Source organism: Phasianus colchicus, chromosome 33, assembly GCF_987193195.1.
Source record: "Phasianus colchicus chromosome 33, bPhaCol1.hap1.1, whole genome shotgun sequence".
Taxonomy (NCBI): Eukaryota; Metazoa; Chordata; class Aves; order Galliformes; family Phasianidae; genus Phasianus; species Phasianus colchicus.
The window spans coordinates 201,485-270,184 of NC_143468.1; the positions used below are offsets into that span (position 1 = coordinate 201,485).

Here is a 68,700-nt window from a genome sequence, read left to right on the forward strand (position 1 = left end):
GCTTCTTCAGTCTGGAGAAAAGAAGGCTGCAGGGTGACCTCACTGCAGCCTTTCAGTACCTAAAGGGAGCCTACAAACTGGAGGGGAGTCATTTCTTTGAAAGAGTAGACAACAGCAGGACAAGGGAAAATGGGTTTAAGTTGAGAGAGGGAAGATTTAGGTTGGATGTCAGGGGGAAGTTCTTTACAGAGAGAGTAGTGAGGTGCTGGAACAGCTGCCAAGAGAGGTTGTGGATGCCCCATCCCTGGAGGTGTTCAAGGCCAGATTGGATGGGGCCCTGGGCAGCCTGGTCTAGCATTAAATGTGGAGGTTGGTGGCTGTGCACATGGCAGGGGGGTTGGAGATTCATGATCCTTGAGGTCCCTTCCAACCCTGGCCATCTGTGATTCTGCAATTTTTCTGGGAGGCAATTAAAGTTAACGTAAATACAGTTTTGCAGCTTACTGCTGTGCTTTCTGGAAACTTTTGCCTGTGTAGCTGTGCTCATCAGAGGTCATATTTCACTGCAGTCTGGCTGACATAAATAAGCCAGAAAGGTAGGTAGTATATATCTCAAGTGAAGCAGCAAATGACAAATTCACCAAGAAGTTTAAAAAATCGCTGCACTGCCCAATAACTCAGTGTATTCTTCTATGTTTTAAATACATGAGAAGACAATGCATTCCTGGAGCATGCCTGAAAATCAGTAAAGATGTGCAAGTTGACAACACATTCTAGCAAATCACACTGCCATGGCTTAATACAGTATTTTCCTACAAATGATCTTTACTGCTTTTTTGCTGAAGGTTATTGATCCTTCTGAGAATTTTCACCAGCTTCAGTGGGTCCAGTGCTTCATAGTATAGCTTAAAAAAAAACAAACAGGACCTTCTCCCTGCCTATCTTCAAGCTCTGTTTCTTTGTAGGAAGGTTACTGAACCTCATGTGGCCTGTAGCTTCCCATACAGTAATCTTTTTTTGCTGCAGATTTTTAAGAGTGATCCTTATTCCCCTAGCATTAAAAACAGCATCTTTCTTTCACACAGCCACTTGATTGTGTTCTTAAAATGAGATAATGACAATTTCCACTCTTGAAGATATTCAAAGCTCTGGATACTTGAAGCTCTGGATGTACTTATGGGCAACCTGCTCTAGCTGATTCTGCTTGAGCTGGGGGATGGACGAGATGACCTCTAGAAGTCCTTCCAATCTCAACAATTTTGCAAGTTTCTGAAGATGAAATTATAGCTGAGGCAAATACAGTTCTCCCAATCCCCTACCAATCCTTTCCAACAAGTTTCTAATAATAATATATTGTTGATCTTCATTTTGATTTTACTTTCATGTTATCTCACACAAAGTGGGGGGACATAGGACAGGAAGTAAAAAAGAACAACATAAAAGGAATGATGAATATTTTCACAAAATTAAATTATGTGGCCTGCCATATCTGAAGAAAAAGAAGGATATAAGTTCTTTTGAGAATTGCGGTTTAACTTGTCACGTAGCTAAACATCACACAGCCATTCACTCTCTCCAGACTCCCCCTTTCCATCCCAGATGGAATGAGGGAGAGAATTGGGGAAAAAAAAAAAAAAAAAAAACAGGAATTGCAGGTTGAGATAAAAACTATACACTAAGAAAGAAGAGGAAAATGGGAAGAAATGCAACTATAAATATATAAATGCATACTTTATACAGCCACAGTGCAATTACTCTCTACCTACTGACCAATCCACAGCAATAAATACAACTCCCTGCTGACCTGTGGCCTGCCAGCAATGCAAGTTCTTACCCCATACCAACCAATGCCCAGCAACCCTCAAGGGGTGTCTGTCCCATGTCCTGGCCTTCATCAATACTAGAGCACTTCTCCACCAGTCCAAGTCAATCTACATCCCCATCCCCCTTCAAACTTAGTTTACAGGTCTTTGGATGAGCCCTGCTAATTCCTGTTCCAGAACCCTTTTGCTACTGTGAAATAAACCTTTTCCATGTATTACTGTCAGGTCTGGTGTCTTATAAAACCAGCCATGATCAAAGAACTCAAAGCCCTGCCTATAGCATCAGTCTTGTAGCCAGGCATTTATGGACTGGATCCTTCTATTCCATCCCATGTCATCACCTGAAAACGAAGGGAGGGAAGAGAAAATAACTTGTGCCCCAGACCCTTTCACCAACTGTCCCAAGGCCTTGAAGACTTTCTTCATTCCCCTCAGACTATGGGATGCAGTTTCCTCCCCATCTGTGGAAGATCAGCAGAGGGTAGTAGTCATGACCTTCTGCATGTCATATTTTATAGAATAACCCTTGGCCTAATTCTGGCCACCTGTCCTGGCTCCACCCTCCCCTTGCAGTCATGCGTATAGTGGTGACTTCTTTTTCCCACTAAGTGGCCTGTCCTGGCTTGGCCATGGACATGCTCCCATTACTAAGCAAAAGCCAAGACATCTTTATTTCAGCTGAAACCAGAACAAGTGTTAAAAAGGACACAAAAGCATAAAAAAAAAAAAAAAAAAAAAAAAAAAAAAATTACCTAAATTTAAATTTAGAAAAAGTTTGGCTTTCTTGAGTTCCAAGGTGATATAGTCTCCTTGTTGTCCTTCTCCATGGAAAATTACACCTTCACTTTCAGAGGTCTTAAATTTCAGAGAGATGACATCTTTCAATGTTTTCATTTTCTTGTTCCTGAATCTGTATGGTAGCACTATGTGGCCATCAAAATTGATAACATCAGCCCCTAATGAAGAAAAAAAAAAACAAAAACATAACATTGTTTATGAGCGATTATATATTCCAGTAGCTATTGGAAAAAACAGATACGTTGTATGTAGATTGTATCTGAACAGAATAAAAACCTGTGCAAGTGCAGTATGCATTGCAAATATATTTTCTATTGACCAAGGATTATTCCTATAAAAAGTAGGAACGAGGAAGGACATAAGTTTAATTCATAGGATGTAAAAAAGCAGCATCAGGAAAACAAATACTGCCACAGTACTAATTTTATTCTGACTTTTCTTAAATGTATTTGTTTTCCTATGCATTTTCTTAACTAGTTGACAACTTCTGAGTTATCATTAATTACTCATATTATGCCTCCTAAAATCAAATATATGCATCTGTGAAGACTGTAATCACTAAGACATGAAACTAAAAAAATTGTGTAGGAGTTTTAAAATATTTTTCCTTGCCATGTTCAGTTGTATATATAGAAATGTTTGATAAAATTTAGCTTCAACTGGTCTTGAGAAGAAAAAATTCTATCATTTGGACCAAGCTTTTATCTAGGTTTGGTTTTATTCAAAATCAGGGAGGAAAACTGAGGGATGCAATGATTATCTTTTAAAGTTAATCCAATATTCATGTAAAAGTTGCATAATATACTACAAAATTTGATATATTCTTATTTTCATTTTTTTAAGAATGAGACAGAATTTTTCACAACTTTTTTTGGATGCACGGTCCAGAAGTAATAGCTACAGAATTTCATTTCAATGAACAGGCATACTTCTAGTGAGTTTTGAATCTTCTCTTTTAAAAACAGTTCAGTAAAAGACTGCAAACATATAGATCTTTAAAATTTTATAGATTTGTTTAATAAAACCCTTTAAAAGCCACTTAACCTGTGACCAGTAACTAGTGCCCTAGCTATTATTTCTATGATTATTTCCTCCTCTCTATTCACAACTAATAATTTAAATTCTTTAAAAATAATTCTTTAAAATGTTGATCTTTTTAAAGAAAAGAGTCTTCCCCACTTATATTCTACGGAAGCGTCCACTGTTATTGGCACAACATATTACTATAATTCATTTCATGTTCTGAATTAAATAAAAAATAAAATTTATCATAAATTCTTCAATTACATCTTCCTTATTTTTGCCTGCTTCTATTGTGTGCCTATTTTCTTGTGTGACTGCTTGTAACTTTCTAAAAATCCTAACTAGTTTTTGTTATCATGGTGGAAAGTAACTTAAATCTTTCAGACCTTCTCAAAAACACACAAACAAAAACATTCCATTGTGCAGTTAGTGCAGCAGAATCTTAAAAAATTCCATTATAGCATTTTGTACATGATTAATATTACATATAAATGATTAATAAATTATATATATTTCAGTTCAAATTTAGGTAGTCAACATTATCCGCTATTATGTTAAAAAAGTTGCCTTTGTTTTTGGCAACATATGTCAGACATGCATTTTAAAAAATGCTTACTTTGAAGTAATTCTTGAAATATTATTTTTCATCCAGATTCAGTGAAGCGCCTAAAGAAATGTCTACAACCATGCCTAAATGTCTGGGAATTTAGGGGATACCAAAATGATCTGCTGAGTCAATTTTTACGAGTTCTGAGTCCTCAACTGCTATCAAGAGGCTGCTTATGTACAGCATCAATGTAGGCTTCTTTTCACATTCTATAATTTCCAGGAACATTTTTGCAGTGATAGAAAAGTTACCTGAGTGTCAGAGAAAAGCAAGCTTCATGATGTTTATTCTTTACTGAAAGTATGTACAAACAGAACCAATGTTTCATTCTATTTCATTGTCCAGTCACAAAATCCACAACACATCTTCTATTCATTAACTAAACAACAGTCAGTTGAGATCAAGGCTCGCAGTTATGTTTATTAAGTGCTTGTCCATACATCCTTTCACCATTAAGCAAAGTGAGTTTTCTGATATACGCACCAACACATTATGTTTCTGTCCTTCAGGAGTTTTCCAGCTAGACCAGGCATGTCCAACCCATGGACTGTGGACAACATGCAATCTGGCGCAGCCTGTCAAGAGGCCCAGCCTCTGCCCCTCACCACCATGGTGATTAGTCTTCTTAACCTACCTGCCTGGTCTGGCCCTAGGTGCTCACCTAGAAACAACCACACATAGATCTGCCACTAACATCATGGTGACTGAAACCAGGAGCTCAGTGTACAGGTAAGTCAGGTTATGGCAAATAATTTTATACTATTTGATACTTTAGCCAAAAACAGTACTGCAAACAGTGAAAAACATGCAGCCATGCTTTCTGTTTTGATAAAGGAATTTGAGACTATATTTCAAGACTGATGAAAAGAATCTTTTTTTCTTTTCTTTTTTTCTTTTCTTTTCTTTTCTTTTCTTTTCTTTTCTTTTCTTTTCTTTTCTTTTCTTTTCTTTTCTTTTCTTTTCTTTTCTTTTCTTTTCTTTTCTTTTCTTTTCTTTTCTTTTCTTTTCTTTTCTTTTCTTTTCTTTTCTTTTCTTTTCTTTTTTTCTTTTGTGTACTCATGACCCTATTTTCAGTTCCCATAAATAAATTACCTGCAAATTTTTAAATGTAATGTGTAGAGTTACAATCACATATTTAACTCAAACATTGATCCTGTCTCTTCATCAGACTTCTGTAAGACCTCTCTTAGCAGAGACAAACATTCCTTGCTTCACCATCCCATCTTATTCATGTCATTGCTCTCTGATTGTACATAAATTTGTGAACAACAGTTATCAAGGATGAAGCACAGAATGAATGAAATTTCATCAAAAGTCTCTCACTAACACCTTGAGAACTCACTAGGAATTGCAACCACTACTATAAAAACAGACTTGTGCATTGATTTCACAGAAATGAAATCAAATATCTTACTAGTTTTATGGTTCCCCACCCCCCCGCCCCCTTTTTAAAAATTAAAAATTGAAATGTTTTGTTACTTACATACATAAACTATATTATATATTTTACAAGAGATGCTCCAAAAATAATGCCTCCTGCTTTATTGTGTTGGCCCATGGTGACAGAGACAGATGTTGAAAGTGTGGTGGTAGAGGCTGAAACTTCCTGACCATATTCCATCACATTTTGTGTGTGACAGATGGAAGCAGGATGGTGGTCTGACAAAATAACCTCTGACACAGAAGTGCATAAGAAGCAAAGGTGGATAATTCAATTCCTCCAGGTGGAAAATTGGCTCTCATTGACATTCACTGGTGATGACTCAACACTGATGAACACCAACAGTGGATGTGAATACGAGTTGGTAGGTGGTAGATTTCAGCAATTATGACAGCTAGTCTCCTCCTCTGGTGCAGGTTTTTACAAGAATGGCCTGTGGTTTCTTGTTCATCCCTGGTGAAAATACACAGCTAGTGGTGGTGATTTTCTTGAAAAAATAGTATTATGAGGCTGAGAATTTGCTCTATCAAATAGTGTTATTATGCTCTTTGTATCTGTTGTAGTTTCCATGGAGACATTACTTGCAGTAACCTACGTACATGTAGCCCACAAAAATTCCTCTTTTCTCAGAACATACCAGGCAAACCAAAAGTATGGAAACCCATGCACCAATCACTAATTCATAGGTCACTCTGAAAGTAATGCTTGCTATTTAGTTACACACAAACTATAATAGAGGTTTATCTAGACATGAACCAGCAGTATGCCCAGGTAGCCAAGAAGGCCAATGGCATACTAGCTTGTACCAGAAATAGTGCTGCCAGCAGGAGCAGGGAAATGATCATCCCTCTGTACTAAGTTATAGAGAGGCTGTGTTGTAGTGAGGGTCTGGCGCCCGGAAGATATCGCGTTGTACGGGAAGACAGGGTCCCCCTCCCGATAGCCAATAGCGTTCAGTGCCCAGGTTATATAAGGCTGTTTCTCCCGCCAATAAACGCCATTTGCCGTCCACCACATTGGTGTCCGCGAGCCGATGGACCGAGCGACCTGGGATTGGTCGCCGTGCCGTTCCCGAACCAGGTCGCCACGCCTACGATAGGCAACAAGTGGTGCCGAAACCCGGGATTGTCGCCTGGACGGGTGAACGGCGGCCGGAGCGGCAGGACCAGCCCGGCGGGGAGGACGCTCCCGGACCAACAAGGAGGATGGAAGTCCTTGTGAAGGTCGTATCGCAGTTAGATAAGCAGTGGGGCATCGATTGTAAGCCCAAAGATTTTACTCTCGCTATTGCGAGGCTTTTGCGAATTGGGGTCATTGACCAGCCGGTGGATATTCTCCACCCCGAAGTGTGGGATAAATGCACTAAAGCGTTAACTGAGGAGACGATGTCCTCGGGCTGTGGGAGAAGCCTAGAGTCGTGGGGGAGAGTCGCGCGGGCCCTGCGCAGGGCCATGCGGGAGCGGGAGAGCTGGAGGGCGGCAGAGAGCCGTTTGTCGGCCGCCCCGGGACTGGGAGTCGGGGCGGCCACGCGGAGTTTGCACCCCTCTGACGATGACGTGTCCTCTCAATCGAACCCCGACCCGCCCACGGAGGGACAGAAACGTGCTAAATCCTTCTGGGGTGGGTTAATCGAGGAGGCCAGGGCTGCCGCGGAGAAATCGGAGCCCGAGGAAATTTGGGCTCGACCGCCCCCCTATGCGCCCCAAGATGGCGCCGAGCCAGGAGAGGGAGGGCGGGGGGAAGGCGCCCTTGGCGGGAACGTCGAGGAGGTGTTAGATAAAGGCGGTGGGAGCGACCGGGAAGGTGAGGGGAGCGTGAGTGAAGGGTGGAAAGCCAATCAGAGCGGCCGTCCGAAGAAAAGCCGCTGTGGGGCGAACATCCCGCTGGGCAGAGGGCGGGACGAACCAAGAGGGAGGGAGCGGCCTGCCCGCAAGGGAAGCGGGCGGGGCCGGAGCCTAACAAAAAGGTACGGGAAACCGGAAGTGGCCGCTCAGTCGGGCTCTGACTCCGGGTCAGACACTAGCTGGGACGAGTGGTTCGCAATTGACTTAAACTCGGAGGAGGAGGGAACGAATACGAACAGAGTTAAGAGCCGAAATATTCCCATCCAAATTAAAGAGAAACCGTGAGGGGGAGAAATCCCTCTTACAGACTGGATAAAAATAAAGATTGCATGTGCTGACTGGGCCCCATCGGCCACACTAGTGTTCCCAGTCCGGGTGATGGATGGGGGACAGAGGGTCCACTCGCCGATAAACCCTAGGGATATACAAGCAATTGTTAAGGCAATTGCAGATAAAGGGCTTAACTCAGCTATGGTCTCCACCCTTATAGATGGTGTTTTTGGGGGAGACAATATGCTCCCATTTGACATAAAACAAACCTGTAGACTAATTTTTGACGGAGCAGGGATGATTGTTTTTAAACAAGAATGGGAAGATAACTGTGCAAGACAACTAGCTCAAGTAACTGGGGCGGATCACCCGCTACATGGTTCCAGCCTGCAGCGGCTGATGGGTACAGACCCAACAATGATTACCCCCCAAGCACAGGCCCTGGGCCTCCAGGCCCATGAAGTTATGACAATTACTTGTGCAGCCAGGGATGCTATTTGCACAGCCTCTAAAGTTATTGTTAAGCCATTGCCATGGTCCACCATAAGACAAAATGGAAGTGAGAGCTTTACACAATTTGTAAATTGCCTCCAGGCAGCAGTCGACTCCTCGACCCTGCCTGCGGAAGCGAAAGGCCCGGTTGCCACCAAGGCGGCCCACAAGACCGCGCCGGCCACAGGCGGCGTGACCAGCCCGGCACGGTGGTGCTGCACAAGATCCGCCGCTACCGGAAGTCCACGGAGCTGCTGATCCGCAAGCTGCCCTTCCAGCGCCTGGTGTGCGAGATCACGCAGGACTTCAAGACCGACCTGCGCTTCCAGAGCCCAGCTGTAGGCGAGCGAGGCCTACCTGGTGAGGCTCTTTGAGGACATCCAGCTCACCTGGCACATCCATGGGGAGTGCACCTGAGGCCACAGCCCATCCGCTTTTTTCTTCCGATTAACATCATGTTGGTAGAGCACCAACAACTGTTATAAGAATGTTCTTGTTCAGAGCACCTTATGTTTTCTATTCGAGTTTTCTATTGAAGATTGTTCTATTTGAGTTTTCTATTGAAGATTGTTATATATTGTTATATTTTACCCAATTTAATTGTGCATAGGGAGGGGGGATATGTTGTAGTGAGGGTCTGGCGCCCGGAAGATATCGCGTTGTACGGGAAGACAGGGTCCCCCTCCCGATAGCCAATAGCGTTCAGTGCCCAGGTTATATAAGGCTGTTTCTCCCGCCAATAAACGCCATTTGCCGTCCACCACATTGGTGTCCGCGAGCCGATGGACCGAGCGACCTGGGATTGGTCGCCGTGCCGTTCCCGAACCAGGTCGCCACGCCTACGATAGGCAACAAGGCTGCATCACAAGTACTGTGTTCAGTTTTTAGCCCCTGACTAGAAGAAAGACACTGAAAGCCTGGAGTTTGTCCAGAGAAGGGCAATTAAACTGGTGAGGGGTCTGGAGCACAAGTCTTATGAGGAGCAGCTGACGGAACTGGGATTGTTTAGTCTGCAAAAGAGGAGGCTCAGGCATGACCTTATTGCTCTCTACAACTACCTGAAAGAAAGTTGTGGCAAGGTGAGCATCAGCCTCTTCTCCTTTGTAACTAGCAATAGGACTAGAGGGAATGGCTACAAGCTGTGACAGAGGAGTTCAGGTTGGATGTTAGGAAAAGTTTTTTTTCCAAAAGATTGGTCAAGCACTGGGATGGACTGCCCTGGGAGTGGCTAGTTAGATCAGAAAAAGGTAATACTTTCTTTCTCTACTTGAAACAGTCATAGGCTCCACAAAATTCTTCCTGTGGAAGTAAAAGAGATTAAGAAGACTGAGGGGATAGATTCTATAGTGCAAGTTTCCTCATGTCTCTCTATGACATTGTTACTCTACATTCTACTGGAGTAAAAGGCACCTACAGAGCATTTTTATTTCATGTTATTTTTGAACACAATTGATGTAATAGCAGCTTAGTATCACCAAAATAGACATGTCACATCACTGGAAGGTTTTCAGGCTCTTTCCAATTGCCTATATATATATGTACAGATATATATTAATATGTAGATATTTTCATGGATCACCTCAACCTATCATGACTTCCACAGCATTGACTTTGCATCCTATGAAGGAGGTCAAAGGAAAGAATTTAATTTTCTGCTGTTTGTAAAGTCCCCTATGTAGAACATATCACCTTTCCCCTAAGATCAGCTGGTATCTCTTTGTAACATCAGCATAAGTTACCTTGACTGTCAAGCATGTGACTCACATCTAATCAAGACTTTGACTAGATTTTTGTGGGTTTGTGGGTTCTCAATATGTAGCTCATGAAATACAAGTATCCTTTTCATACCTGGATCAGTCTTTCAGTCATGCAGTTATGTTCTTTTCATTATCAATTTACATAAATTAATATCACACACTTTAACAGAGTCAAGTAAAAGTATCACATATTTCTAAAACACGGCCCTGAATATTATGCTTTGAAATCATTCAATTAAAAAAGAAACAGGACTAATCTTTGATTGAGTAGCTTTCTTTTATTCCTAGCTAAGCTACCAGCATGTGCACTGGCCTATATAATAATTCACTATAATAATTCACCTAAAGATTACATAGCAATTATGTTTAAGAGTCATTATGTATAGAAAGATGGTAATGACTTATGTTCCTTCTACAATGACTCTCAGCTATTTAATATCACGATAATAACCATGACAAGAAATGGTACTTAGACAGTAAAACATATTGTTCCTATAATTGAAGCGTAAATATATAATATTTTTCATCCTTAGTCACTAAACTAACTACCATTAATAGGAAAGAGACAGTATATAAGTGTATACATATATGTTTATATATTTGTTTATATATTTACTTAGTGCACGAGAGAGACAGGAAAAGAGGAAGAGAGACAAAAATGTGGTAAGATAGGAAAAAAGTAACTGACAATATTGAAAATAAATATATGCATTTAAATAAGAAATATAAATCTAATTACTTTAAACCTGAATTCTCCACTGTTGGATTTCCTGAGATATGGATAAGCACTATTGACGTGTTAAAAATACAACACCACTTTCATCTGGCTAGGAAAATGTATTAGCCCTTAATCCAATATATTTCTGTGATGCCACATTTAAGCAGTTTTCCTCTGAAGAACAATAAATCAGAATATCTCGAAGAAGGTGTTAAAAAATCTGGTGACAAAAGTGACCCCAATTCCAAATCTCAAAGGAAAATAAGTCACCACCCACAGTCTTATTACCTTATTAGACTTGGGTAGGCTTGTTCAGATATTTTTTGCCCTATACTTGTGTCTACTTGAAGAATTTTGTAAATTTTGGTCAGTGAACAAAATCTGTAAAAGAGATTCCTTTTTGAATTCCAAAATAATTCATTTAATTAATTACAAACAATTTTGAATTAGACTCAGACTCCAGAACTTCCCTATTTCCTCTTTTTTCTGGTGACGGAAGTGTAACTATATGTCATGGTTTTAGATTTTTGTTCTCAGTATTCCACATCATAACATCATGTAGTACATGTTAAAGCATTTATGCTCCTGTTCCATGCATAGTAGATACTTCAGGGTACCTGTTTTAGAAGAGAAGAAGAACTATATCCCCCGGAGGACTGCTCACTGTTCTGTTACCATTTCTGCTCAGTGGGAAAGATAAAAACCATTCGTAGATCTCTTGACTTCCCTTTTTTGATTTTCTGGCTCATCTCTGCTCCCAGCCATATCACCTCAGCTTAATTAGAGTAAGGCTTCTATTTTTCAGACACTCTCACTTTAGTTATTAGCTTCAATTCTAATTACGTTATATTATATTGCATTATAGTATGTTATCTTGCATTCTGATATCTTATTTAGTAAATTAGTTTGTTTCTCCTCAGATCATTGCCACTGTGCTGTTTTTAGACCCATCTCCCTACCTTTTTCCCTTTTCCTTTTCCCAGGGCTTGGATTCGCAGGTTCCCCTGCCTCATTAGTCTATTACCTATGTTAGTGTCTGAAAAGTGCTAGAATAGAAGTAGAATAGTGCATAGAGGTGCTCATTCACAAAAACTCAACAGTGATTTCATAACAGCTAATTTAGCTACTTTGATAAACGTTACTGCCTTGAATTACTAAAAAATTCCTGCTAAGAGCAGGTGTCAGTGAATTTACATTGGACAGAATAGCAGTGTACTTTCCAGAGAAATGCTTGTGAATATATCTGAAATCAAGCCAACAATATTCATAGGAAATTTACCATTCACACATATTTCAAAATTGCCAATGGCTTCTACACGATCAACTCTGCACACTTCTTACAAAACATTTCACTGGGATTAAAAATATAAAGGTTCTGTACTAATGATTGCTGGCAATCTTAGGTGAAATTTTTCTCACTTTTTTCACTTACACTAACTCTATTTCATCTGACATACTTTTTAGATTAAAACATTTTTAGAGTGAGGATCTTCACTTTCAGCATTCTTTTCTTAACATATTATGTGAGCCTTATGCTGCTGTATGGGCACTAATGCATATACTAATTCTGTATGACTAAAAAGCATTAACCATGAATCTATCCTTTAAAAGCATCTATCTTTCAAAAACGTAAAATGTATCAAAGAGCCTCTCGCTGGGCTACCATATTCCACACATGTATTTTGTTGTTGTTATTAATCACGGGCACCAAAATATCATTATGAAAATTTAAGCACATAAACAATATATTATCAACATACTGCTCTGATGACCAAGAAGGCCAATGAGTTCATTGAAAAGAGCATGGCCAGAAGGTCCAGGGAGGTGATCTTCCCCCTCTGCTCTGCTCTGGTCAGGCCTCACCTGGAGTACTCTATCCAGGTCTGGGCTTCCCAGTACAAAAAATGCAGGGATCTCCTGGAGATAGTCCAGCAGAGGACCACAAGTGACCTGGAGAGTCTCCCCTATGAGGAAAGGCTAGGTAACCTGAATCTTTTCAGCCTTGAGAAAAGAAGACTGAGAGGGGATCTTATTAATGTCTATAAATATCTTAAGTGTGGGAGTCAAAGGGACATGGCCAACCTCTTTTCAGCAGTCCATGGGGACAGAACAAGGGGAAATGGCCATAAAGTTGAGCATAGGAAGTTCCGAACCAATAAGCGAAAGAACTTCTTCACAATGAGGGTTACAGAGTACTGGAACATGTTGCCCAGAGCTTTTCTTCAGAGGAGGGGAGTTACATTCAGCTAGATTGAGTCAAGGTTAGATATCATGGGGAAGACAGAGACCCCCATGCTTTCTGGGAACGCATCCTCATGGGGACAGTCTTTTTCTCCCAGCTGGAAGATGTCCATGCTGCAGCATGTGTCTGGTGCCGCTTGTGCTCCTGTCACTGAGCCCCTCTGAGAAAAGCCAGGCTTCATGATCTTCCACAATCCTAGTAAGCATCTGTAGGTAACACTCACTTTTTTTAATACTGATTGTAGGCAGTTCCCTCAGCCTTTGCTGCGACTGCTGGGTGCCCTGGACTCTCACCAGCCCTGGCTGAGCTCTTGCTCCATGTGGCAATGTCTTTTTCATACCAGGGACACCAGGTAGGGACTTAAGAATCCACATGCAGATTCTCAAGGTCCAAAAGGGGGGAAAAAATAGAGAGAGAAATATGTGTTGTTTTTGTTGTTTTTGTGAGTTCGTTTTCTTAAGTATTACTCATTTTTTATTTATTGAATCAATTGTTCAATATGCCTCATCTTGAAAAGATGACCTTCATGCTGAACTTCAGGCTGCTTCATGTCAGAACCAAAGTCATCTTCTCCACATGAGTAGCCACTTCTGTAACTTGTTTGACACATTCTCAGGGCCCCAGTCAGCTCAGGTCCTTCTGCTGGATTCCTTCTGTTGTCCTGGCACAGCAGCTCAGAGAATGCTGGTCTCTGCCTTCCCCTATTCCTGAGGACTTGGGGAAGAAGAAATGACAGATTTTGGCAAGGGAAAAGGATGGAGATGCGAAGGATGGTCTCACAGGAGCTTTTGTTGTCAAAAGAATTACCAGGAATGGCCATGTGAGCCTGCAAGGTGGTACTGGAGTTGGGACTCCGCCAGCTAGTGGTAAACTTATGGGATGGATAGTTTGGTGCCAAGACAGAGGTGGCCATCTGGAGAGAGGTGGACAGGACCCTGCCTGGCCACCAGAGCACACAGCTAATTTGAGCTGAAGGGGAAATACTTTGTCCAGTAAAGATCCCAGTAAATCCTGGGAAAGCATCCTTCAGGAATAATATTGCAATATTTTTTGGAATTTGGAATACTTCTTTCTTTCCAGACTTTTTCTGATAATTTGAAAATTTTACACCAATCTATATAAGTCGATAATTATTAAACTTGCTTTTAGCTTTTACATTATACAGTTTTTAATTTTTTACTTGTAAATTTACTTTCCCTCTTAAAAGCTCAAAACATATCCTGATTGTGTTTTATCAAAAAACAAATAAGTGAATAAAATATATAAACAGGTAATTTCTCTAAAATTAGAAATCTGTTACTCAATTTTCAGGCACATAAGAAGCTGGCTTATCTACAATGTATCTTTCAATTTTAATGGATGTTTGTGAGTCAAAGAATCAGTGGGATCATATCTAAAGTATGCTTCTGCATAATCTTCACACATTAGCATTAAAAATAATCCTTATACATACCTAGGTGCAATTTTCCTTGATTTTTTTTTTTTTTTTTAAGAGAACAACAGTAGTTCACAGCTTGAAGCAAGCACAATATTAAAAATCATAAAATAAAATTACAATAGTTTTTCTTAACATTGTTTCTAATAAGTTGCATAACTCATCAGAAGATATAAAAATCTTCACGTGGAAGATACATTTATTCAGTATATTCTATCATTGCTGTTTCAAAGTGTATTAGTTACTGTAAGCTTTCAGGTATTATTTATTTTTTTCCCTCAAGATTTAGCTTTTTGACCTCAAACATTAGTGAAAGATGCAGTCAGGATTAGCAGGTTCTAAACTGTATTGACTCTCAGGGAAAAAAAAAGCACTGAAGTTTCTGTTCAGATGCTATCTGAAGAGACTGCTGATCAGTTCTTTATTAGAAAAATTTCCATTTTTAGTGAACTTTTGTCATAGGAAATACAGACAAAAATAATAGCTATTTAATAATATATTACAAACTACCAAAATAAAAACATCAGAAGAAAGCTAGAAATTACTTCATCAAAAGTTACTATAGGAAGTAGATTAATTATCTGTTAATATATATTCTGCTGGTCCTATCGTCTGATTTCTTGACTGAACAAGCCTACACATGCACTGTGATGCTGAAAATGCTTATCACTATTTATAGACAAGATTATTCCTTCCCTGTCTGTTGAACACGTGGATCGTACCAGTGCAGCTATTGTGGCTGCAGTAGGGGTGGAAGACAAAGGGAGTTTTCTTCATGACAGCAACACCAGCCACTTGCTTCAAGGTGTATAAATGTTGAGGAGATGGAGAACACTTGCTGTCAGAAATCATGGCAGCTGTACAGAATCTAGTTGTATTTTGGGGATGGTTCTTGTAACCAGTTGATTTTATGACACTGTCCTACTCAAGAGTCTAAAGTGCATGATAGAAGAAAGCTGGGAAAATGCTTCTCCTTACTATTTTTCACTTGCAGATTCTTTCTTTAGGGATTCTTTCCAAAAGGAGATTTTGGGGATTGAGGCAGTTGAAGAAAGAGTGAAGCCAGGGGGCAGTCCCTGTGGAGAGGACCCCAGGAACTGAGCTTCCCCACCACTGTCTCAATGAGAAGACAGACGCAGTTCCCATTCCTGCTCTGCATATGGAAAAGTATGGCTGGATTTATTTGTTTGGGTTTTCTTCCTTTCTCTCATTTTGAAGGGGAAAAGCTGGAGCAGGGGGAGCACTACTGGTCCTTTGTTACCTCCATAACCGGTTGGATTCTGCATGTGCTGCAACAGGACAGCATTGCCAGGCTCCTTAACCTGCTGGGGCAGGGTGGGAGCAAAGAGCGTGAACTGCCCTCCTGCCAGCTGCACCTAGTTATGGTTTGCCAGGTCCCTGCTGCCCTGAATTTCACCTGAAAGGTTTGTTCTAGCTGCTTGCAGTAGTAAAATTTAGGGAAGAAATGGAAGTCAAGAGCTAAGGCTCTGCACAATAACTTTGCGTGGATTGAACTGCGGCACCTGAAGACTGTTTCCTGAATAATGCTGGCATTTTGCAGGTGTGTTGGTTTAACCCACTGAACTGATGTCTGTGAGCGCCAGTCTTCTCCACCTGAACAGTAAGAAAGCTGGGATATGCCCAGAAATTGCAGCAGTTGCTGTGAATACTCTCCCAAATGTTTGTTTCCTTTAGTGGTAGCTAATGACTCAGCACTGTGATATCCTGTCTCTGGCACGATCTGGAACGCTGCATCTCTTTGCAGATGTTGGGTGCCCATTTCCATGGACCCTCCTTTCTTTCTCTCCTCAGAAGCAGCACAGTGCGGTTCCCTGCGTTAGGGAGCAGCAGCCAGCAGGCTGCCAGAATGCCAGCTGGGCCTTGCAGCGCGCAAAGGGACATGTTGGGGATGGACCATCCTTAGCACCACGCAAAAGTGAGTCTCTTCAGTCCTCTGTCGTGAAGTATGGAAGAATGCATTTTAAGTATTACTTCTGAGCGGGTGCAGGACTGTAGGGATGTCAGGTAACCATGGTGGAAGCACTGGGGAGGCCGACAGCAGCAGCTGATGGCAGCAGTGTGACAGAAGGCCGTGTATAAGTGGTGGTGCTCAGAGCTGAGTGCATTCCTGAGAAAGGCACTCTTGACTTTATGGCGTTTTCTTTCACCTAGTGATATGTAGAAAGTTAGTGAAGAAAGGAACAACAAGAACAAAAATACCCTACTGCAAGGGCAACTGCATTTGGATATTTACAGCATGCTAGAGCGTTATGTGAGAACCAAGAACTCCGTGACCTGTAGGATGCAATGTCTTCTGAGAGATTATTGGAGGACTTTGTGGACGGAGAAGTGTTTAGCTCACTCTGCATCATCTACACTGCCTAAGGAAGTTACACTGCAGTAAGAAAACCATGCTCTCTGAAAGCACAGTTTCCCATTGAGAAGAATTATTTGGCTGACCACCTTGGGGTCAAACTATAAAGCGGATTACAGGGCAAGTACAAGGGGCGAGACAAACACGCCTAAGGCATGGTTTATTACTTCTCAAAGTAGAAATTAAGAAAGGATTAGCTGAACTTCTCCCTAGAAATGCCTGTTAGTTTTGCTGGAATCCTTAGTGACTAATTCAGACAGACATCTGTGCTGCAAATGTCTGTAACTGTATGGATGAAGTTTATGATCTGCACATCCTGTAAAGCTATAGCTACATTGTCTTTGATTTTTACTTAACAGATTGCAATGTCTTGCCTATGCTATATGAATTGCAAAGCTTGCCTGCAAGCTGGATCATCCAGCAGCTTTCACACTCTCCCTTTGTGGAAATGTAATCAACTCATTCAATGGTGGGATCATGAATGAGTCCAACGAGAAGGCAGCATCAACAGTGAAAGTTTGACTATAAACTGAAATAATGAATTACCATGGTTGAAGCTGAACCAGTAGTCCAGTAATAGTTCTATGAAGTCTCAACACCTACCAGATACTTTCTAATGAATTTAAAAGATTCTTAATGATAACTTCATAGTGCATGAATTGGTTCCTTTACACAGGTTGGTTCTTCCTTAACTTATTCCATACAGGTTTTAGTATCACTCTAGGGATTTTTTTGATAGAAAAGGACTTCTTGAAGGTTATCACTTGTACATTATGCTTTTACATAACGTACAGTGTGGATTTGTTCCTAAGAAAATTGCATGAACAAAACGAGGAACAAATAAACTTTCATTTATTTCTTTCAAATTTTTTTTTTTAAATATGTATTTGCTGACCAACTTCCACACGGAGCTTTTGATCTCCTTGTTACAGCATGTAGATCATGGGATTAGTCAAGGGAAGACAACCGTATGGAAAAGAAAGGTTTCCCAATGGAAACCTTTTCCATTGGGACAGCCTCAGAGGGTAGGACATATATGTAGACAGCTGGGCCAAGCATGACAAAAACAACGATGATGTGGGAAATGCAGGTGGAGGTTATTTTGTTCTTTGTTTTGGTGTGTCTGGAGCTTCAGCAAGAGGATTATGTAGGAGATGAGGAGAAGTGCAAAGCACATGACAATGACAACTCCATTGTTGAGGAACATCAGAAGTTCCGCCGTGTAAGGTCAGCACAGGCCAAGTTCGCCAACTGACGCACATCACAGACAAAGTCGTCCAGGACGTTGGGGCCACAGAAGGGGAGCTTGATGGTGAGAGCAAATAGAATGACGCCATGAATGAAGCCACCGCCCCACAAAGCTCCAGCCAGGGCACAGCATACAGTCCTGTTCACAAGCATGGTGTAGTGGAGAGGTTTGCAAATAGCAACGTAACGGTCACAGGCTATGGCCAACAGCAGGAAAGCTGCTGCTGCTCCCAGGAAGTGAAGAAACAAAGGCTGGGTCAATCAGGCCTTGTAGGAGTTGATCTTAGGATTTGAGAAAAAGTCAGCCAGCATTTTGGGTGGGGTCACAGAACAGTAGCAGATATCCAAGAATGCCAGATTAGCCAGGAAAAAATGCATGGGTGATCCCAGCTGGGAATCCCCCTGAATTGTGAGAATGATAAGGATGTTGCTTGGGAGAATTATGATGTAGAACAGGAGGAAGAAGAAGAAGGGAATTGACTGGACTTTGTGGGATTGAGACAATCCTAGCAGAATAAACTCTCTAACTACAGTTTTCATGCTCCATTTTGACTCTTGCAAGCCCTGAAAAACAGACAGCAATAAACACACAATGCCAATATGTTGCAATATTTAGCAACTTAGGCTACGCTTAGGCTACTGAAAATGCACATCCTGTGACCGTTACCTGGTTTTATGGAGGACCACATCCCTGTATGTAAAGGAATATCAGATTTATTGGGCCATACCATACGGCAGGCCGCCATTAACCATTCTATTATTGAATGGTTTTCATCATTATATTGATTACCTGCATATAATCTCTGTCTAAGAACAGGATGGACGGTCATTGTGGCCAATTTGGCTATTTCCAGGCCATTCACCAGAACACTTTCTGCCCCAGAATCCCATAGTCTTAATAACCAAGCCGGTACACTTTCTCTAGGTTTCTGCCTGAATCGTTGGACTAAGTCCATCAGTTCTGTTGCCGTGTACGGTTGGGCTGTTACGTGCAAGTGGGTTTGAGCGGGGGGCCACTGATCAGGCGGCACCCCTGCTGGTCTGTCCTGTACCTTTTTTGTTTTTTGAGATATAACAGGATGGATTTCTAGTGCGTCCGTCAAAATTGGGGATTCAAGATCCGATTTAGATGGTTTATTTTCCTGATCAACACAGTCCGTTGATTCAGGAGCCTGGTCATTGTTTATTGAAATACTACGAACTTGACCTATTGGAAGACGTAGAATTGGTTTTTTTTCCTGTTAATAGGCCAAGTTCCTGTTCTAATTTTTCAATACGATCTTTTAAAAGTTCATTTTCATTCACTGAAGTATTATTCCTTATTTCGGCATTGTTTAAAGCATTTAATAGTGGCCATGCCACTGTAGAAGCAGCTAATTGTCTTTCTCTAGTGACTAATATATCTTTGCCTAGTCCCTGAAAGTAATCCGCTAGGCAATATGGGGAAACGTTTCCCACAACACTTAGGGGACCCATTTTTCAATGATAGTTGCCAATTCATAATAAGGGGATCCCGCAAATCCTGGGATCTGCCCTGGAATTATCTTATCTAGGGGGGTAGTGTTCTCCCCCTTGAACCATTTACAGAAATTCCAAAGAAAGGACATAGTGTAAGTTTCAGTATATTCGGCTTGCCTGCCTGGCTCGCCAAGTGTATAATCAATGAAAATTATATAAAGGAATATTATATAATTTAATAATATTAAGATGTTATAGTAATGAAATAAGCAAGAGAGTTAGGCACAGCAAGACAAAGAGAATAAATAGAAGGCTCACCCGTGTCGTGGGCTCGCTCAGGAAAGACCAGTGGAGTGGATCTTCCGAAGAGAGAGAGAGAGATCCTTCCCCACTGGTAGTCAGCTCTTGAATGGGTCTAGGAGAGGTGGAGCCAGGCTCCACCCCTTCCTGCAGCACAGCTGAATTGCTTTCACTTGTGCTCCCAGGGCTGCCTCATTGCTCGCCTCAGGTGACTAATCAGAGGTTCAGGCTGTGACTCAGCAGTTCCCATACACTGAAGTAATCTACCTGGACTTGTGCAAGGCTTTGATATGGTCTCACTCCACATCCTTATCTCTGATTTGGAGATACGTGGATTTGAAAAGTGGATTAGTAGCTGGCTGTATGATTGCAGCCTGAGGGTTGTGGTCAGTGGCTCTGTGTCCAGGTGGAGGCTAACAATAAGTGGTTATATTAAGGAATCCCTCAGGGTTCCATCTTGGGACTGCTGTTTTTAATATCTTTGTGGGTGATCAAATAAATTCTTCACTGTGGGGGCTGTCAGGCACAGGAAGAGGTCCCCCAGAAAGGTTTTGGATTGCCCCATCCTATGAGGCATTCAGGGCCAGGGTGGATGTGGCTCTGGGCAACCTGATCTACTGCATGACAACCCTTCCCATGGCAGAGAGGTTGGAACTGTATGATCTTTAATATCGCTCCAACCTAAACCAGTCTATGATTCTCTGAATCTAACTCGGTTCAGTTGGTCAATCTGGGACCCAAATAAATATCTGTATAAACATGCCAAGGCAGCCTAACACAAGTGCACGTGGCTGGCACAGGATGGATCCCCTTCCACCCCAGTGCAAGGAGAAAGGATGAGGAAAAGCAGACAGGTTCTCAACGCCTTTTTTACATCTGTCTTTAATAGTCAGGCCCGTTATTCTCAGGGTACTCAGCCCCCTGAACTGGAAGACAGGGTGGGGAGCAGAATAAACCCTCCACAATTCAGAATAAAACAGCATGTGACCTGCTGCTCCACCCGGGCTGTCACACATCCGTGGGATTGGACTGGATCCACCTGAGGGTACTGAGGGAGTTGGTGGACGTGGCATCCTAGCAGCCCTAATCAATCAGGGAGTTCCCAGGTGACCGAATACTTGCTAATGTGGTGCCCATCTACGAGAAGGATCATCCTGATGTCCTCCTATGACTACATACCCACCTGGTGGATGAGATGCTGTGGGTGGAAGCTACCTGGACTGGAGCAAAGCCTCTGACACCGCCTCCTGTAGCATTCTCCTGGAGAAGCTGGCAGTCCATGGCTGGGATGGGTACACTCTTTGCTGAGTAAAAAACTGCTAGGAGGGCCAGGCCCAGAGAGATCCAGATGGAGTCCAGTTCTGAGAGGCGTTCCTCAGGGGTCGGCGCTGCAGCCTGTCCTGTTCAGTGTATTCACTGACGAGTCGGATGAGGGAATTGGGTGCACCCTCAGTAAGTTTGCAGATGACACCAAGTTAGGAGGAAGCGTCCCACAGACGGACTGAGATAGGCTGAATCACTGGGCTGACTGCAACTGCATGAGCTTTAAGAACGTCAAGAGCTGAGTGCTGCTTTTCGGCTACAGAAACCCCAGGCACCGTCACTACAGGCTTGGGGCAGAGCGGCTGTAAGGCTGCACGGACGAAAAGGGTCTGGGGTGCTGGTGACAGCCGGCAGTGCCCTCCAGTGGCCAAGGAGCCCAATGGCAGCCTGAAATGGGGCAGTCAGGAGCGGGGATGCGATCGTCGCTGTGATTTGCTAGTGGCCCCAGGGGATCTAAATTGCTAGCGGTTGTCCTTGTCCCATCAACTGCAGCCCAGCCCAGCCCAGCCGCTCCCTACAAGAAGACATGGCGGCCCTGGAGTGTATCCACAGAGGGGCACCAAAGCTGGGAGGGGTCTGGAGCGCAAGACTTAACGGGGAGTGGGAGAGGGAGCTGGGATGGTTCCGTGTGGAGAAGAGGAGGCTCAGGGCAGACCTTATCGCTCCGTCCAGCTACCTGGAGGGAGGTTACAGTGAGATGGGACCTCTTCTCCCAGGTAAATAGCAATAGGACTACGGGGAATGGCCTCACATTGCACCATGGGAGGTTCAGATTGGATATTAAGAAAAGTTTCTCCCAGAAGGGGTGGCGAGGCATTGGCACAGGCTGCCCAGGGAAGCGGTGGAGTCTCTGGAGGTGCGTAAGGAAAGGGTAGCTGTGGTGCTTCAGGACAGGGTTTGTTGGGCAGTGTTGGTGGCAGGTGGATGGTTAGACTGGATGAGCTTTCCAACCTTAATGATTCCGTGATTCTCCTCTCAGTACCTTACGTTCGCAGAAGTAGCACTAAATATACCGTGGATCTTTCTAAAGTGCAGAAGGTTACAGTGAGCTGTGTCTGTTCCATAATGTTCTTCCATTGGCTCTGGAGCATCGTTCTCCAATTGATGTGGATCCAGGGTGGATCCAGGGTGTCCCTTAAGGAGACCTGCATAGGCAGGAAGAGCAGTTGCTTAATCTGACACTGCATGGACAACGTGACTGCCCATCTCCCCAGCCCTGTCTGCTTAATGCCACCTGGCACTTGCCTTGCTTTTCCTTACATCAGACTTCTCTTCTAAAGTCTGCACTGAATGTTTCAGATCCTTTGTAGCAGCTGCCACCTGCTCTCCTCAGAGGACACGGGTGCAGAAGGGTTTCTCTTACCTTTAAACAAAGAACAGTAAGCGTAACAAAGCGTAACACAGGTTACCAAGAAATAGAACGTACTCCTCAGCTGTATGCCTCCACTGAAGTTCTCCTTCCCAAAAGATGACTGTACAAGAAATATGTCACGTACATAGATAGGAAATGATAAATATTAATATGAAAGGCATATTAATTAAACAGTTAGCTGGCTAAGGACACAGTGAGACAAACTGCTAAGGAGGGACAAACATTAGCTCCCTGAAACTCAAAGAACTGCACTCATTAAAAGGGCTATAAATGATCAGAGATTAAGGGGAGAGGAAATTGGGATAACAATAGAAACTGCAAAGGTTGAGACAGGCAGCTGGAAAGGTGGCTTCCAACGTGGTCAGCCTAATCAGGGCAGGTGGAAATACCTGTAAAATGAGGGCAGTTACATGCACAGAATGAGAGAGAGTTGTCAGTGCAAGAACAGCGGAAGATTGGTTTTTCTTTCCATACAGTGAATATCCATCCTGAAAGGTCACGTTTTCTCATGATAGAAATTCCACTTATTGTGTGCGTGTTTCACTGACAGGATTGAACCAGGGCAGCTCATGAGGAGGTGCTGAGTGTTTGAAAAACACTGAAGATGACTTCAGGTTTTCAAGCAGAGCTCCACCGTGTGACCACAAGCAGCCGGTGCCATCTCGAGAGGCCCTGGTGTTCCTGAGGTACCTGCCTGGGACTAACAGTTGTCAGAGAGAACCTGCAGGAGACCAGAGCCCTTTGGGACTGCAGATGGAGCCTGGAAGGAGAGCCTCAAGGGATCTGATTGCTAGCAGTTGTCTTTGTCCCTGTACTGCAGCCCAGCCCGGCACTAAATCCCCCCCCCCACAATAAGACAGTGGATCGTTGGGGATGATCCACAGTTGACGTGGCCACTGGAATCCAAGAAACTCTTCCTGGTTCTTAGTAGATATCCAGATATCCACGAAACGTTCTGGATTATCTGTGGCAAACTCAGACTGAAAGAGTTGAGTGCAGGTCACGCCAAGTAACTGTGGTAGAATCCATTATTTGGGAAGAACATCTCCTTCCAGCTAGGGAAGTTAAATGGAACAGTGTGAAAAGATCCATCCGGCCAATCCTCTGAGTAAGGGAAAATCAAATGTTGGTTGGGCTTGATGTTCTTAGAGGTCTTCTCCAACTTCAGTTCTTCTGGGATTCTAGGACAATAGGACTCTGGGATTTGGGCATGATATTAGGATTCCCCCCTTGGGGCTCGGTGCCATTGGGTTCCCAGCACTTAGTGCCCTTCCCCTGATCCCTGGCTCCTTCCCATGCCCTGGAGCCAAGGTAGGGGCTGGCTGCATGCCAGGCTCAGCCTGTGCCAGGGGACTCTGCCAAGCCCAGGGGCATTTGGGAACGTGAGGGGGGTCCCAAGAGAATAAATGCAGCCCTGGCTTCTTGCAGCCTCACCCAGCTCCCAGCGTACAGTGGAAGATGAAAGCAGTTGCTGTCATCGTGCTCCTGCTCCTCGCCTCCATGTGCCTCCAGGCACAGGCTAGGGTGTGCAGACGGCTTCTTGGTAACGGGCTGGCTCGCAACCACTTTCTCCTTGGGTTCCCTTGCTTCCTGCTCTTTGGGTCCCCTCTGTCCCCTTGGTTTCCTCGCTTTGGGTTCCTTTGGTTCCTTCTCTTTGGGTCCCTGGGTTCACTTGGTTTCCTCTTTGTGAGTCCTATTGATTTCCTTTCTTTGGGTCTTCTTGGTTTCTTCTCTTTGGGTTTCCTCTTTAGGTCCCCTCTGTCCCCTCTCCTTGGATCCTCTCGGCCCCCCTTCTTGGGTCCCCTTGTTTCCTTCTTTGGATCTCCACCTTCTGGTCTCCACCCCCAGCCGATCCCCACATTCCAGGGACTCCAGATGACATGTGGAAGCAATTGGGTCTGTGGGAACCAGTAGGGATTTTCGCTTTAAGACCAAGGGGAGGCCATATGGGGTTGTTGCGAAGGCATCACCCGCTGCCATATGCTTTGCTATTAACTCCAACCCAAACTGTCCCTCATCCTCCTTCCTCAGCTCCTGGATGACTTCGAGGTGGGAGCAAGCGGAGCTTTTGATTTAGGAGTGAGTACTACGGTGCCCTCAGGAGGTGCCTCCCATTTGGGGAGCCCCAGGTCCTCAGTGGTTTTTGAGGAGGTTCTGGTGCCCACTGGGATCTCCTCATTTCTCCCACTGCAGCTTAAGTTGCTATGAGGAAAGCGGAACTCCCATTCCCTTCCCCCTCTGCTGGCGCTCCCAGATCCCGTGGTTGTGAATCTTCCTATCAAGGTGAGTGACACTGGGGGACCCCTGTATCCTGCAGGGTCCTGGGCTGTGGGGGGACCCCAAATCCCTCTGGACTGGGAGGTGTGGAGGAGATCAAAAAGGATCCAAGAAGAAGAGTGCCATCCCTGTAGGGTGCAGGTGATCGTCGTGGTACCATAAGGACCCCATAAGGTCACCCAAAGAACACAAAGGGTTCTGGTGCCATACAGACCAAATAAAGTGACCATAAGGTCACCGCCTGCACTTTGACTTTCAGGATGAAACACTGGTGCTGTCCCCACCATGTTCCATAAGGACTTGATCATCCCTGCATATCGCCACCAGATCTTTGAAAGAACACAGTCCGTTTTCCCATAAAGAAACACCCCAGCAAAGCTCCTGCGTCTGTGTGTCCCTCTATTCTTGCATCCATCAGTCCCTTTGTCCTTTTGTCCATGTGTACCCATTATCCCTGCAGTAACTCCATTATTCCACGATTCTGTGATATCCAGTGGGTTGAACACAGTACTGAAGTCGAGGAGATGGCACTGAGTGACGCTGGGGGGGGACAGCCCACCAGAGGTAGCACCCAGTGTCCTCTGGAGCACAATTTCTGACTCCTTTTGGTGCCGTTTGGATGCATTCTGTCCCTCCTGCACTCTCCCCGTGGGGCAGCTGCAGCCCCTGCCCTCTGCTTCCCTCTCCCTCCATCTCTTCTTCCCTCCATCCCTCCCTCCATTCTTCCTTCAATTCCTCCTCACTTGGCCTTGCCTTCTACCCGCCCTCCCAGCCAGTGGCAGGGCACCCAGTCCATTTGAATTGAAGCCATAAGAGGGTGCTGTAGTCCTGGTGCTTTATAATCCTAACAAAGCTTTTTCATTTTCCCCTTGATGTAGCCCACCAAAATCTTTCTCCATTGCAATTAATGATCCCTTTAAAGGCTGTGACCTGGGGAGGTCAGCCAAAATTTCCTGGTGTATCCGTTGTTTCATACCTACAGAAAAGGAGCACCTTTTACTAAGTCAAGCTTATGCAAAAAATAAAGAAGTGTTTTTGAGGTTGCTTACATTCATTTTCTTCCTGACTAATATATATATTCTATATATTATCTATATTATCTATCTATATTATCTGTATTATCTATATTATCTATAGTATCTATCTATATCTATATATTATCTATCTATCTATCTATCTATCTATCTATCTATATTCTATATATTCTAATATATTTAGCTTTTTATTCCCTTCAATCCTTTCTACAATATGGCAATCAATGCAGAAGAGAGAAAAAAACACATTTGAAATAAACAGAGAAAGACAAGCTCATTGTCACTGATGTGTCATTTTGCTGTTGTGGCATGCCTTCTGGTATTCTGCCTTCTCTGTTATCTGTCTATACTATTAGCTTTCTGGATCAAAGCCATTTTCTCTACACATAGAGTTATACAAACGATATTGTAGAGCCTTTGGTTTCTCAGCACTGGCATTTGTGAAGGGATAAATGGCTACTGCCCCGTTGCAAAAAGGAACTACTAATACCAAGATGCATTTGTTGCTCTGAGCTGTCGTGGGCTGGAGTCCTGCAAAGTCAATCTGCAGTCATTCCCCTGGGCCTTCGGTACACTGGTGCTGGCCTGAGGCTTTTACTCCAGCATAATCAGCACTGGTCAGGGCACAAGCATGACAGTTCTTACATCAGCAATCTACTGTCTTCCTCATGTTACGTCACAAATCAGTGTCCTTCACTCCGCTTAGACCATTTGTTTTTGCTATAGCACAATCCTCTGAGTAAGGGAAAATCAAATGTATTGTGCTATAGTGGCAGAAGGCAAACATTATTGGACTGTGCCTCAATTTACTAAAAGCTGTCTAATCCACTTAACCCATGAGCAAAAACAAATGGAAGCAAGGGAACCCAAGGAGAAAGTGGTTGCGAGCCAGCCCGTTACCAAGAAGCCGTCTGCACACCCTAGCCTGTGCCTGGAGGCACATGGAGGCGAGGAGCAGGAGCACGATGACAGCAACTGCTTTCATCTTCCACTGTACGCTGGGAGCTGGGTGAGGCTGCAAGAAGCCAGGGCTGCATTTATTCTCTTGGGACCCCCCTCACGTTCCCAAATGCCCCTGGGCTTGGCAGAGTCCCCTGGCACAGGCTGAGCCTGGCATGCAGCCAGCCCCTACCTTGGCTCCAGGGCATGGGAAGGAGCCAGGGATCAGGGGAAGGGCACTAAGTGCTGGGAACCCAATGGCACCGAGCCCCAAGGGGGGAATCCTAATATCATGCCCGAATCCCAGAGTCCTATTGTCCTAGAATCCCAGAAGAACTGAAGTTGGAGAAGACCTCTAAGAACATCAAGCCCAACCAACATTTGATTTTCCCTTACTCAGAGGATTGGCCGGATGGATCTTTTCACACTGTTCCATTTAACTTCCCTAGCTGGAAGGAGATGTTCTTCCCAAATAATGGATTCTACCACAGTTACTTGGCGTGACCTGCACTCAACTCTTTCAGTCTGAGTTTGCCACAGATAATCCAGAACGTTTCGTGGATATCTGGATATCTACTAAGAACCAGGAAGAGTTTCTTGGATTCCAGTGGCCACGTCAACTGTGGATCATCCCCAACGATCCACTGTCTTATTGTGGGGGGGGGGATTTAGTGCCGGGCTGGGCTGCAGTACAGGGACAAAGACAACTGCTAGCAATCAGATCCCTTGAGGCTCTCCTTCCAGGCTCCATCTGCAGTCCCAAAGGGCTCTGGTCTCCTGCAGGTTCTCTCTGACAACTGTTAGTCCCAGGCAGGTACCTCAGGAACACCAGGGCCTCTCGAGATGGCACCGGCTGCTTGTGGTCACACGGTGGAGCTCTGCTTGAAAACCTGAAGTCATCTTCAGTGTTTTTCAAACACTCAGCACCTCCTCATGAGCTGCCCTGGTTCAATCCTGTCAGTGAAACACGCACACAATAAGTGGAATTTCTATCATGAGAAAACGTGACCTTTCAGGATGGATATTCACTGTATGGAAAGAAAAACCAATCTTCCGCTGTTCTTGCACTGACAACTCTCTCTCATTCTGTGCATGTAACTGCCCTCATTTTACAGGTATTTCCACCTGCCCTGATTAGGCTGACCACGTTGGAAGCCACCTTTCCAGCTGCCTGTCTCAACCTTTGCAGTTTCTATTGTTATCCCAATTTCCTCTCCCCTTAATCTCTGATCATTTATAGCCCTTTTAATGAGTGCAGTTCTTTGAGTTTCAGGGAGCTAATGTTTGTCCCTCCTTAGCAGTTTGTCTCACTGTGTCCTTAGCCAGCTAACTGTTTAATTAATATGCCTTTCATATTAATATTTATCATTTCCTATCTATGTACGTGACATATTTCTTGTACAGTCATCTTTTGGGAAGGAGAACTTCAGTGGAGGCATACAGCTGAGGAGTACGTTCTATTTCTTGGTAACCTGTGTTACGCTTTGTTACGCTTACTGTTCTTTGTTTAAAGGTAAGAGAAACCCTTCTGCACCCGTGTCCTCTGAGGAGAGCAGGTGGCAGCTGCTACAAAGGATCTGAAACATTCAGTGCAGACTTTAGAAGAGAAGTCTGATGTAAGGAAAAGCAAGGCAAGTGCCAGGTGGCATTAAGCAGACAGGGCTGGGGAGATGGGCAGTCACGTTGTCCATGCAGTGTCAGATTAAGCAACTGCTCTTCCTGCCTATGCAGGTCTCCTTAAGGGACACCCTGGATCCACCCTGGATCCACATCAATTGGAGAACGATGCTCCAGAGCCAATGGAAGAACATTATGGAACAGACACAGCTCACTGTAACCTTCTGCACTTTAGAAAGATCCACGGTATATTTAGTGCTACTTCTGCGAACGTAAGGTACTGAGAGGAGAATCACGGAATCATTAAGGTTGGAAAGCTCATCCAGTCTAACCATCCACCTGCCACCAACACTGCCCAACAAACCCTGTCCTGAAGCACCACAGCTACCCTTTCCTTACGCACCTCCAGAGACTCCACCGCTTCCCTGGGCAGCCTGTGCCAATGCCTCGCCACCCCTTCTGGGAGAAACTTTTCTTAATATCCAATCTGAACCTCCCATGGTGCAATGTGAGGCCATTCCCCGTAGTCCTATTGCTATTTACCTGGGAGAAGAGGTCCCATCTCACTGTAACCTCCCTCCAGGTAGCTGGACGGAGCGATAAGGTCTGCCCTGAGCCTCCTCTTCTCCACACGGAACCATCCCAGCTCCCTCTCCCACTCCCCGTTAAGTCTTGCGCTCCAGACCCCTCCCAGCTTTGGTGCCCCTCTGTGGATACACTCCAGGGCCGCCATGTCTTCTTGTAGGGAGCGGCTGGGCTGGGCTGGGCTGCAGTTGATGGGACAAGGACAACCGCTAGCAATTTAGATCCCCTGGGGCCACTAGCAAATCACAGCGACGATCGCATCCCCGCTCCTGACTGCCCCATTTCAGGCTGCCATTGGGCTCCTTGGCCACTGGAGGGCACTGCCGGCTGTCACCAGCACCCCAGACCCTTTTCGTCCGTGCAGCCTTACAGCCGCTCTGCCCCAAGCCTGTAGTGACGGTGCCTGGGGTTTCTGTAGCCGAAAAGCAGCACTCAGCTCTTGACGTTCTTAAAGCTCATGCAGTTGCAGTCAGCCCAGTGATTCAGCCTATCTCAGTCCGTCTGTGGGACGCTTCCTCCTAACTTGGTGTCATCTGCAAACTTACTGAGGGTGCACCCAATTCCCTCATCCGACTCGTCAGTGAATACACTGAACAGGACAGGCTGCAGCGCCGACCCCTGAGGAACGCCTCTCAGAACTGGACTCCATCTGGATCTCTCTGGGCCTGGCCCTCCTAGCAGTTTTTTACTCAGCAAAGAGTGTACCCATCCCAGCCATGGACTGCCAGCTTCTCCAGGAGAATGCTACAGGAGGCGGTGTCAGAGGCTTTGCTCCAGTCCAGGTAGCTTCCACCCACAGCATCTCATCCACCAGGTGGGTATGTAGTCATAGGAGGACATCAGGATGATCCTTCTCGTAGATGGGCACCACATTAGCAAGTATTCGGTCACCTGGGAACTCCCTGATTGATTAGGGCTGCTAGGATGCCACGTCCACCAACTCCCTCAGTACCCTCAGGTGGATCCAGTCCAATCCCACGGATGTGTGACAGCCCGGGTGGAGCAGCAGGTCACATGCTGTTTTATTCTGAATTGTGGAGGGTTTATTCTGCTCCCCACCCTGTCTTCCAGTTCAGGGGGCTGAGTACCCTGAGAATAACGGGCCTGACTATTAAAGACAGATGTAAAAAAGGCGTTGAGAACCTGTCTGCTTTTCCTCATCCTTTCTCCTTGCACTGGGGTGGAAGGGGATCCATCCTGTGCCAGCCACGTGCACTTGTGTTAGGCTGCCTTGGCATGTTTATACAGATATTTATTTGGGTCCCAGATTGACCAACTGAACCGAGTTAGATTCAGAGAATCATAGACTGGTTTAGGTTGGAGCGATATTAAAGATCATACAGTTCCAACCTCTCTGCCATGGGAAGGGTTGTCATGCAGTAGATCAGGTTGCCCAGAGCCACATCCACCCTGGCCCTGAATGCCTCATAGGATGGGGCAATCCAAAACCTTTCTGGGGGACCTCTTCCTGTGCCTGACAGCCCCCACAGTGAAGAATTTATTTGATCACCCACAAAGATATTAAAAACAGCAGTCCCAAGATGGAACCCTGAGGGATTCCTTAATATAACCACTTATTGTTAGCCTCCACCTGGACACAGAGCCGCTGACCACAACCCTCAGGCTGCAATCATACAGCCAGCTACTAATCCACTTTTCAAATCCACGTATCTCCAAATCAGAGATAAGGATGTGGAGTGAGACCATATCAAAGCCTTGCACAAGTCCAGGTAGATTACTTCAGTGTATGGGAACTGCTGAGTCACAGCCTGAACCTCTGATTAGTCACCTGAGGCGAGCAATGAGGCAGCCCTGGGAGCACAAGTGAAAGCAATTCAGCTGTGCTGCAGGAAGGGGTGGAGCCTGGCTCCACCTCTCCTAGACCCATTCAAGAGCTGACTACCAGTGGGGAAGGATCTCTCTCTCTCTCTTCGGAAGATCCACTCCACTGGTCTTTCCTGAGCGAGCCCACGACACGGGTGAGCCTTCTATTTATTCTCTTTGTCTTGCTGTGCCTAACTCTCTTGCTTATTTCATTACTATAACATCTTAATATTATTAAATTATATAATATTCCTTTATATAATTTTCATTGATTATACACTTGGCGAGCCAGGCAGGCAAGCCGAATATACTGAAACTTACACTATGTCCTTTCTTTGGAATTTCTGTAAATGGTTCAAGGGGGAGAACACTACCCCCCTAGATAAGATAATTCCAGGGCAGATCCCAGGATTTGCGGGATCCCCTTATTATGAATTGGCAACTATCATTGAAAAATGGGTCCCCTAAGTGTTGTGGGAAACGTTTCCCCATATTGCCTAGCGGATTACTTTCAGGGACTAGGCAAAGATATATTAGTCACTAGAGAAAGACAATTAGCTGCTTCTACAGTGGCATGGCCACTATTAAATGCTTTAAACAATGCCGAAATAAGGAATAATACTTCAGTGAATGAAAATGAACTTTTAAAAGATCGTATTGAAAAATTAGAACAGGAACTTGGCCTATTAACAGGAAAAAAAACCAATTCTACGTCTTCCAATAGGTCAAGTTCGTAGTATTTCAATAAACAATGACCAGGCTCCTGAATCAACGGACTGTGTTGATCAGGAAAATAAACCATCTAAATCGGATCTTGAATCCCCAATTTTGACGGACGCACTAGAAATCCATCCTGTTATATCTCAAAAAACAAAAAAGGTACAGGACAGACCAGCAGGGGTGCCGCCTGATCAGTGGCCCCCCGCTCAAACCCACTTGCACGTAACAGCCCAACCGTACACGGCAACAGAACTGATGGACTTAGTCCAACGATTCAGGCAGAAACCTAGAGAAAGTGTACCGGCTTGGTTATTAAGACTATGGGATTCTGGGGCAGAAAGTGTTCTGGTGAATGGCCTGGAAATAGCCAAATTGGCCACAATGACCGTCCATCCTGTTCTTAGACAGAGATTATATGCAGGTAATCAATATAATGATGAAAACCATTCAATAATAGAATGGTTAATGGCGGCCTGCCGTATGGTATGGCCCAATAAATCTGATATTCCTTTACATACAGGGATGTGGTCCTCCATAAAACCAGGTAACGGTCACAGGATGTGCATTTTCAGTAGCCTAAGCGTAGCCTAAGTTGCTAAATATTGCAACATATTGGCATTGTGTGTTTATTGCTGTCTGTTTTTCAGGGCTTGCAAGAGTCAAAATGGAGCATGAAAACTGTAGTTAGAGAGTTTATTCTGCTAGGATTGTCTCAATCCCACAAAGTCCAGTCAATTCCCTTCTTCTTCTTCCTCCTGTTCTACATCATAATTCTCCCAAGCAACATCCTTATCATTCTCACAATTCAGGGGGATTCCCAGCTGGGATCACCCATGCATTTTTTCCTGGCTAATCTGGCATTCTTGGATATCTGCTACTGTTCTGTGACCCCACCCAAAATGCTGGCTGACTTTTTCTCAAATCCTAAGATCAACTCCTACAAGGCCTGATTGACCCAGCCTTTGTTTCTTCACTTCCTGGGAGCAGCAGCAGCTTTCCTGCTGTTGGCCATAGCCTGTGACCGTTACGTTGCTATTTGCAAACCTCTCCACTACACCATGCTTGTGAACAGGACTGTATGCTGTGCCCTGGCTGGAGCTTTGTGGGGCGGTGGCTTCATTCATGGCGTCATTCTATTTGCTCTCACCATCAAGCTCCCCTTCTGTGGCCCCAACGTCCTGGACGACTTTGTCTGTGATGTGCGTCAGTTGGCGAACTTGGCCTGTGCTGACCTTACACGGCGGAACTTCTGATGTTCCTCAACAATGGAGTTGTCATTGTCATGTGCTTTGCACTTCTCCTCATCTCCTACATAATCCTCTTGCTGAAGCTCCAGACACACCAAAACAAAGAACAAAATAACCTCCACCTGCATTTCCCACATCATCGTTGTTTTTGTCATGCTTGGCCCAGCTGTCTACATATATGTCCTACCCTCTGAGGCTGTCCCAATGGAAAAGGTTTCCATTGGGAAACCTTTCTTTTCCATACGGTTGTCTTCCCTTGACTAATCCCATGATCTACATGCTGTAACAAGGAGATCAAAAGCTCCGTGTGGAAGTTGGTCAGCAAATACATATTTAAAAAAAAAAATTTGAAAGAAATAAATGAAAGTTTATTTGTTCCTCGTTTTGTTCATGCAATTTTCTTAGGAACAAATCCACACTGTACGTTATGTAAAAGCATAATGTACAAGTGATAACCTTCAAGAAGTCCTTTTCTATCAAAAAAATCCCTAGAGTGATACTAAAACCTGTATGGAATAAGTTAAGGAAGAACCAACCTGTGTAAAGGAACCAATTCATGCACTATGAAGTTATCATTAAGAATCTTTTAAATTCATTAGAAAGTATCTGGTAGGTGTTGAGACTTCATAGAACTATTACTGGACTACTGGTTCAGCTTCAACCATGGTAATTCATTATTTCAGTTTATAGTCAAACTTTCACTGTTGATGCTGCCTTCTCGTTGGACTCATTCATGATCCCACCATTGAATGAGTTGATTACATTTCCACAAAGGGAGAGTGTGAAAGCTGCTGGATGATCCAGCTTGCAGGCAAGCTTTGCAATTCATATAGCATAGGCAAGACATTGCAATCTGTTAAGTAAAAATCAAAGACAATGTAGCTATAGCTTTACAGGATGTGCAGATCATAAACTTCATCCATACAGTTACAGACATTTGCAGCACAGATGTCTGTCTGAATTAGTCACTAAGGATTCCAGCAAAACTAACAGGCATTTCTAGGGAGAAGTTCAGCTAATCCTTTCTTAATTTCTACTTTGAGAAGTAATAAACCATGCCTTAGGCGTGTTTGTCTCGCCCCTTGTACTTGCCCTGTAATCCGCTTTATAGTTTGACCCCAAGGTGGTCAGCCAAATAATTCTTCTCAATGGGAAACTGTGCTTTCAGAGAGCATGGTTTTCTTACTGCAGTGTAACTTCCTTAGGCAGTGTAGATGATGCAGAGTGAGCTAAACACTTCTCCGTCCACAAAGTCCTCCAATAATCTCTCAGAAGACATTGCATCCTACAGGTCACGGAGTTCTTGGTTCTCACATAACGCTCTAGCATGCTGTAAATATCCAAATGCAGTTGCCCTTGCAGTAGGGTATTTTTGTTCTTGTTGTTCCTTTCTTCACTAACTTTCTACATATCACTAGGTGAAAGAAAACGCCATAAAGTCAAGAGTGCCTTTCTCAGGAATGCACTCAGCTCTGAGCACCACCACTTATACACGGCCTTCTGTCACACTGCTGCCATCAGCTGCTGCTGTCGGCCTCCCCAGTGCTTCCACCATGGTTACCTGACATCCCTACAGTCCTGCACCCGCTCAGAAGTAATACTTAAAATGCATTCTTCCATACTTCACGACAGAGGACTGAAGAGACTCACTTTTGCGTGGTGCTAAGGATGGTCCATCCCCAACATGTCCCTTTGCGCGCTGCAAGGCCCAGCTGGCATTCTGGCAGCCTGCTGGCTGCTGCTCCCTAACGCAGGGAACCGCACTGTGCTGCTTCTGAGGAGAGAAAGAAAGGAGGGTCCATGGAAATGGGCACCCAACATCTGCAAAGAGATGCAGCGTTCCAGATCGTGCCAGAGACAGGATATCACAGTGCTGAGTCATTAGCTACCACTAAAGGAAACAAACATTTGGGAGAGTATTCACAGCAACTGCTGCAATTTCTGGGCATATCCCAGCTTTCTTACTGTTCAGGTGGAGAAGACTGGCGCTCACAGACATCAGTTCAGTGGGTTAAACCAACACACCTGCAAAATGCCAGCATTATTCAGGAAACAGTCTTCAGGTGCCGCAGTTCAATCCACGCAAAGTTATTGTGCAGAGCCTTAGCTCTTGACTTCCATTTCTTCCCTAAATTTTACTACTGCAAGCAGCTAGAACAAACCTTTCAGGTGAAATTCAGGGCAGCAGGGACCTGGCAAACCATAACTAGGTGCAGCTGGCAGGAGGGCAGTTCACGCTCTTTGCTCCCACCCTGCCCCAGCAGGTTAAGGAGCCTGGCAATGCTGTCCTGTTGCAGCACATGCAGAATCCAACCGGTTATGGAGGTAACAAAGGACCAGTAGTGCTCCCCCTGCTCCAGCTTTTCCCCTTCAAAATGAGAGAAAGGAAGAAAACCCAAACAAATAAATCCAGCCATACTTTTCCATATGCAGAGCAGGAATGGGAACTGCGTCTGTCTTCTCATTGAGACAGTGGTGGGGAAGCTCAGTTCCTGGGGTCCTCTCCACAGGGACTGCCCCCTGGCTTCACTCTTTCTTCAACTGCCTCAATCCCCAAAATCTCCTTTTGGAAAGAATCCCTAAAGAAAGAATCTGCAAGTGAAAAATAGTAAGGAGAAGCATTTTCCCAGCTTTCTTCTATCATGCACTTTAGACTCTTGAGTAGGACAGTGTCATAAAATCAACTGGTTACAAGAACCATCCCCAAAATACAACTAGATTCTGTACAGCTGCCATGATTTCTGACAGCAAGTGTTCTCCATCTCCTCAACATTTATACACCTTGAAGCAAGTGGCTGGTGTTGCTGTCATGAAGAAAACTCCCTTTGTCTTCCACCCCTACTGCAGCCACAATAGCTGCACTGGTACGATCCACGTGTTCAACAGACAGGGAAGGAATAATCTTGTCTATAAATAGTGATAAGCATTTTCAGCATCACAGTGCATGTGTAGGCTTGTTCAGTCAAGAAATCAGACGATAGGACCAGCAGAATATATATTAACAGATAATTAATCTACTTCCTATAGTAACTTTTGATGAAGTAATTTCTAGCTTTCTTCTGATGTTTTTATTTTGGTAGTTTGTAATATATTATTAAATAGCTATTATTTTTGTCTGTATTTCCTATGACAAAAGTTCACTAAAAATGGAAATTTTTCTAATAAAGAACTGATCAGCAGTCTCTTCAGATAGCATCTGAACAGAAACTTCAGTGCTTTTTTTTTCCCTGAGAGTCAATACAGTTTAGAACCTGCTAATCCTGACTGCATCTTTCACTAATGTTTGAGGTCAAAAAGCTAAATCTTGAGGGAAAAAAATAAATAATACCTGAAAGCTTACAGTAACTAATACACTTTGAAACAGCAATGATAGAATATACTGAATAAATGTATCTTCCACGTGAAGATTTTTATATCTTCTGATGAGTTATGCAACTTATTAGAAACAATGTTAAGAAAAACTATTGTAATTTTATTTTATGATTTTTAATATTGTGCTTGCTTCAAGCTGTGAACTACTGTTGTTCTCTTAAAAAAAAAAAAAAAAATCAAGGAAAATTGCACCTAGGTATGTATAAGGATTATTTTTAATGCTAATGTGTGAAGATTATGCAGAAGCATACTTTAGATATGATCCCACTGATTCTTTGACTCACAAACATCCATTAAAATTGAAAGATACATTGTAGATAAGCCAGCTTCTTATGTGCCTGAAAATTGAGTAACAGATTTCTAATTTTAGAGAAATTACCTGTTTATATATTTTATTCACTTATTTGTTTTTTGATAAAACACAATCAGGATATGTTTTGAGCTTTTAAGAGGGAAAGTAAATTTACAAGTAAAAAATTAAAAACTGTATAATGTAAAAGCTAAAAGCAAGTTTAATAATTATCGACTTATATAGATTGGTGTAAAATTTTCAAATTATCAGAAAAAGTCTGGAAAGAAAGAAGTATTCCAAATTCCAAAAAATATTGCAATATTATTCCTGAAGGATGCTTTCCCAGGATTTACTGGGATCTTTACTGGACAAAGTATTTCCCCTTCAGCTCAAATTAGCTGTGTGCTCTGGTGGCCAGGCAGGGTCCTGTCCACCTCTCTCCAGATGGCCACCTCTGTCTTGGCACCAAACTATCCATCCCATAAGTTTACCACTAGCTGGCGGAGTCCCAACTCCAGTACCACCTTGCAGGCTCACATGGCCATTCCTGGTAATTCTTTTGACAACAAAAGCTCCTGTGAGACCATCCTTCGCATCTCCATCCTTTTCCCTTGCCAAAATCTGTCATTTCTTCTTCCCCAAGTCCTCAGGAATAGGGGAAGGCAGAGACCAGCATTCTCTGAGCTGCTGTGCCAGGACAACAGAAGGAATCCAGCAGAAGGACCTGAGCTGACTGGGGCCCTGAGAATGTGTCAAACAAGTTACAGAAGTGGCTACTCATGTGGAGAAGATGACTTTGGTTCTGACATGAAGCAGCCTGAAGTTCAGCATGAAGGTCATCTTTTCAAGATGAGGCATATTGAACAATTGATTCAATAAATAAAAAATGAGTAATACTTAAGAAAACGAACTCACAAAAACAACAAAAACAACACATATTTCTCTCTCTATTTTTTCCCCCCTTTTGGACCTTGAGAATCTGCATGTGGATTCTTAAGTCCCTACCTGGTGTCCCTGGTATGAAAAAGACATTGCCACATGGAGCAAGAGCTCAGCCAGGGCTGGTGAGAGTCCAGGGCACCCAGCAGTCGCAGCAAAGGCTGAGGGAACTGCCTACAATCAGTATTAAAAAAAGTGAGTGTTACCTACAGATGCTTACTAGGATTGTGGAAGATCATGAAGCCTGGCTTTTCTCAGAGGGGCTCAGTGACAGGAGCACAAGCGGCACCAGACACATGCTGCAGCATGGACATCTTCCAGCTGGGAGAAAAAGACTGTCCCCATGAGGATGCGTTCCCAGAAAGCATGGGGGTCTCTGTCTTCCCCATGATATCTAACCTTGACTCAATCTAGCTGAATGTAACTCCCCTCCTCTGAAGAAAAGCTCTGGGCAACATGTTCCAGTACTCTGTAACCCTCATTGTGAAGAAGTTCTTTCGCTTATTGGTTCGGAACTTCCTATGCTCAACTTTATGGCCATTTCCCCTTGTTCTGTCCCCATGGACTGCTGAAAAGAGGTTGGCCATGTCCCTTTGACTCCCACACTTAAGATATTTATAGACATTAATAAGATCCCCTCTCAGTCTTCTTTTCTCAAGGCTGAAAAGATTCAGGTTACCTAGCCTTTCCTCATAGGGGAGACTCTCCAGGTCACTTGTGGTCCTCTGCTGGACTATCTCCAGGAGATCCCTGCATTTTTTGTACTGGGAAGCCCAGACCTGGATAGAGTACTCCAGGTGAGGCCTGACCAGAGCAGAGCAGAGGGGGAAGATCACCTCCCTGGACCTTCTGGCCATGCTCTTTTCAATGAACTCATTGGCCTTCTTGGTCATCAGAGCAGTATGTTGATAATATATTGTTTATGTGCTTAAATTTTCATAATGATATTTTGGTGCCCGTGATTAATAACAACAACAAAATACATGTGTGGAATATGGTAGCCCAGCGAGAGGCTCTTTGATACATTTTACGTTTTTGAAAGATAGATGCTTTTAAAGGATAGATTCATGGTTAATGCTTTTTAGTCATACAGAATTAGTATATGCATTAGTGCCCATACAGCAGCATAAGGCTCACATAATATGTTAAGAAAAGAATGCTGAAAGTGAAGATCCTCACTCTAAAAATGTTTTAATCTAAAAAGTATGTCAGATGAAATAGAGTTAGTGTAAGTGAAAAAAGTGAGAAAAATTTCACCTAAGATTGCCAGCAATCATTAGTACAGAACCTTTATATTTTTAATCCCAGTGAAATGTTTTGTAAGAAGTGTGCAGAGTTGATCGTGTAGAAGCCATTGGCAATTTTGAAATATGTGTGAATGGTAAATTTCCTATGAATATTGTTGGCTTGATTTCAGATATATTCACAAGCATTTCTCTGGAAAGTACACTGCTATTCTGTCCAATGTAAATTCACTGACACCTGCTCTTAGCAGGAATTTTTTAGTAATTCAAGGCAGTAACGTTTATCAAAGTAGCTAAATTAGCTGTTATGAAATCACTGTTGAGTTTTTGTGAATGAGCACCTCTATGCACTATTCTACTTCTATTCTAGCACTTTTCAGACACTAACATAGGTAATAGACTAATGAGGCAGGGGAACCTGCGAATCCAAGCCCTGGGAAAAGGAAAAGGGAAAAAGGTAGGGAGATGGGTCTAAAAACAGCACAGTGGCAATGATCTGAGGAGAAACAAACTAATTTACTAAATAAGATATCAGAATGCAAGATAACATACTATAATGCAATATAATATAACGTAATTAGAATTGAAGCTAATAACTAAAGTGAGAGTGTCTGAAAAATAGAAGCCTTACTCTAATTAAGCTGAGGTGATATGGCTGGGAGCAGAGATGAGCCAGAAAATCAAAAAAGGGAAGTCAAGAGATCTACGAATGGTTTTTATCTTTCCCACTGAGCAGAAATGGTAACAGAACAGTGAGCAGTCCTCCGGGGGATATAGTTCTTCTTCTCTTCTAAAACAGGTACCCTGAAGTATCTACTATGCATGGAACAGGAGCATAAATGCTTTAACATGTACTACATGATGTTATGATGTGGAATACTGAGAACAAAAATCTAAAACCATGACATATAGTTACACTTCCGTCACCAGAAAAAAGAGGAAATAGGGAAGTTCTGGAGTCTGAGTCTAATTCAAAATTGTTTGTAATTAATTAAATGAATTATTTTGGAATTCAAAAAGGAATCTCTTTTACAGATTTTGTTCACTGACCAAAATTTACAAAATTCTTCAAGTAGACACAAGTATAGGGCAAAAAATATCTGAACAAGCCTACCCAAGTCTAATAAGGTAATAAGACTGTGGGTGGTGACTTATTTTCCTTTGAGATTTGGAATTGGGGTCACTTTTGTCACCAGATTTTTTAACACCTTCTTCGAGATATTCTGATTTATTGTTCTTCAGAGGAAAACTGCTTAAATGTGGCATCACAGAAATATATTGGATTAAGGGCTAATACATTTTCCTAGCCAGATGAAAGTGGTGTTGTATTTTTAACATGTCAATAGTGCTTATCCATATCTCAGGAAATCCAACAGTGGAGAATTCAGGTTTAAAGTAATTAGATTTATATTTCTTATTTAAATGCATATATTTATTTTCAATATTGTCAGTTACTTTTTTCCTATCTTACCACATTTTTGTCTCTCTTCCTCTTTTCCTGTCTCTCTCGTGCACTAAGTAAATATATAAACAAATATATAAACATATATGTATACACTTATATACTGTCTCTTTCCTATTAATGGTAGTTAGTTTAGTGACTAAGGATGAAAAATATTATATATTTACGCTTCAATTATAGGAACAATATGTTTTACTGTCTAAGTACCATTTCTTGTCATGGTTATTATCGTGATATTAAATAGCTGAGAGTCATTGTAGAAGGAACATAAGTCATTACCATCTTTCTATACATAATGACTCTTAAACATAATTGCTATGTAATCTTTAGGTGAATTATTATAGTGAATTATTATATAGGCCAGTGCACATGCTGGTAGCTTAGCTAGGAATAAAAGAAAGCTACTCAATCAAAGATTAGTCCTGTTTCTTTTTTAATTGAATGATTTCAAAGCATAATATTCAGGGCCGTGTTTTAGAAATATGTGATACTTTTACTTGACTCTGTTAAAGTGTGTGATATTAATTTAAGTAAATTGATAATGAAAAGAACATAACTGCATGACTGAAAGACTGATCCAGGTATGAAAAGGATACTTGTATTTCATGAGCTACATATTGGGAACCCACAAACCCACAAAAATCTAGTCAAAGTCTTGATTAGATGTGAGTCACATGCTTGACAGTCAAGGTAACTTATGCTGATGTTACAAAGAGATACCAGCTGATCTTAGGGGAAAGGTGATATGTTCTACATAGGGGACTTTACAAACAGCAGAAAATTAAATTCTTTCCTTTGACCTCCTTCATAGGATGCAAAGTCAATGCTGTGGAAGTCATGATAGGTTGAGGTGATCCATGAAAATATCTACATATTAATATATATCTGTACATATATATATAGGCAATTGGAAAGAGCCTGAAAACCTTCCAGTGATGTGACATGTCTATTTTGGTGATACTAAGCTGCTATTACATCAATTGTGTTCAAAAATAACATGAAATAAAAATGCTCTGTAGGTGCCTTTTACTCCAGTAGAATGTAGAGTAACAATGTCATAGAGAGACATGAGGAAACTTGCACTATAGAATCTATCCCCTCAGTCTTCTTAATCTCTTTTACTTCCACAGGAAGAATTTTGTGGAGCCTATGACTGTTTCAAGTAGAGAAAGAAAGTATTACCTTTTTCTGATCTAACTAGCCACTCCCAGGGCAGTCCATCCCAGTGCTTGACCAATCTTTTGGAAAAAAAACTTTTCCTAACATCCAACCTGAACTCCTCTGTCACAGCTTGTAGCCATTCCCTCTAGTCCTATTGCTAGTTACAAAGGAGAAGAGGCTGATGCTCACCTTGCCACAACTTTCTTTCAGGTAGTTGTAGAGAGCAATAAGGTCATGCCTGAGCCTCCTCTTTTGCAGACTAAACAATCCCAGTTCCGTCAGCTGCTCCTCATAAGACTTGTGCTCCAGACCCCTCACCAGTTTAATTGCCCTTCTCTGGACAAACTCCAGGCTTTCAGTGTCTTTCTTCTAGTCAGGGGCTAAAAACTGAACACAGTACTTGTGATGCAGCCTCTCTATAACTTAGTACAGAGGGATGATCATTTCCCTGCTCCTGCTGGCAGCACTATTTCTGGTACAAGCTAGTATGCCATTGGCCTTCTTGGCTACCTGGGCATACTGCTGGTTCATGTCTAGATAAACCTCTATTATAGTTTGTGTGTAACTAAATAGCAAGCATTACTTTCAGAGTGACCTATGAATTAGTGATTGGTGCATGGGTTTCCATACTTTTGGTTTGCCTGGTATGTTCTGAGAAAAGAGGAATTTTTGTGGGCTACATGTACGTAGGTTACTGCAAGTAATGTCTCCATGGAAACTACAACAGATACAAAGAGCATAATAACACTATTTGATAGAGCAAATTCTCAGCCTCATAATACTATTTTTTCAAGAAAATCACCACCACTAGCTGTGTATTTTCACCAGGGATGAACAAGAAACCACAGGCCATTCTTGTAAAAACCTGCACCAGAGGAGGAGACTAGCTGTCATAATTGCTGAAATCTACCACCTACCAACTCGTATTCACATCCACTGTTGGTGTTCATCAGTGTTGAGTCATCACCAGTGAATGTCAATGAGAGCCAATTTTCCACCTGGAGGAATTGAATTATCCACCTTTGCTTCTTATGCACTTCTGTGTCAGAGGTTATTTTGTCAGACCACCATCCTGCTTCCATCTGTCACACACAAAATGTGATGGAATATGGTCAGGAAGTTTCAGCCTCTACCACCACACTTTCAACATCTGTCTCTGTCACCATGGGCCAACACAATAAAGCAGGAGGCATTATTTTTGGAGCATCTCTTGTAAAATATATAATATAGTTTATGTATGTAAGTAACAAAACATTTCAATTTTTAATTTTTAAAAAGGGGGCGGGGGGGTGGGGAACCATAAAACTAGTAAGATATTTGATTTCATTTCTGTGAAATCAATGCACAAGTCTGTTTTTATAGTAGTGGTTGCAATTCCTAGTGAGTTCTCAAGGTGTTAGTGAGAGACTTTTGATGAAATTTCATTCATTCTGTGCTTCATCCTTGATAACTGTTGTTCACAAATTTATGTACAATCAGAGAGCAATGACATGAATAAGATGGGATGGTGAAGCAAGGAATGTTTGTCTCTGCTAAGAGAGGTCTTACAGAAGTCTGATGAAGAGACAGGATCAATGTTTGAGTTAAATATGTGATTGTAACTCTACACATTACATTTAAAAATTTGCAGGTAATTTATTTATGGGAACTGAAAATAGGGTCATGAGTACACAAAAGAAAAAAAGAAAAGAAAAGAAAAGAAAAGAAAAGAAAAGAAAAGAAAAGAAAAGAAAAGAAAAGAAAAGAAAAGAAAAGAAAAGAAAAGAAAAGAAAAGAAAAGAAAAGAAAAGAAAAGAAAAGAAAAGAAAAGAAAAGAAAAGAAAAGAAAAGAAAAGAAAAGAAAAGAAAAGAAAAGAAAAAAAGATTCTTTTCATCAGTCTTGAAATATAGTCTCAAATTCCTTTATCAAAACAGAAAGCATGGCTGCATGTTTTTCACTGTTTGCAGTACTGTTTTTGGCTAAAGTATCAAATAGTATAAAATTATTTGCCATAACCTGACTTACCTGTACACTGAGCTCCTGGTTTCAGTCACCATGATGTTAGTGGCAGATCTATGTGTGGTTGTTTCTAGGTGAGCACCTAGGGCCAGACCAGGCAGGTAGGTTAAGAAGACTAATCACCATGGTGGTGAGGGGCAGAGGCTGGGCCTCTTGACAGGCTGCGCCAGATTGCATGTTGTCCACAGTCCATGGGTTGGACATGCCTGGTCTAGCTGGAAAACTCCTGAAGGACAGAAACATAATGTGTTGGTGCGTATATCAGAAAACTCACTTTGCTTAATGGTGAAAGGATGTATGGACAAGCACTTAATAAACATAACTGCGAGCCTTGATCTCAACTGACTGTTGTTTAGTTAATGAATAGAAGATGTGTTGTGGATTTTGTGACTGGACAATGAAATAGAATGAAACATTGGTTCTGTTTGTACATACTTTCAGTAAAGAATAAACATCATGAAGCTTGCTTTTCTCTGACACTCAGGTAACTTTTCTATCACTGCAAAAATGTTCCTGGAAATTATAGAATGTGAAAAGAAGCCTACATTGATGCTGTACATAAGCAGCCTCTTGATAGCAGTTGAGGACTCAGAACTCGTAAAAATTGACTCAGCAGATCATTTTGGTATCCCCTAAATTCCCAGACATTTAGGCATGGTTGTAGACATTTCTTTAGGCGCTTCACTGAATCTGGATGAAAAATAATATTTCAAGAATTACTTCAAAGTAAGCATTTTTTAAAATGCATGTCTGACATATGTTGCCAAAAACAAAGGCAACTTTTTTAACATAATAGCGGATAATGTTGACTACCTAAATTTGAACTGAAATATATATAATTTATTAATCATTTATATGTAATATTAATCATGTACAAAATGCTATAATGGAATTTTTTAAGATTCTGCTGCACTAACTGCACAATGGAATGTTTTTGTTTGTGTGTTTTTGAGAAGGTCTGAAAGATTTAAGTTACTTTCCACCATGATAACAAAAACTAGTTAGGATTTTTAGAAAGTTACAAGCAGTCACACAAGAAAATAGGCACACAATAGAAGCAGGCAAAAATAAGGAAGATGTAATTGAAGAATTTATGATAAATTTTATTTTTTATTTAATTCAGAACATGAAATGAATTATAGTAATATGTTGTGCCAATAACAGTGGACGCTTCCGTAGAATATAAGTGGGGAAGACTCTTTTCTTTAAAAAGATCAACATTTTAAAGAATTATTTTTAAAGAATTTAAATTATTAGTTGTGAATAGAGAGGAGGAAATAATCATAGAAATAATAGCTAGGGCACTAGTTACTGGTCACAGGTTAAGTGGCTTTTAAAGGGTTTTATTAAACAAATCTATAAAATTTTAAAGATCTATATGTTTGCAGTCTTTTACTGAACTGTTTTTAAAAGAGAAGATTCAAAACTCACTAGAAGTATGCCTGTTCATTGAAATGAAATTCTGTAGCTATTACTTCTGGACCGTGCATCCAAAAAAAGTTGTGAAAAATTCTGTCTCATTCTTAAAAAAATGAAAATAAGAATATATCAAATTTTGTAGTATATTATGCAACTTTTACATGAATATTGGATTAACTTTAAAAGATAATCATTGCATCCCTCAGTTTTCCTCCCTGATTTTGAATAAAACCAAACCTAGATAAAAGCTTGGTCCAAATGATAGAATTTTTTCTTCTCAAGACCAGTTGAAGCTAAATTTTATCAAACATTTCTATATATACAACTGAACATGGCAAGGAAAAATATTTTAAAACTCCTACACAATTTTTTTAGTTTCATGTCTTAGTGATTACAGTCTTCACAGATGCATATATTTGATTTTAGGAGGCATAATATGAGTAATTAATGATAACTCAGAAGTTGTCAACTAGTTAAGAAAATGCATAGGAAAACAAATACATTTAAGAAAAGTCAGAATAAAATTAGTACTGTGGCAGTATTTGTTTTCCTGATGCTGCTTTTTTACATCCTATGAATTAAACTTATGTCCTTCCTCGTTCCTACTTTTTATAGGAATAATCCTTGGTCAATAGAAAATATATTTGCAATGCATACTGCACTTGCACAGGTTTTTATTCTGTTCAGATACAATCTACATACAACGTATCTGTTTTTTCCAATAGCTACTGGAATATATAATCGCTCATAAACAATGTTATGTTTTTGTTTTTTTTTTTCTTCATTAGGGGCTGATGTTATCAATTTTGATGGCCACATAGTGCTACCATACAGATTCAGGAACAAGAAAATGAAAACATTGAAAGATGTCATCTCTCTGAAATTTAAGACCTCTGAAAGTGAAGGTGTAATTTTCCATGGAGAAGGACAACAAGGAGACTATATCACCTTGGAACTCAAGAAAGCCAAACTTTTTCTAAATTTAAATTTAGGTAATTTTTTTTTTTTTTTTTTTTTTTTTTTTTATGCTTTTGTGTCCTTTTTAACACTTGTTCTGGTTTCAGCTGAAATAAAGATGTCTTGGCTTTTGCTTAGTCATGGGAGCATGTCCATGGCCAAGCCAGGACAGGCCACTTAGTGGGAAAAAGAAGTCACCACTATACGCATGACTGCAAGGGGAGGGTGGAGCCAGGACAGGTGGCCAGAATTAGGCCAAGGGTTATTCTATAAAATATGACATGCAGAAGGTCATGACTACTACCCTCTGCTGATCTTCCACAGATGGGGAGGAAACTGCATCCCATAGTCTGAGGGGAATGAAGAAAGTCTTCAAGGCCTTGGGACAGTTGGTGAAAGGGTCTGGGGCACAAGTTATTTTCTCTTCCCTCCCTTCGTTTTCAGGTGATGACATGGGATGGAATAGAAGGATCCAGTCCATAAATGCCTGGCTACAAGACTGATGCTATAGGCAGGGCTTTGAGTTCTTTGATCATGGCTGGTTTTATAAGACACCAGACCTGACAGTAATACATGGAAAAGGTTTATTTCACAGTAGCAAAAGGGTTCTGGAACAGGAATTAGCAGGGCTCATCCAAAGACCTGTAAACTAAGTTTGAAGGGGGATGGGGATGTAGATTGACTTGGACTGGTGGAGAAGTGCTCTAGTATTGATGAAGGCCAGGACATGGGACAGACACCCCTTGAGGGTTGCTGGGCATTGGTTGGTATGGGGTAAGAACTTGCATTGCTGGCAGGCCACAGGTCAGCAGGGAGTTGTATTTATTGCTGTGGATTGGTCAGTAGATAGAGAGTAATTGCACTGTGGCTGTATAAAGTATGCATTTATATATTTATAGTTGCATTTCTTCCCATTTTCCTCTTCTTTCTTAGTGTATAGTTTTTATCTCAACCTGCAATTCCTGTTTTTTTTTTTTTTTTTTTTTCCCCAATTCTCTCCCTCATTCCATCTGGGATGGAAAGGGGGAGTCTGGAGAGAGTGAATGGCTGTGTGATGTTTAGCTACGTGACAAGTTAAACCGCAATTCTCAAAAGAACTTATATCCTTCTTTTTCTTCAGATATGGCAGGCCACATAATTTAATTTTGTGAAAATATTCATCATTCCTTTTATGTTGTTCTTTTTTACTTCCTGTCCTATGTCCCCCCACTTTGTGTGAGATAACATGAAAGTAAAATCAAAATGAAGATCAACAATATATTATTATTAGAAACTTGTTGGAAAGGATTGGTAGGGGACTGGGAGAACTGTATTTGCCTCAGCTATAATTTCATCTTCAGAAACTTGCAAAATTGTTGAGATTGGAAGGACTTCTAGAGGTCATCTCGTCCATCCCCCAGCTCAAGCAGAATCAGCTAGAGCAGGTTGCCCATAAGTACATCCAGAGCTTCAAGTATCCAGAGCTTTGAATATCTTCAAGAGTGGAAATTGTCATTATCTCATTTTAAGAACACAATCAAGTGGCTGTGTGAAAGAAAGATGCTGTTTTTAATGCTAGGGGAATAAGGATCACTCTTAAAAATCTGCAGCAAAAAAAGATTACTGTATGGGAAGCTACAGGCCACATGAGGTTCAGTAACCTTCCTACAAAGAAACAGAGCTTGAAGATAGGCAGGGAGAAGGTCCTGTTTGTTTTTTTTTAAGCTATACTATGAAGCACTGGACCCACTGAAGCTGGTGAAAATTCTCAGAAGGATCAATAACCTTCAGCAAAAAAGCAGTAAAGATCATTTGTAGGAAAATACTGTATTAAGCCATGGCAGTGTGATTTGCTAGAATGTGTTGTCAACTTGCACATCTTTACTGATTTTCAGGCATGCTCCAGGAATGCATTGTCTTCTCATGTATTTAAAACATAGAAGAATACACTGAGTTATTGGGCAGTGCAGCGATTTTTTAAACTTCTTGGTGAATTTGTCATTTGCTGCTTCACTTGAGATATATACTACCTACCTTTCTGGCTTATTTATGTCAGCCAGACTGCAGTGAAATATGACCTCTGATGAGCACAGCTACACAGGCAAAAGTTTCCAGAAAGCACAGCAGTAAGCTGCAAAACTGTATTTACGTTAACTTTAATTGCCTCCCAGAAAAATTGCAGAATCACAGATGGCCAGGGTTGGAAGGGACCTCAAGGATCATGAATCTCCAACCCCCCTGCCATGTGCACAGCCACCAACCTCCACATTTAATGCTAGACCAGGCTGCCCAGGGCCCCATCCAATCTGGCCTTGAACACCTCCAGGGATGGGGCATCCACAACCTCTCTTGGCAGCTGTTCCAGCACCTCACCACTCTCTCTGTAAAGAACTTCCCCCTGACATCCAACCTAAATCTTCCCTCTCTCAACTTAAACCCATTTTCCCTTGTCCTGCTGTTGTCTACTCTTTCAAAGAAATGACTCCCCTCCAGTTTGTAGGCTCCCTTTAGGTACTGAAAGGCTGCAGTGAGGTCACCCTGCAGCCTTCTTTTCTCCAGACTGAAGAAGCCCAGCCTCAGACTACCCTCAGACTATCTTGGTAGGGAAGGTGCTCCAGTCCCATGATCATCTCTGTGGTCGTCCTCTGGACCCTCTCCATCAGTTCTGTCTTTCTTGTACTGGAGGCTCCAGATCTGGACACAGTACTCCAGATGGGTCCCCACAAGAGCAGAGTGGAGAGGGACAATCACCTCCCTGTCCCTGCTGACCACCCCTTTTCTGATGGAGCCCTGTATACCATTTGCTTTCTGAGCTGCAAGAGCACTGCTGGCTCATGTTAAGTTTATCATCCATCAGGACGCCCAGGTCCTTCTCTGCAGGGCTGCTCGCAAGGACTGCTCCTTTTACCTCATCTAGTGAAATGTGTCCCTACCCAGGGTGACACTTAGTAGAATGAAAAGGCTCTCACTGTGAGGGTGCTCAAACGTGGAACAGGTGACAGAGATACAGAGGATCTCAATCCTCCCCAGATTAACCAGATATAAGTAAGCTTCACTGAATCTAACCTAAAGAACCAACAACCAATGCTTGCAAGTTGTATTCCGTTCAGAGGCTTTCCTCAGAAAACGAGTCAAAGAAGAGAAGCTATGAAGCAGCAGTGAAGGGACAGCTGTCCCACTTACCCCATTAGTCCAGTGGACAGTTCAATGGTACAATTTTCTGCATCTATACAAGGCATAGAAAAAAATATAAGAAGTACCCAAGCAAAAGGGGTGCGTTGAGATCCTCTGGTACCATGGCAACACTGATGTCACCAAAAACAACACAACTAACTCAGTTTTCTTTAGTTCAGTAACAGTCTGTATGATTGTTTGCAATTCAGTCTTCATAGGAAACAGAATCACCGCTTTTCTCTCTACCTGAAGAGAATGTACACAGGGGTAAAGTGATGGGGGGACAGACACACTTATACATGCATCACTAAGCAAGAGCATCCGTAAATAAAAGCATGCTACATAAATGCCAGCTGTGGCTAAACAAATAGAATCATAGAATCACTCAGGTTGGAAAAGACATTAAAGATCATTGAGTCCAACGACCTAACCTTACTACCCTAACAAGCCTCTGCTAAATCATGTATCTGAGCAGCACATCCAAATGGTTTTTAAACACATCCAGGGATGCGATCTTTTAGGTAACAAAGAACTTTTTTATAGCTATAGTTTTATAAAGTTATTCTCTCAAGTTGTTCAATATAATTAGAACCAAAAGGGCAACTATGTACCATGAGAAATAAAGAAAACAAGGAGAGAGAAAACGAAGGAAGAAAGGAAGTAAGAACATGTTTATATTGAAAGAATTAAAAATCCACTACTTCAAGTTTCTGAAAAAGAAAAATAGAGATGTTACCATGCAAGGAATTAAGCAATAATTCTTTTTCCTCTTTCTGGTTTATTTGGATGTGAATTTTCTGTTTGCTTGTTTTGTTTGTTAGCTGATTACATTCTGTTGCCTGTGACATTAAAGCAAAATCTACATATGTAGATTTGGTAGTGTTAGAGGTTTACCACTAAACTGTGGCATGCTAGTTTAATCTGATGATTCACTTCTGAGAACATAAAAACAGAAGTGAACTTTGCTTTCAGATGAATTATTTAAATTTCTTCCGCTCTTCAAAAACAGAATCAGTTTCACTTATGAAATCAACATGGATGTTTATGTTTCTTACAAAAAAACTTTTATTCTTCTAGTTTTGAACCTGATTTAGCATGAAAAATACTAAGCTGAAACTACTATTTTTGTTAACCACGTTTATGTTAATGGCACTTAAGCAATCCAACCAGGATCAAAGCTCCATTGTAGGAACTGTGCAGATGCATAGCAGTAGACATATCCTGCCCTAAAGAAAAAGCAAAAATAAATAACGTAATGAAATGGAACACAAAGTAATTGGTAAAGTTATAAGAAGCATCATAGGGGGAAAAAAAAAATAGATGGACAAAGAATAAAAAAGAGGTTTGAGACAAAAATAAAAATGTTCTTACTGTCAGATTTCAGAAGTTGTACAAGGAAAAGGAGTAAAAAATTAAATTTATACAACGAGGATGTCCAGAAAATCTAAGAAGTTAATCTTGATTTTACATTGAACAAAAATAGAATTAATAAAAATCCTTAGGTCTCACAAATACGTATGTTACGATCATAAATGCACCATTAAGAGTCTTTCAACACCTTCTTAAGCAATTTATTCATTTTATCTTTAGAGGGTAACAATGTGGAGCAAAAAAGTTTTGCAGTCCTCTGTGATAGAACAAGTGGCAGCAAACCTTTGAGGAGAATGAGTAAGATGGATGGCCTTAAACAGTTTTTGCTTTTATTAATGGAGCCTGATTTGTTTTCACAGAAATGAGGCAAATAATAAACATACACAGAAAGGAGAGTAGGAGATAGAAGGACAACAAGAAAAAAAAATGGAGTGTCAAATTTTCTCCCAAATGGACTTGCAAGAGTTGACAGTGACTTACTAGAGCATTAATTTCTTCTTTACAGCTTTATTCAGGTCTAAGACAGAAAAAAAGAACATGCACACGAGTCTTCCAGTCCATATTTTCTATGTTATTTAAAGTAATAAGGTTATGTATGGTATTTTATGTTGGTTTCATTTACATTTACAGGTACTAAAATCTAACAAGTTTCTCAAAACCTGTAACAGAAAAATGCTGAGAAGAATCAAATTTATTGCTCTCTCTCTTCACATACATTGGGCTTATGATCCTCCCACTTCAGTGGCTGCTCTTCCATGTATTACTGAGTGCAATCATGTACAAATATAAGATAAACATTTTCTTTAAAGTATTTATAGTATGTTGCGCTCAAATAAATATTTGAGAAAAATAAAGAAATAACCTGACAGCTATTAATCAGAGTTTTATTGCCTTTAATATACGATCCATCCTGATATAGCAATTATTGTTGTTTTAGTAAATGCATTACCTCACTTTTACAGGTTTATTTTCAGCCAGTATATCTATCCTTTTGCTCAACACAACAGAGAACTTTCCAATAGCCAAAAAACATTCTGCCTTTAAATTAAATTAATCTTCTTGGAAATATTACTCTTCCAACTCTCCTGTTCTGTATGTCAGCTACTGCTCAAAGCTGTCTACTGTTCCTCCTGTTAACCATACAGTTATTAAAACTTGGTATATGAATACCTTTTCATCATATTTATCCACAATAAATGAATGAGACTTCTCCCCATAGAATCTTTCTATGAAACTTTCCATCCCTCTGTCTTTCTGCTAAATCTCAAATAATCTGAACTGCAGTTCATTTAGATATTAGACCTCAGGTTCAGATAACATCCTTGAGGTAATAAAATGTTATTGTCTGACAGATCTAAAGTGATATTTTTCCTGTAGAAAATTCCATGGGGCACTTACACTGAAACTGAGAAGTGTTTTTCCTTCTCTTGCTGAGTGAGGGTTTAAATAGGAAATGCATATACACAGAGCAAAATTTGGAAGGTAACATTTCCCATCAGGTCTTTTCAGTATTACAGATACTAAACTGTACAATCAACGTAAGTGAAAGCAGATACCCGTGAGATGCTTGTCAGCATGATCAAGATGAGACATGAATGCTGTCTTCAAAGGGCAGCATGGTGACTTAGAATATTTTGAATATTAAAATATATTTTCTTCTTATAAAGTCAATTTTGTCTCTGTTTCTCCTTACGTATTTACTTTTGGCTAATGACTTAAAGCAATGAATGCAGCTACATGAATAGGTATTTAGATTTTTGAGTACCAGAGAACTTAGAAATAGACATGCTTGTATTCTGTTTTATGTGTTTTACTTGTAATCTGTTTTTGCTTCTCAGTACAATAGGCTCTCAAACCAGTCAGAGCAAGAAAAAGATTTTTAAGACTTGCATGTGCTGATTAAGGTGATTGAATTTTTTCTACTATTATTTTCCTTTTAGTTTAGCAATAAAGAAATACATTAAAAAAAATGCAGTAGGGGAAAGATCTGCCCATGGATTTGTTGTATTTGTGCATATCTAAATAGCAGTACAGGCATCTTGTCATCCCAAGGACACCATGGAGTATTCATATAATATAAAGAGAGATGATGGGGATTTTCTAATAACTAAATTGGAAATCAGAAATGTTACTTTTTTTTTTTTTTTTTTTTTTTTTTTTCCCAATTTACCAGTTTGCAAGCAATGCCTCCTTTTCCATAAAGACAGCTCTTCAAGAAAGCCCATTTCTAACACTCACAGACCTGTGCAGAACACCGTTTTTCATAGATGACAGACAGTAACTTTACAATAACATCAGCCATTTCTTTCAACACTGTCACAAATACCATTCAACAACAAATAGCATTCAACTAGGCCTCAACTTCCTAATTTCATTGAAGCCTGTATACCTTTCATTCAGTGTTAACATTACTTGAAACAAAGTGTTTGGACGTTACATTATATTATCCTCAGTTCATCGTGTTGTAGCAGATCTAATCTTTAATGAAAACGAGACATGTAGGAATCCTATTTGAACTTTTCTTTTATCTTCACTCTTATTTCAAAAAGAAAGTCGTTGATTAAACACACCTAGTGACAAACCAACATGTGATTATCATCTATAATAAATGATACTCCTGCTTGCTAGTATAATTGTATTTGCTTTTCTTGTTGCCTTTGCTTGCTTCATCCACACCAGTAGATGTGTTGAGAAAACTGACTGGGAGAAAAGAGGTCATTCCCTGGTCCTGCTTACAAAGACAGCACAGACACAGCCCATGGTGACTGAAAAACAAGGAATAAAGAGGTTCAAGACTGTACTGCAAAAGTGTATTGCAACTGCAGGTTGCTTAAAGAACTAGAAGCAAAGGGAATGTCCACAGGTTTGAAAAAGTGGCCTGCAACTACACAATATTCATTGTTTCAGAAAGGAGATTTAACGATGCAAAATCTTTGGCAAGAAAACAGTTGTTTTTAGGGATCAAATAGAGAGAGAAATAGTGCTGGGGACCTAGGCTCCATTTAGGACATAATACTTGTCTTGTCTCTACACATGAAAATATTTTAAATTACTAGCTGAGAGATCAGGGGTCCTGAACCATGGTATGTTCATTATTGTTGATTGCATGTACTGTGTCATATCACTTAAAAAATTAAAAACATTAATGGCACTGAAATTTCAAACTGGGTGCACGTACCACTGTGCATAACAACTGACAAGCTATTATCTACGTTGATTAAAACTCCTAGTGCTAGTGTTTTAGCTTCTCCAAAAGCAAGGAATAAACAATTTGAATGTAGGCTTTATCAGTATTTGTACTTGTAATAAAACCAGGAATATTCATAGAATCATAGAATCATAGAATTTGTTTTTGAGTTGGAAGGGACTCTTACAGACCATTGAGTCCAGTTCCCCAGTAATGAACAGGGACACCCACAGAGGTCAGAGACCTCAGAGGCCTGTCCAGCCTGACCATGAATATCTCCCCACTGCCATAATGTTGTCTTGCCCCAGACCTATACAAGACTACAAAGTGAGTCACCAGCTCTGGATTCCTACTTAGGAGGGGTTTGCCATCAAGATAGACAGCAAGTCTCCATGTAACCCTCTCCTCTAGGCATCAGCCCTGGGAAACATGCTGCCAAATATTCTTCAGAAAAGCATCTCAGAGAGGTTTCTGTGAGCAGATGGGGGACATTTGATGAAGCAAACGGATGCTGGGTAAGCAGTAATTCTCACTCAACAACCAGCCTGGGGGCTCCGTTCTTTCTTCATTTCCATTCTTTCTGATGGAAATGTCCTTGAAACTTAATTGAGTTTGCATGGAATTTTACACCTTTTGGATTTCTAATCTTACTCATCATTAATCCTTAAATATGTGTTCCACAATACCACTAACCAATTATAGAAAAATAATTTAAAATAATCATGTATCAAACTTTTTTAAAATTCTATTTGGAAGGTAGGAGACCTAATTACAGGCATGGGACTTTAATGTATGTGCTGAAAACCGAAACTCAATATCTACTTTTTCATTGCTCTTCAGCAACCTGAGCAAATAGATTACCTCCTGTGATAGGTTTCTGACAGTCCCTCTTAGTTTGACAGTTATTTTAGAGAGAGTCACTTTTGTATATAATGAAAGGAAAAGTTGCCAAGCATAAGTACATATTTTATGTTTCTTAAAACTTAAAAGCTAGAGGAAAGACTCCATTTTTAGTCATGCCATTTTAAATTCAGAGCATTTGTACTGTCCGCCAGGTTTACATCAATGACACAGAATGGCATCTAGCCCAAGGGCTGAGTTACATTTCTTGCACAGGAAGGGCAGCTTTTATAATTGAGTGTATCAGTTATTGCTTTGAACTTTTTTTGTGTTACTACATTCATGTGAAAATATGATGTGCACCTGTCATTTTCCAACCAAGTCTGCTACTATCTCCCAGAAACAGCCGGTTTCCGAGAAATACCTGACGTTTGCTCTCCCAAATACTACTTGACACTCCTCCAGAGGACATTGTCTCCCCTATTTACCACGTTTTCTCCCCAAGAGACCACTTGGCACACCAAAAAGACCACCGTTGCTCTCCAGTACAAGATCTTCTTTCCCACCGGTTCCCACTTTTCTCCCAGCTATGTCATTTCCTCCCAGAAATGCCACTTTTCCCTTGGAAATTTCACCTTCTCTTCCAAAAAGAGGAGATTTGCTCCCAGAAATACCCCTTCTCTTACAACTGCCACACGCTTTCTCCCCAAAAAGCCTCCATGACAATGCCAAATGGGACACTTGCAGCCAAGAAGAGGACACCTTCTCTCAGAAAGACCACTTTTCTCCCCAAGAGAGGAGATTTTCTCCCAATTGGATGACATTTGCTGTAAGAAAGACCTGTTTTCTTCCCTCCAGAGGACATTGTCTTTCCCACTGAGGACATTTTCTCCCAGAAGTGCCGCTACTCTTTGAAACACCTCCATTGCCTCCCAAATCTACTCCATGACACGCCTCAGGAGGACACTTACTCCCCGATTTGGGGCATTTTCTCCCAGAAATACCACTTCTCTCCCAAAGGGATGGCCTTTTCCCTCACTAGCATCTGTTTCCTCACCAATACCTGGCATTTTCTCCCTGAAACACCAGCTTTCTCACAGATACGTCACCTTCCCCCCCGCCCCCACATCAGACCTGTTCTCCCAGAAACACCAGGACCCTGCTGAATATTTCCCATTTCCTCCGGAAGATACAGCATGTATGATGTGGATTCTTTCCTCCGGAGAAAAACCCCCTGTTTTCAGGCAAAGCAGTATGCAGAATTCGCACGTGCCGCTTTAGACGTGCGTGAGCGAAATAACGGAACTGTGATGCCGAGAACGTGTGAATTCCGCAGTATGCATTGCCTGAAAACAGGGGTTTCTTTCTCCGCAGGAAAGAATCCACAGCTCTCGACTTTCTGTAACGTCCTCCCTGAAAGAACAACATGTGTCTCTCCTGGAAATTCTAGCTGCCTTGTCAGAGGGGCTTTTCCCTTCTACTCTGTTCGTCACAGAATGCTGAAGTGTATCATCGGATAAACACACGAAAACGAAATGTCGCTAGGAAGAAAAGGAAAGGCATAAGAATGAGAGAGAAGCGTAGTGCAGAATGCATGGACACAAGGAGAAGACAGAACCGCTCCTTTGCGATGTGCGCAGAAGAAGCCGCTCGTCCGAGAAAAGCATCCGGCTGAAGTCGCTCTTTCTCGGCATGCGAGAGAGACGAGACCGCTGCTGAAGGCTGCAAGCGGCATTCGGGGAGAACAGCGATTTCGCGGCCAGACTGCAAACTCTCCGTAGCGCTTACCAGAGAGTGGCGCTGTCCACTCACGAGAGCGAATTAGCGAAATTGCGATGCCGACAACGTGCGAATTCTGCATACTGCATTGCCTGAAAACAGGGGTTTTTTTCTCCGCAGGAAAGAATCCACATCTCTCGACTTTCTGTAACGTCCTCTCTGAAAGCACAACATGTGTCGCTCCTGGAATTTCTAGCTGCCTTATTAGAGGGGCTTTTCCCTTCTACTCTGTTCGTCACAGAATGCTGAAGTGTAGCATCAGATCAACACACGAAAACGAAATGTCGCTAGGAAGAAAAGGAAAGGCATAAGAATGAGAGAGAAGCGTAGTGCAGAATGCATGGACACAAGGAGAAGACAGAACAGCTCCTTTGCGATGTGCGCAGAAGAAGCCGCTGGTCGGAGAAAAGCATCCGGCTGAAGTCGCACTTTCTCGGCATGCGAGAGAGACGGGACCGCTGCTGAAGGCTGCAAGCGGCATTCGGGGAGAACAGCGATTTCACGGCCAGCAACAGCAAACTCTGCGAAGCGGTTGACCGCGAGTGCCGCTTTAGACGTGCTTGAGCGAAATAACGGAACTGTGTTCCGAGAACGTGTGAATTCCGCAGTATGCATTGCCTGAAAACAGGGGTTTTTTTCTCCGCAGGAAAGAATCCACAGCTCTCGACTTTCTGTAACGTCCTCTCTGAAAGCACAACGTGTGTCGCTCCTGGAACTTCTAGCTGCCTTGTTAGAGGGGCTTTTCCCTTCTACTCTGTTCGTCACAGAATGCTGAAGTGTAGCATCGGATAAACACACGAAAACGAAATGTCGCGAGGAAGAAAAGGAAAGGCATAAGAATGAGAGAGAAGCGTAGTGCAGAATGCATGGACACAAGGAGAAGACAGAACCGCTCCTTTGCGATGTGCGCAGAAGAAGCCGCTCGTTCGAGAAAAGCATCCGGCTGAAGTCGCACTTTCTCGGCATGCGAGAGAGACGAGACCGCTGCTGAAGGCAGAAAGTGGCATTCGTGGTGAACCGCAATTTCTCGGCCGGCAACTGCAAACTCTGCGAAAAGGTTGACCGCGAGTGCCGCTTTAGACGTGCTTGAGCGAAATAACGGAACTGTGTTCCGAGAACGTGTGAATTCCGCAGTATGCATTGCCTGAAAACAGGGGTTTCTTTCTCCGCAGGAAAGAATCCACAGCTCTCGACTTTCTGTAACGTCCTCCCTGAAAGCACAACGTGTGTCGCTCCTGGAACTTCTAGCTGCCTTGTTAGAGGGGCTTTTCCCTTCTACTCTGTTCGTCACAGAATGCTGAAGTGTAGCATCGGATAAACACACGAAAACGAAATGTCGCTAGGAATAAAAGGAAAGGCATAAGAATGAGAGAGAAGCGTAGTGCAGAATGCATGGACACAAGGAGAAGACAGAATCGCTCCTTTGCGATGTGCGCAGAAGAAGCCGCTGGTCGGAGAAAAGCATCCGGCTGAAGTCGCACTTTCTCGGCATGCGAGAGAGACGGGACCGCTGCTGAAGGCTGCAAGCGGCATTCGGGGAGAACAGCGATTTCACGGCCAGACTGCAAACTCTCCGTAGCGCTTACCAGAGAGTGGCGCTGTCCACTCACGAGAGCGAATTAGCGAAATTGCGATGCCGACAACGTGCGAATTCTGCATACTGCATTGCCTGAAAACAGGGGTTTTTTTCTCCGCAGGAAAGAATCCACAGCTCTCGACTTTCTGTAACGTCCTCTCTGAAAGCACAACATGTGTCGCTCCTGGAATTTCTAGCTGCCTTATTAGAGGGGCTTTTCCCTTCTACTCTGTTCGTCACAGAATGCTGAAGTGTAGCATCGGATAAACACACGAAAACGAAATGTCGCTAGGAATAAAAGGAAAGGCATAAGAATGAGAGAGAAGCGTAGTGCAGAATGCATGGACACAAGGAGAAGACAGAACCGCTCCTTTCCGATGTGCGCAGAAGAAGCCGCTCGTCGGAGAAAAGCATCCGGCTGAAGTCGCTCTTTCTCGGCATGCGAGAGAGACGGGACCGCTGCTGAAGGCTGCAAGCGGCATTCGGGGAGAACAGCGATTTCACGGCCAGCAACAGCAAACTCTCCGTAGCGCTTAACAGAGAGTGGCGCTGTCCACTCACGAGAGCGAATTAGCGAAATTGCGATGCCGACAACGTGCGACATCAGAATACTGCATTGCCTGAAAACAGGGGTTTTTTCCTCCGCAGGAAAGAATCCACAGCTCTCGACTTTCTGTAACGTCCTATCTGAAAGCGCAACATGTGTCGCTCCTGGAACTTCTAGCTGCCTTATTAGAGCGGCTTTTCCCTTCTACTCTGTTCGTCACAGAATGCTGAAGTGTAGCATCAGATAAACACACGAAAACGAAATGTCGCTAGGAAGAAAAGGAAAGGCATAAGAATGAGAGAGAAGCATAGTGCAGAATGCATGGACACAAGGAGAAGACAGAACCGCTCCTTTGCGATGTGCGCAGAAGCCGCTCGTCCGAGAAAAGCAACCGGCTGAAGTCGCTCTTTCTCGGTATGCGAGAGAGACGAGACCGCTGCTGAAGGCAGAAAGCGGCATTCGGGGAGAACCGCGATTTACTGGCCAGCAACTGCAAACTCTTGGAAGCGGTTCACCGCGAGTGCCGCTTTAGACGTGCGTGAGCGAAATAACGGAACTGTGATGCCGAGAACGTGTGAATTCCGCAGTATGCATTGCCTGAAAACAGGGGTTTTTTTCTCCGCAGGAAAGAATCCACATCTCTCGACTTTCGGTAACGTCCTCTCTGAAAGCACAACATGTGTCTCTCCTGGAACTTCTAGCTGCCTTGTCAGAGGGGCTTTTCCCTTCTACTTTGTTCGTCACAGAATGCTGAAGTGTATCATCGGATAAACACACGAAAACGAAATGTCGCTAGGAAGAAAAGGAAAGGCATAAGAATGAGAGAGAAGCGTAGTGCAGAATGCATGGACACAAGGAGAAGACAGAACCGCTCCTTTGCGATGTGCGCAGAAGAAGCCGCTCGTCCGAGAAAAGCATCCGGCTGAAGTCGCTCTTTCTCGGCATGCGAGAGAGACGAGACCGCTGCTGAAGGCTGCAAGCGGCATTCGGGGAGAACAGCGATTTCGCGGCCAGACTGCAAACTCTCCGTAGCGCTTACCAGAGAGTGGCGCTGTCCACTCACGAGAGCGAATTAGCGAAATTGCGATGCCGACAACGTGCGAATTCTGCATACTGCATTGCCTGAAAACAGGGGTTTTTTTCTCCGGAGGAAAGAATCCACATCTCTCGACTTTCTGTAACGTCCTCTCTGAAAGCACATGTGTCGCTCCTGGAATTTCTAGCTGCCTTATTAGAGGGGCTTTTCCCTTCTACTCTGTTCGTCACAGAATGCTGAAGTGTAGCATCAGATCAACACACGAAAACGAAATGTCGCTAGGAAGAAAAGGAAAGGCATAAGAATGAGAGAGAAGCGTAGTGCAGAATGCATGGACACAAGGAGAAGACAGAACAGCTCCTTTGCGATGTGCGCAGAAGAAGCCGCTGGTCGGAGAAAAGCATCCGGCTGAAGTCGCACTTTCTCGGCATGCGAGAGAGACGGGACCGCTGCTGAAGGCTGCAAGCGGCATTCGGGGAGAACAGCGATTTCACGGCCAGCAACAGCAAACTCTGCGAAGCGGTTGACCGCGAGTGCCGCTTTAGACGTGCTTGAGCGAAATAACGGAACTGTGTTCCGAGAACGTGTGAATTCCGCAGTATGCATTGCCTGAAAACAGGGGTTTTTTTCTCCGCAGGAAAGAATCCACAGCTCTCGACTTTCTGTAACGTCCTCTCTGAAAGCACAACGTGTGTCGCTCCTGGAACTTCTAGCTGCCTTGTTAGAGGGGCTTTTCCCTTCTACTCTGTTCGTCACAGAATGCTGAAGTGTAGCATCGGATAAACACACGAAAACGAAATGTCGCGAGGAAGAAAAGGAAAGGCATAAGAATGAGAGAGAAGCGTAGTGCAGAATGCATGGACACAAGGAGAAGACAGAACCGCTCCTTTGCGATGTGCGCAGAAGAAGCCGCTCGTTCGAGAAAAGCATCCGGCTGAAGTCGCACTTTCTCGGCATGCGAGAGAGACGAGACCGCTGCTGAAGGCTGCAAGCGGCATTCGGGGAGAGCAGCGATTTCACGGCCAGCAACAGCAAACTCTCCGTAGCGCTTAACAGAGTGTGGCGTTGTCCACTCACGAGAGCGAAGCAGCGAAATTGCTATGCCGAGAACGTGCGAATTCAGAATACTGCATTGCCTGAAAACAGGGGTTTTTTTCTCCGCAGGAAAGAATCCACAGCTCTCGACTTTCGGTAACGTCCTCTCTGAAAGCACAACATGTGTCGCTCCTGGAACTTCTAGCTGCCTTATTAGAGCGGCTTTTCCCTTCTACTCTGTTCGTCACAGAGTGCTGAAGTGTAGCATCGGATAAACACACGAAAACGAACTGTCGCTAGGAATAAAAGGAAAGGCGTAAGAATGACAGAGAAGCGTAGTGCAGAATGCATGGACACAAGGAGAAGACAGAACCGCTCCTTTGCGATGTGCGCAGAAGAAGCCGCTGGTCGGAGAAAAGCATCCGGCTGAAGTCGCTCTTTCTCGGTAAGCGAGAGAGACGAGACCGCTGCAGAAGGCAGAAAGCGGCATTCGGGGAGAACCGCGATTTACTGGACAGCAACTGCAAACTCTTGGAAGCGGTTGACCGCGAGTGCCGCTTTAGACGTGCTTGAGCGAAATAACGGAACTGTGTTCCGAGAACGTGTGAATTCCGCAGTATGCATTGCCTTAAAATAGGGGTTTTTTTCTCCGCAGGAAAGAATCCACAGCTCTCGACTTTCTGTAACGTCCTCTCTGAAAGCACAACGTGTGTCTCTCCTGGAACTTCTAGCTGCCTTATTAGAGGGGTTTTTCCCTTTTACCCTGTTCGTCACAGAATGCTGAAGTGTAGCATCGGATAAACACACGAAAATGAAATGTCGCTAGGAAGAAAAGGAAAGGCATAAGAATGAGAGAGAAGCGTAGTGCAGAATGCATGGACACAAGGAGAAGACAGAACCGCTCCTTTGCGATGTGCGCAGAAGAAGCCGCTCGTCCGAGAAAAGCATCCGGCTGAAGTCGCTCTTTCTCGGCATGCGAGAGAGACGAGACCGCTGCTGAAGGCAGAAAGCGGCATTCGGGGAGAACAGCGATTTCACGGCCAGACTGCAAACTCTCCGTAGCGCTTACCAGAGAGTGGCGCTGTCCACTCACGAGAGCGAATTAGCGAAATTGCGATGCCGACAACGTGCGACATCAGAATACTGCATTGCCTGAAAACAGGGGTTTTTTCCTCCGCAGGAAAGAATCCACAGCTCTCGACTTTCTGTAACGTCCTATCTGAAAGCGCAACATGTGTCGCTCCTGGAACTTCTAGCTGCCTTATTAGAGGGGCTTTTCCCTTCTACTCTGTTCGTCACAGAATGCTGAAGTGTAGCATCAGATAAACACACGAAAACGAAATGTCGCTAGGAAGAAAAGGAAAGGCATAAGAATGAGAGAGAAGCATAGTGCAGAATGCATGGACACAAGGAGAAGACAGAACCGCTCCTTTGCGATGTGCGCAGAAGAAGCCGCTCGTCCGAGAAAAGCAACCGGCTGAAGTCGCTCTTTCTCGGTATGCGAGAGAGACGAGACCGCTGCTGAAGGCAGAAAGCGGCATTCGGGGAGAACCGCGATTTACTGGCCAGCAACTGCAAACTCTTGGAAGCGGTTCACCGCGAGTGCCGCTTTAGACGTGCGTGAGCGAAATAACGGAACTGTGATGCCGAGAACGTGTGAATTCCGCAGTATGCATTGCCTGAAAACAGGGTTTTTTTTCTCCGCAGGAAAGAATCCACATCTCTCGACTTTCGGTAACGTCCTCTCTGAAAGCACAACATGTGTCTCTCCTGGAACTTCTAGCTGCCTTGTCAGAGGGGCTTTTCCCTTCTACTTTGTTCGTCACAGAATGCTGAAGTGTAGCATCGGATAAACACACGAAAACGAACTATCGCTAGGAATAAAAGGAAAGGCATAAGAATGAGAGAGAAGCGTAGTGCAGAATGCATGGACACAAGGAGAAGACAGAACCGCTCCTTTGCGATGTGCGCAGAAGAAGCCGCTCGTTCGAGAAAAGCATCCGGCTGAAGTCGCACTTTCTCGGCATGCGAGAGAGACGAGACCGCTGCTGAAGGCAGAAAGCGGCATTCGGGGAGAACAGCGATTTCACGGCCAGCAACAGCAAACTCTCCGTAGCGCTTACCAGAGAGTGGCGCTGTCCACTCACGAGAGCGAATTAGCGAAATTGCGATGCCGAGAACGTGCGAATTCTGCATACTGCATTGCCTGAAAACAGGGGTTTTTTTCTCCGCAGGAAAGAGTCCACAGCTCTCGACTTTCTGTAACGTCCTCTCTGAAAGCACAACATGTGTCGCTCCTGGAACTTCTAGCTGCCTTATTAGAGGGGCTTTTCCCTTCTACTCTGTTCGTCACAGAATGCTGAAGTGTAGCATCAGATAAACACACGAAAACGAAATGTCGCTAGGAATAAAAGGAAAGGCATAAGAATGAGAGAGAAGCGTAGTGCAGAATGCATGGACACAAGGAGAAGACAGAACCGCTCCTTTGCGATGTGCGCAGAAGCCGCTCGTCCGAGAAAAGCAACCGGCTGAAGTCGCTCTTTCTCGGTATGCGAGAGAGACGAGACCGCTGCTGAAGGCAGAAAGCGGCATTCGGGGAGAACCGCGATTTACTGGCCAGCAACTGCAAACTCTTGGAAGCGGTTCACCGCGAGTGCCGCTTTAGACGTGCGTGAGCGAAATAACGGAACTGTGATGCCGAGAACGTGTGAATTCCGCAGTATGCATTGCCTGAAAACAGGGGTTTTTTTCTCCGCAGGAAAGAATCCACATCTCTCGACTTTCGGTAACGTCCTCTCTGAAAGCACAACATGTGTCTCTCCTGGAACTTCTAGCTGCCTTGTCAGAGGGGCTTTTCCCTTCTACTTTGTTCGTCACAGAATGCTGAAGTGTAGCATCGGATAAACACACGAAAACGAAATGTCGCTAGGAATAAAAGGAAAGGCATAAGAATGAGATAGAAGCGTATTGCAGAATGCATGGACACAAGGAGAAGACAGAACAGCTCCTTTGCGATGTGCGCAGAAGAAGCCGCTGGTCGGAGAAAAGCATCCGGCTGAAGTCGCTCTTTCTCGGCATGCGAGAGAGACGAGACCGCTGCTGAAGGCTGCAAGCGGCATTCGGGGAGAACAGCGATTTCACGGCCAGCAACAGCAAACTATGCGAAGCGGTTGACCGCGAGTGCCGCTTTAGACGTGCTTGAGCGAAATAACGGAACTGTGTTCCGAGAACGTGTGAATTCCGCAGTATGCATTGCCTGAAAACAGGGGTTTTTTTCTCCGCAGGAAAGAATCCACAGCTCTCGACTTTCTGTAACGTCCTCTCTGAAAGCACAACGTGTGTCGCTCCTGGAACTTCTAGCTGCCTTGTTAGAGGGGCTTTTCCCTTCTACTCTGTTCGTCACAGAATGCTGAAGTGTAGCATCGGATAAACACACGAAAACGAAATGTCGCGAGGAAGAAAAGGAAAGGCATAAGAATGAGAGAGAAGCGTAGTGCAGAATGCATGGACACAAGGAGAAGACAGAACCGCTCCTTTGCGATGTGCGCAGAAGAAGCCGCTCGTTCGAGAAAAGCATCCGGCTGAAGTCGCACTTTCTCGGCATGCGAGAGAGACGAGACCGCTGCTGAAGGCTGCAAGCGGCATTCGGGGAGAGCAGCGATTTCACGGCCAGCAACAGCAAACTCTCCGTAGCGCTTAACAGAGTGTGGCGCTGTCCACTCACGAGAGCGAAGCAGCGAAATTGCTATGCCGAGAACGTGCGAATTCTGCATACTGCATTGCCTGAAAACAGGGGTTTTTTTCTCCGCAGGAAAGAATCCACAGCTCTCGACTTTCGGTAACGTCCTCTCTGAAAGCACAACATGTGTCGCTCCTGGAACTTCTAGCTGCCTTATTAGAGCGGCTTTTCCCTTCTACTCTGTTCGTCACAGAGTGCTGAAGTGTAGCATCGGATAAACACACGAAAACGAACTGTCGCTAGGAATAAAAGGAAAGGCGTAAGAATGACAGAGAAGCGTAGTGCAGAATGCATGGACACAAGGAGAAGACAGAACCGCTCCTTTGCGATGTGCGCAGAAGAAGCCGCTGGTCGGAGAAAAGCATCCGGCTGAAGTCGCTCTTTCTCGGTAAGCGAGAGAGACGAGACCGCTGCAGAAGGCAGAAAGCGGCATTCGGGGAGAACCGCGATTTACTGGACAGCAACTGCAAACTCTTGGAAGCGGTTGACCGCGAGTGCCGCTTTAGACGTGCTTGAGCGAAATAACGGAACTGTGTTCCGAGAACGTGTGAATTCCGCAGTATGCATTGCCTTAAAATAGGGGTTTTTTTCTCCGCAGGAAAGAATCCACAGCTCTCGACTTTCTGTAACGTCCTCTCTGAAAGCACAACGTGTGTCTCTCCTGGAACTTCTAGCTGCCTTATTAGAGGGGTTTTTCCCTTTTACCCTGTTCGTCACAGAATGCTGAAGTGTAGCATCGGATAAACACACGAAAATGAAATGTCGCTAGGAAGAAAAGGAAAGGCATAAGAATGAGAGAGAAGCGTAGTGCAGAATGCATGGACACAAGGAGAAGACAGAACCGCTCCTTTGCGATGTGCGCAGAAGAAGCCGCTCGTCCGAGAAAAGCATCCGGCTGAAGTCGCTCTTTCTCGGCATGCGAGAGAGACGAGACCGCTGCTGAAGGCAGAAAGCGGCATTCGGGGAGAACAGCGATTTCGCGGCCAGACTGCAAACTCTCCGTAGCGCTTACCAGAGAGTGGCGCTGTCCACTCACGAGAGCGAATTAGCGAAATTGCGATGCCGACAACGTGCGAATTCTGCATACTGCATTGCCTGAAAACAGGGGTTTTTTTCTCCGGAGGAAAGAATCCACATCTCTCGACTTTCTGTAACGTCCACTCTGAAAGCACAACATGTGTCGCTCCTGGAATTTCTAGCTGCCTTATTAGAGGGGCTTTTCCCTTCTACTCTGTTCGTCACAGAATGCTGAAGTGTAGCATCAGATCAACACACGAAAACGAAATGTCGCTAGGAAGAAAAGGAAAGGCATAAGAATGAGAGAGAAGCGTAGTGCAGAATGCATGGACACAAGGAGAAGACAGAACAGCTCCTTTGCGATGTGCGCAGAAGAAGCCGCTGGTCGGAGAAAAGCATCCGGCTGAAGTCGCACTTTCTCGGCATGCGAGAGAGACGGGACCGCTGCTGAAGGCTGCAAGCGGCATTCGGGGAGAACAGCGATTTCACGGCCAGCAACAGCAAACTCTGCGAAGCGGTTGACCGCGAGTGCCGCTTTAGACGTGCTTGAGCGAAATAACGGAACTGTGTTCCGAGAACGTGTGAATTCCGCAGTATGCATTGCCTGAAAACAGGGGTTTTTTTCTCCGCAGGAAAGAATCCACAGCTCTCGACTTTCTGTAACGTCCTCTCTGAAAGCACAACGTGTGTCGCTCCTGGAACTTCTAGCTGCCTTGTTAGAGGGGCTTTTCCCTTCTACTCTGTTCGTCACAGAATGCTGAAGTGTAGCATCGGATAAACACACGAAAACGAAATGTCGCGAGGAAGAAAAGGAAAGGCATAAGAATGAGAGAGAAGCGTAGTGCAGAATGCATGGACACAAGGAGAAGACAGAACCGCTCCTTTGCGATGTGCGCAGAAGAAGCCGCTCGTTCGAGAAAAGCATCCGGCTGAAGTCGCACTTTCTCGGCATGCGAGAGAGACGAGACCGCTGCTGAAGGCTGCAAGCGGCATTCGGGGAGAGCAGCGATTTCACGGCCAGCAACAGCAAACTCTCCGTAGCGCTTACCAGAGAGTGGCGCTGTCCACTCACGAGAGCGAATTAGCGAAATTGCGATGCCGACAACGTGCGAATTCTGCATACTGCATTGCCTGAAAACAGGGGTTTTTTTCTCCGCAGGAAAGAATCCACAGCTCTCGACTTTCGGTAACGTCCTCTCTGAAAGCACAACATGTGTCGCTCCTGGAACTTCTAGCTGCCTTATTAGAGCGGCTTTTCCCTTCTACTCTGTTCGTCACAGAGTGCTGAAGTGTAGCATCGGATAAACACACGAAAACGAACTGTCGCTAGGAATAAAAGGAAAGGCGTAAGAATGACAGAGAAGCGTAGTGCAGAATGCATGGACACAAGGAGAAGACAGAACCGCTCCTTTGCGATGTGCGCAGAAGAAGCCGCTGGTCGGAGAAAAGCATCCGGCTGAAGTCGCTCTTTCTCGGTAAGCGAGAGAGACGAGACCGCTGCAGAAGGCAGAAAGCGGCATTCGGGGAGAACCGCGATTTACTGGACAGCAACTGCAAACTCTTGGAAGCGGTTGACCGCGAGTGCCGCTTTAGACGTGCTTGAGCGAAATAACGGAACTGTGTTCCGAGAACGTGTGAATTCCGCAGTATGCATTGCCTTAAAATAGGGGTTTTTTTCTCCGCAGGAAAGAATCCACAGCTCTCGACTTTCTGTAACGTCCTCTCTGAAAGCACAACGTGTGTCTCTCCTGGAACTTCTAGCTGCCTTATTAGAGGGGTTTTTCCCTTTTACCCTGTTCGTCACAGAATGCTGAAGTGTAGCATCGGATAAACACACGAAAATGAAATGTCGCTAGGAAGAAAAGGAAAGGCATAAGAATGAGAGAGAAGCGTAGTGCAGAATGCATGGACACAAGGAGAAGACAGAACCGCTCCTTTGCGATGTGCGCAGAAGAAGCCGCTCGTCCGAGAAAAGCATCCGGCTGAAGTCGCTCTTTCTCGGCATGCGAGAGAGACGAGACCGCTGCTGAAGGCAGAAAGCGGCATTCGGGGAGAACAGCGATTTCACGGCCAGACTGCAAACTCTCCGTAGCGCTTACCAGAGAGTGGCGCTGTCCACTCACGAGAGCGAATTAGCGAAATTGCGATGCCGACAACGTGCGACATCAGAATACTGCATTGCCTGAAAACAGGGGTTTTTTCCTCCGCAGGAAAGAATCCACAGCTCTCGACTTTCTGTAACGTCCTATCTGAAAGCGCAACATGTGTCGCTCCTGGAACTTCTAGCTGCCTTATTAGAGGGGCTTTTCCCTTCTACTCTGTTCGTCACAGAATGCTGAAGTGTAGCATCAGATAAACACACGAAAACGAAATGTCGCTAGGAAGAAAAGGAAAGGCATAAGAATGAGAGAGAAGCATAGTGCAGAATGCATGGACACAAGGAGAAGACAGAACCGCTCCTTTGCGATGTGCGCAGAAGAAGCCGCTCGTCCGAGAAAAGCAACCGGCTGAAGTCGCTCTTTCTCGGTATGCGAGAGAGACGAGACCGCTGCTGAAGGCAGAAAGCGGCATTCGGGGAGAACCGCGATTTACTGGCCAGCAACTGCAAACTCTTGGAAGCGGTTCACCGCGAGTGCCGCTTTAGACGTGCGTGAGCGAAATAACGGAACTGTGATGCCGAGAACGTGTGAATTCCGCAGTATGCATTGCCTGAAAACAGGGTTTTTTTTCTCCGCAGGAAAGAATCCACATCTCTCGACTTTCGGTAACGTCCTCTCTGAAAGCACAACATGTGTCTCTCCTGGAACTTCTAGCTGCCTTGTCAGAGGGGCTTTTCCCTTCTACTTTGTTCGTCACAGAATGCTGAAGTGTAGCATCGGATAAACACACGAAAACGAACTATCGCTAGGAATAAAAGGAAAGGCATAAGAATGAGAGAGAAGCGTAGTGCAGAATGCATGGACACAAGGAGAAGACAGAACCGCTCCTTTGCGATGTGCGCAGAAGAAGCCGCTCGTTCGAGAAAAGCATCCGGCTGAAGTCGCACTTTCTCGGCATGCGAGAGAGACGAGACCGCTGCTGAAGGCAGAAAGCGGCATTCGGGGAGAACAGCGATTTCACGGCCAGCAACAGCAAACTCTCCGTAGCGCTTACCAGAGAGTGGCGCTGTCCACTCACGAGAGCGAATTAGCGAAATTGCGATGCCGAGAACGTGCGAATTCTGCATACTGCATTGCCTGAAAACAGGGGTTTTTTTCTCCGCAGGAAAGAGTCCACAGCTCTCGACTTTCTGTAACGTCCTCTCTGAAAGCACAACATGTGTCGCTCCTGGAACTTCTAGCTGCCTTATTAGAGGGGCTTTTCCCTTCTACTCTGTTCCTCACAGAGTGCTGAAGTGTAGCATCAGATAAACACACGAAAACGAAATGTCGCTAGGAATAAAAGGAAACGCATAAGAATGAGAGAGAAGCGTAGTGCAGAATGCATGGACACAAGGAGAAGACAGAACCGCTCCTTTGCGATGTGCGCAGAAGCCGCTCGTCCGAGAAAAGCAACCGGCTGAAGTCGCTCTTTCTCGGTATGCGAGAGAGACGAGACCGCTGCTGAAGGCAGAAAGCGGCATTCGGGGAGAACCGCGATTTACTGGCCAGCAACTGCAAACTCTTGGAAGCGGTTCACCGCGAGTGCCGCTTTAGACGTGCGTGAGCGAAATAACGGAACTGTGATGCCGAGAACGTGTGAATTCCGCAGTATGCATTGCCTGAAAACAGGGGTTTTTTTCTCCGCAGGAAAGAATCCACATCTCTCGACTTTCGGTAACGTCCTCTCTGAAAGCACAACATGTGTCTCTCCTGGAACTTCTAGCTG

General features: G+C 43.5%; 2 long non-coding RNA genes and 2 pseudogenes across 7 annotated transcripts; 2 read left to right on the forward strand and 2 right to left on the reverse strand.

The window, feature by feature from the left end:
• The first annotated feature begins 14,958 nt into the window (after positions 1-14,958).
• LOC149913900 (uncharacterized) lies at positions 14,959-25,088 on the forward strand. 4 transcript variants are annotated; one of them, XR_016460887.1, is made up of 6 exons: positions 14,959-16,326; positions 23,016-23,573; positions 23,894-24,008; positions 24,497-24,544; positions 24,659-24,748; positions 25,002-25,088. It is a non-coding gene; the product is annotated as an uncharacterized LOC149913900 (long non-coding RNA). The 4 variants fall into 4 exon arrangements; XR_016460886.1 differs by having other exon boundaries at positions 23,894-23,989; XR_016460888.1 differs by having other exon boundaries at positions 14,961-16,326; positions 23,016-23,151; positions 23,894-23,989.
• LOC149913901 (olfactory receptor 4N2-like) lies at positions 16,333-19,674 on the reverse strand (annotated as a pseudogene).
• A 585-nt stretch (positions 25,089-25,673) lies between the features above and the next one.
• Positions 25,674-35,727, reverse strand: LOC149913902 (uncharacterized). Of its 3 annotated transcripts, XR_016460892.1 has the most exons (4): positions 34,359-35,727; positions 27,112-27,669; positions 26,267-26,791; positions 25,674-25,718 (listed from the first exon to the last, which is right to left on the reverse strand). It is a non-coding gene; the product is annotated as an uncharacterized LOC149913902 (long non-coding RNA). The 3 variants fall into 3 exon arrangements; XR_016460890.1 differs by lacking the exon at positions 25,674-25,718 and having other exon boundaries at positions 25,954-26,791; positions 34,359-35,725; XR_016460891.1 differs by lacking the exon at positions 25,674-25,718 and having other exon boundaries at positions 25,954-26,791; positions 27,534-27,669; positions 34,359-35,721.
• Positions 31,010-34,352, forward strand: LOC149913903 (olfactory receptor 4N2-like; annotated as a pseudogene).
• Positions 35,728-68,700: the final 32,973 nt, after the last annotated feature.